This window comes from Nicotiana sylvestris, chromosome 7 (genome assembly GCF_000393655.2).
Source record: "Nicotiana sylvestris chromosome 7, ASM39365v2, whole genome shotgun sequence".
In the NCBI taxonomy this organism is placed as follows: domain Eukaryota; kingdom Viridiplantae; phylum Streptophyta; class Magnoliopsida; order Solanales; family Solanaceae; genus Nicotiana; species Nicotiana sylvestris.
Window position 1 is genome coordinate 41,749,795 of NC_091063.1, and position 72,089 is coordinate 41,821,883.

At 36.0% G+C, this 72,089-nt stretch overlaps 3 protein-coding genes and 1 long non-coding RNA gene across 4 annotated transcripts; 2 read left to right on the plus strand and 2 right to left on the minus strand.

Annotated features, from left to right (window-relative positions):
• The first annotated feature begins 2,357 nt into the window (after nucleotides 1-2,357).
• LOC104220013 (heat stress transcription factor A-4c-like) lies at nucleotides 2,358-4,542 on the plus strand. The gene is made up of 2 exons (XM_009770802.2): nucleotides 2,358-2,819; nucleotides 3,044-4,542. The coding sequence occupies exons 1-2, from the start codon at nucleotides 2,586-2,588 to the stop codon at nucleotides 4,124-4,126; spliced, it is 1,317 nt and encodes a 438-aa protein (XP_009769104.1). The 5' UTR covers nucleotides 2,358-2,585; the 3' UTR covers nucleotides 4,127-4,542.
• Nucleotides 4,543-12,832: 8,290 nt separating this feature from the next.
• Nucleotides 12,833-16,165, minus strand: LOC138873040 (uncharacterized). The gene is made up of 6 exons (XM_070151470.1): nucleotides 15,547-16,165; nucleotides 15,072-15,317; nucleotides 14,510-14,670; nucleotides 13,663-13,951; nucleotides 13,232-13,575; nucleotides 12,833-13,141 (listed from the first exon to the last, which is right to left on the minus strand). The coding sequence occupies exons 1-6, from the start codon at nucleotides 16,163-16,165 to the stop codon at nucleotides 12,833-12,835; spliced, it is 1,968 nt and encodes a 655-aa protein (XP_070007571.1).
• A 2,398-nt stretch (nucleotides 16,166-18,563) lies between these two features.
• LOC104242289 (probable sugar phosphate/phosphate translocator At1g06470) lies at nucleotides 18,564-42,333 on the plus strand. The gene is made up of 13 exons (XM_070150672.1): nucleotides 18,564-18,693; nucleotides 18,972-19,686; nucleotides 19,796-19,965; nucleotides 22,311-22,396; nucleotides 22,717-22,766; nucleotides 34,203-34,270; nucleotides 34,973-35,073; nucleotides 35,222-35,234; nucleotides 37,225-37,409; nucleotides 37,620-37,706; nucleotides 38,531-38,625; nucleotides 40,798-40,954; nucleotides 42,007-42,333. The coding sequence occupies exons 2-12, from the start codon at nucleotides 19,439-19,441 to the stop codon at nucleotides 40,916-40,918; spliced, it is 1,224 nt and encodes a 407-aa protein (XP_070006773.1). The 5' UTR covers nucleotides 18,564-18,693; nucleotides 18,972-19,438; the 3' UTR covers nucleotides 40,919-40,954; nucleotides 42,007-42,333.
• Nucleotides 42,334-44,325: 1,992 nt separating this feature from the next.
• LOC104242286 (uncharacterized) lies at nucleotides 44,326-46,086 on the minus strand. The gene is made up of 2 exons (XR_714954.2): nucleotides 45,848-46,086; nucleotides 44,326-44,641 (listed from the first exon to the last, which is right to left on the minus strand). It is a non-coding gene; the product is annotated as an uncharacterized lncRNA (long non-coding RNA).
• Between the last annotated feature and the right edge of the window lie 26,003 nt (nucleotides 46,087-72,089).

Here is a 72,089-nt window from a genome sequence, read left to right on the forward strand (position 1 = left end):
AAGAAACAATGCAATCGCATAGAACAAAAATGTACCTCCCAGAATTTACTTTACGCGATCGCGGAAAGACCTATGCGATCGCATAGTACAAAGTGGACCCCCTGAAATTACCCTATGCGATCGCGAACTTTACTATGCGATCACATAGAACAAAGTCCTGGACACCAGCAGACAACAGATTCTACAATTTTTCCTAAGTTCAAAACCTCCCGAGACCTCGGTGATCCAAACCAAACATGTACACTACCTCAAAAACACCATACGGACTTACTCGTGCATCCAAATCACCAAAATAACATCAACAACTATGAATTTAGCATCAAAATCATGAAATTTCTTAAGAACTTCAAATTTTCCAATTTTCTCAAAAACGATCCTATTCACGTCATTTCAAGTCCGTTTCTTACCAAATTTCACAGACTTATCTTAAATCACATATAAGACCTGTACCGGGCGCCGGAACCAAAATACGGGCCCGATACCATCAAGTTTTAAACACTTTTTATTTCCAAAACTCATAAACAATTTCAGAAAATAATTTCTTTAAAAAATTCATTTCTCAAGTTTGGGACCTCGGAATTTGATTCCGGGCATACGCCCAAGTTTTATATTTTCCTACGGACCCTCCGGGACCGTTAAATGCATCTAATTAAAGTTATTATATATATATATATATATATATATATATATATGCATCTAATTAAAGCTATTATATAACTTGACTTAACTTATATGACAATCCTTGAGGGATTAAAATCGCTTGAAGCATATACAATTCTTGGTCATGAAGTACCACTTCCTAAGTGCAATTTATACACATATGTATCTTGCTATAACTATAAGCATGATAATGTGATAGCGAGAATACCTCTATAGAGATATTGAAGAGCCATTCCAAGATATTTATGAAGAGATTATATATCTATCACGAATCATGATTTCAAGGTGCAAAATATTCATTCAAGTTAATATGGCTGATTTATTTATCAAATCTCTACCAACAATCTTTTGAAAGATGGTGCACAAGATTGGAATGCGAAGGCTCAAGGATGTGAATTGATGCTCTTATTATGGGGAGTTAATACGCGTTGTACTCTTTTTCCCTCACAAGGTTTTGTCCCACTAGATTTTCCTTGCAAGGTTTTTAATGAAGCAACCAAAAGGCGTATTGTTAGATATGTGTATTCTTTTTTCTTCTCTAGAATTTTTTTCGCATTGGGTTTTATTTTAGTTAAGGTTTTAACGAGGCACATTATCTGTTGAATAGACATTCAAGTGGGGGTGTTATAAATAGAATTTTATTTATAGTGAATGTCTATATTTAGAGAGATTCTAGGGTTTATTACTTTGTGGCTAAGTCATCATCTCCCTATAAATAGAGGGTCTTATTCCATTGTGTGTATGTGTGTTTATATATATATATATATATATATATATATATATATATATATATTGGTGGTGGTGGTGGCGATAACTATTATATAGTGAAGACTGATGGTGGTAATTATATTTTTTTTTTTTTGCTTAGAGTGGTAATTGTATCATAATAGCAGATAGTAATGGTATAAGATCATATTATATATAAATATTAAATAAATGACATATTAATAATTTTAAGATTCTATACAAAATTTGAATAAACCAACCAATTGAAAGTAAGAACAAAGCAAGTACACTAAAAAATGGGAATAAATTAGACTCAAAATATCTGGAGTGTCAGAAGTGCGGTAGTAGTAGTACACTCTTTAATATTGTAAAAAGGAAAATACAGAGCACCCGGTCAAAGTAGTAGCAGCCTCTCCTAATTAATTACTAAACAAAATAAAAAGTCATAAATCATGATACCTCTGACTACAGAATTCTACTCTCGTGCTCTCTCTCTATATATATCTTCAAAGTTGGAACGCTGAAAGCGAAGCAAAATAGTCAAAAGACAAATGAACAAAAAGGACCGTTGAATATTCCATGCAAAAAATAATACTTGTTAATTTAGATGACATATTTCGCTTATTAAAAATTAATTTGATTAAACTTTGAAGTTAAAATTATATTAGTTCAATACAATATTTTAAATTTAAATATTAAAAAATTACGGAAAGTGCTACAAATTATAATTTTTCCATATTAATATGATAAAAATATATATTTTAAAATATTAATCGAAATTCATACAAATATATTATTATCTAAATTAAAAAGGAGGGAGCACTCTTTCCCTAACCCCAAGATGGCCCAATTTCTCTCCACCACTTGTTCCAATCCAATTTCAAAGTCAAGTCTTCCCTCTCCCAGTCAATCTGAATTTATGAGAAAAACACTATTTTCTTTTCACCTTAGTCCTTCCCCCTTTTATATACACTTCTCCTTTTAGTTTCTTCTAAACCACCTATCTTTATGATCTCATTTCTTATAATTTTCTTGCCCTTTCCCATTCAAACCTGGATTTCTTTCTTTTAATCTTCTTAGTCACATATACTAATTGAGTCTTGGTTGTGTCCTTCTCTTTCTCTTTGACGTGAAAATAAGAAACCCAAAAAAGTTCGTTAAATTAAGGATCTTCTTAATATTGGTTGGTATATGTTCATATGGTTGGTATAGTGATGGATAATTGCAACAGCGGTTCAAGTTCTGCTCCAGCACCTTTCTTATCAAAGACATATGAATTAGTAGATGATCCGTACACAAATCCAGTCGTTTCTTGGAATCACAATGGCCGTAGCTTTGTTGTTTGGAATCCACCTGAGTTTGCCAGAGATTTGCTTCCAAAATACTTTAAACACAATAACTTCTCCAGCTTTATCAGACAACTTAATACTTATGTAAGTGGACCATCCTTTTGAGTTCATTTTTAAGTTCTTTTCAGTTTTAAATAAAAGGGCAGCCCAATGCACTAACCTCCTGCTTTGCGGGTATGGGGACGAGCTGGACCACCTTTCAGTCTTATCCTTGCAACAACTTTACCAATTCCACCAACACTCCCATTCTTTTTTCAGTTTTAAATACTTTTTGTTTAACAAAGTTTTATTTGATTATCATTCTATAGGGATTCAGAAAGGTTGATCCTGAACAATGGGAATTTGCAAATGAGGAGTTTTTAAGGGGACAGAGACATTTATTGAAGAACATTTATAGACGAAAGCCGATTCACAGCCACTCTGCAACAGGATCACAATCTGTGGCGCCATTGACTGATTCAGAAAGACAAGAATATGAAGAAGAAATTGAGAGGCTAAAAAGGGAAAATAGCTTACTTCAGTCATCAGCTGAAAAGCATGAGAAATTTAATCAAGAATATGAGTTTGGTGTTAAGTCTATGGAACAACGTTTGCAGACTATTGTTCAGAGGCAGGGAAAATTAATATCCCTTTTGGCTCAATTATTGCAAAGGCCTGAATTTTCGTCCGATTTTATTCAGTACACAAACAATAACAGCAAGAAAAGACGGTTGTTAGTTTCCAATTACTTGATTGAGGAAGAGAATGCAACTAACTCTATAGTTGGTCCTAAGTTGGACATTGAGATAGTTAAAAAGTTGGAATCTTCGATCAATTTTTGGGAACGTTTTCTATATGGAATTCGGAAGACTCCAACCGAAGATCAAATGTATGATTTCGAGCATACACAACCTTTACCTTCACCAATTGTTATACGCGAAATGGATACTTCATCAGATGATTCTGGTAAAAGAAACTCTCCTATCGATCACTCATCATCGCCTTCAAGGGATATACAATCTTCGCCCGAGTTAGGAGGACCTTTGAGTCCAGTCATATCATCAATTTATATCAATCTCGAATGCCATCTTAAGCCATCAGATCAGACTAATGCAAATACCAAGATCACCAGTACTATGAGTATTGATGCGACGAAAAATCAGGCTGAGGGTAACACTGACATGTCTAAATCAGTGTCAAACTCGGGTAATGATGTATTTTGGCAACAATTCTTAACTGAGACTCCTGGTTTATCTGAGCCGCAGGAAGTTGAGATGGTAAGTAAAGACATCAATGGCTTAACGTGTGATAGCATGCTAGCAGAAAACCAGAGATATTGGTGGAGTCGCGGATTTAATGTAGAAAACCTTGCTGAACGTATGGGGCTTCTCAGTCCAGCTACGGAAAGCTGAGCTGGTTCACTCTTTCTTTGTATATGTCTGAATGATTGCGTATACGTGTTCGTGACACGCAGCGGAAGACAATAATAATTTTTCGTGTTTAAAATTTATTTACATGTCAAAGATCGGATCTGAGACGTACTTGGTGAAGAGTGACTCGTTTTAGAATTTTCTTCGATAGTGCGAAGACTCTATGCGTATCCACACCGAGACCAATCCTTACTATCAACTCTTTGATCAATGAAACCCGCGAATAAATTGAACGAAGAATATTGTGTTGAAATTTTTCTCAAAAATCTCAACTCAAAGATAAAAGAACAAGAAACACTTTTCTTGTAATTGTATTTTCTCTCTTGGCTTTGTATTGCACTCTCACTTTTACAAAATATTTTTCTTCTCAAGAAATTAATAACACGGCAAATTTTTTCCATCATCCTTTATATAGCCACCACCTATAAACCCTCTTTCCTATTTGGTTGATCTAATGATTTACTTAGAGTAAAAATTTATTCCAAAATAAACCTGTTTTGGAAATTTTCGATGGAAAATTGAATTCCCATTCGAAACTGCCAAGCCTTTCCATAAATACCAATTCTAATTGAGTACTATAAAGCTTTTCTAATGGAAAACTTATATTCCATTCCTAATGGGATTTACGTATATGCCGTAGTCCTTTGTGGACTTTATACGTGAATCCAAATTTCAGTTGGATTTCACTCAATAAGTTTTCAACAACCTGTTGTTGTTTAATTAATATTTTATATAATATATCTAATATAAAATAATATATATTTCAACCAAGAGATATAATTTTTTATTTCAAATAAAAAACTTTAATTTGTTCACAATATTAATCATATCCTTTGTGTTAGCAAAGAATATAACAATATTTCATTTGGACTAATAACTAAATTTATTTGACTAATTAAATTCTTTAATTTAATTATCAAACAATAAAATAATTAATCCTTTAGCAAAGATCAGAACACTCGTTAGTGTGCGACCCCATAGGTTCAATACTAAACCGGTAGTAAATTGACCACATCAATATACTAATCAAGGGTAGCGTCTAGCAACATTCATTAACGACCGGATAGCATGAAGTATACAATTTACTCTCAAGAACCAGTAGAAGAATAATGTAGTAATTACTTCTGTCCTTATAGCTCTAGGTCACCCTAGGATATGGTTCAACTGTCAAATCCAAATGGATGACCAACTATGTGTTCATGTCAAATATAATCGACCATTGAATGACCTAAGAAACTCATTTCTTCTTTCATTCAATTGCCCTGACCAAGGTCTTAGTTTGGTCGTTTATAATTCATGATAACATGGAGCTTAAACTCATTACCAAGAGTTGACAGATTCCATCTTGATCAAATCACTAATTCTACAAGTATTCAATCATACCCAATATCCTTTCAACTATCGCCATAGGGCCATAGGTGTTTAGTATTAAAGCACAACAAATAACTTGTCAATTACTATGACGATCTCAGGTCAAAGGAAATCTTACATCACATTCTTCAAGAGAATATTCTATTGACAGATTATGGTAATTCTAACTATTAGAATTATCCAATGAGTCGGTTCAATGATCATATCTCTATTTGCATTATCTATCTATGTGATTTAGTTAATGAGATTAACTAATCTTTATCCCATAAAGACGATCACATAAATATTGATAATGTCCAAATTAATAATCCTACGATCAAGAAAAAATTTAGATTAAATTATAAAAAACTTTACTCTCATTATCATGATCTCCATCACGATGACAAGTCTCAAAATTTAATCAAGGGCCTTATCAAGTTAATCAAACAATTAAAAATAATTATGATAAAAGAATATCAAATGCCATATATTTTTTATATCAAATAACGTTCATAAAAATATGTTCAAATCATCAAATATGATATTGGATCTAGTGCATATCTACTATATCCCTAACAATGTCTATTGCTGAAATTTTTCCAGTTTGAAGGGGAGCATTGGAGTAACGGTAAAGTTGTCTCTGTGTGACCGATAAGTCACGGGTTCGAGCAGCAGAAATAGGCCCTAATACTTACATTAGGTTAGGCTATCTACATCACACCCTTAAGTGTGATCCTTCCTCGGACCTTGTATTAACGCGGGATACCTTGCTGGTTTCTTTGTGTAATAAATAACAGATAGAGTTCCTAGTCCTTATATCACTCAGTAAACTGAAGGTAGATGTTAGCAATATTTTTGTGGAATTTTTAGTCTAGACTATGCTTGTAATTATCCTAGTCCTAGTGAGTAATCTATTTGTGCTATGAAGGATTAGAGCTTTTGTACATTCAATGAGTAAACTCTTCATTTGCAGCTTCCCTATTCATCTTCATTTAACACCTACTTCTTTTCACTTATGAACCAGGCCAGTTCTCTGTTGAGGGAATTTAATTTATGTTCTTAACTTTGTTGTATCAGGCAGGGGCGGATCGTCGAAAAATTACACGGTATATATAAGGGAAAATTTATTTTTTATCTCTATATATTATGTTTTGAATCTCTTTTACATAGCCCAAAAGCATAGCTTAGTGGTCAAGGAGATTCAAAACATTTATTTGGTTATTATTGGTTCAATTCCCACTAGCTATAATCTCTTTTATAATTTTTAAACTTTTTTTTTTTTTGAACCCTTAATAAAAATCATGCCTCCACCATTGATAATGATATCAGGTTGCTAATGCCATTTATTATCAACTGTTACCTGTAATTCTTTTATATGATCTAATAGTGTAAAAAATATTTTGTACTGTTATTGAGTATAAGTTAAACTCGTGTTGAGACTAGAGGTGTTAATCGGGTCGGGTTGACCCGCTAACAACCCGGGTCAGCCCGGTCCAACCCGTTACTGTGCATATTTTTCCGGGTTGGGACGGGTTGGACGGAGGGCAGGCTAGTAACGTTAAATTTTCGCCAAACGGGTACCCGAACCCGTCACAACCCGTTAATCCCTTAACGGGTTCTTAACGGGCCTCAGCCCGCGACAGCCCGCTAAACCGCCTAATTTTTTTTTAAATTAAATCTGACCGTTGCCAACGGTCAAATTTCAAAAATGACCGTTGGCCAACGGCCAAATCTGTCAAAAGCAGCCAAAATTTGGTATTTTATTTATATTTTAGCCCTTCCCCCCCCCCCCTTTATAATTTGTAAATTGCAATTGAATCCTTTTAAAAAACTATAAATACTCCCCTTCTTTTTTATTATTCCTCACAATTATCTCTCAATTCTCTCTAATTATCTCTCAATTCTCTCTTGATAATATTCTCAATTGCTCATTATTTCAAGCTTTCAAGTTTCAACTTACAAGTTTCATACTTTCATTACAAAAGTATTATTATCATAAATTTCTAATTCAATTATTCAAGTGAAGTGTGACATTAATTATCAAGTTATCAAATATCAATTGAAGATTTGAAGTTTGAGTTTCTACTTTCTCGTTTCTATATCAAATTTAGTGCGGCATTCGGAATCCCGGTACACTCGTTCCATCCCTTTCTCTTTATTATTTAGAATTATTATTTGAATTTTTTGTTTTAAATTAGATAATGGATTTACTTAGAGCGGCCAAAAAAGCTTGCACTAGTAAAGGTGGTAGTAAGAAAAATTCCAAAAGAGTAAGAGGTGGTTCTTCTAGTAGTGCAACACATGTTTCTGAAAGTTCACCCGAAAACGTAAATGTAGATTATGAGCTACTTCAAGAAAATTTTGGTATTGATGATGATTTAGATGATATTTTAGATGATATTCAATCACCCGATAATCTTGAAACACCACCACATACACCCGGTAATGCTAGTCAAAATATTAGAGGTGGAAGTGTAAGTAAGCCTCCTTTGCCTATTAAGAAGAATCGAAGATTAAGAAGTAAGTGTTGGAATTTTTTTGATAGACTTGAAAATGAGAAAGATTATGTAAAATGTAAAATATGTAATGAAGTTTATAAACACGAGCCCGGTAAGAATGGGGGAACGGGTCAACTTCGTAGGCACATGGAAGAAATTCATCCTATTGATTGGGGAGTAGGCGATGAAGCTGGACAACCAAAACTTAACCCGGTCACTGGGGGGTTAATGGGTAAATACGATATTAAAAAAGATCGAGAAGAATTAGCTAAAATGATTGTTTTAGGTTGTTTACCTTTTAGTTTTGCTTCTTCACCATATCTTGTTACTTATATTCAAAGAATTTATAACCTTATGTTTAAAGGTATTCCTAGAAGTACTTGTAGATCTGATATCTTTAGACTTTATGGACAATATCAGACATATATACGTTATTTGTTCGCTAGTCTTTCTTGTAAAGTTTCTCTTACTTCTAATATTGGTCGTGCTGTAAATGGAAATGATTATTTAACTGTTACATGCCATTGGATAGATGATAATTTTTGTATGCAAAAACGTATTATTGCTTTTAAATATGATGAAGATCCAAGTCATACCGGTGCATTTATAAGTGCTACTATCCATGAAGTTGCTTTATTTTATAATCTTTCTGAAAAAGTTTTGTGTATGTCATTTGATAATGCTTCTAACAACACTTCTGCTATTACATTACTAAAATTGCATCTACGCCCACCACTTCCTGAAATATTTCATATTAGATGTGCATGTCATATTTATAACTTGATTGTAAAGAGTGGCCTTGACTTATTTCACAATGACATCACTTTAGTTAGAAGAGCTGTTGGTGTAATTCAAGGAAATAATAGAAGTGCTAGATTAAATGCATTTAAGGAAAAATGTGTACACTATGGACTAAAACCAAGACTCATGCCTGAAGAAATAGTTACTAGGTGGAATTATACTTATTTGTTCCTAAGATGTTGTTATAAATATAGAATGCTTCTAACTGAAGTTGCTAAGTCTCATTGTACCGATCCTAACCGTCTGTTAACATCTAAAAATTGGGATGTCATTCATGATGTTGTACAATTTTTACAAAAATTTTATGTGGCTACACTTGAGTTTTCTGGAGCTTATTTTATCCTACTATTGTAAATGGTTTAGTTCACATTGCTGAAATTTCTCTTTTACTACATAAGTTGAAGGCGAAAGAGGGATATACTAATGTTGTTGAAACCATGCTAGATAAGTTTAAAAAATATTTCTTCCCAATTCCCCCTATTTACCTAATTGGTGCTATTTTAAACCCTACTATCAAAATGATAAAGTGTCGCCAATTAATCAATATTTTATATACTTATATGGATATTGGACCAACTTAAACTCCTGATACTGAGACTTGTATTTCTGATCTGCACAAACATTTACAAATTTTGTATAATTATTATGCTAACATTGTTGATGCTTCTTCGGTTGTAGATGCAAATATTCCTTCAAGTAATACTTCAACATCTGGAACAAATTTGGAAGATGATGATAATGTTCAAGATTATTTGATTTGGTCTACACTAGGAGAGCATCAACAAACCAGTAGCCGGAATATTGATAAACTCCAATTCTACTTGCAAAAGTCACCGGATCCCCCCACAAAGGATTTTTTACCTCTGAGTTGGTGGAGGAGCAACGCAAATCAGTTTCCTGTTCTTTCGGCCATGGCTCGAGACGTTCTAACTGTGCCTCTTTCAACAGTCGCATCAGAGAGCGCATTTAGCCAAGCAAGACAGCAACTAGGAGATACCCGTCATTCATTGGACAGCAACTCTTTGGAAGTTCTAGTGTGCTTCAAAGGTTGGATTAGATCATAACGGTGAAATCAAGGGCGCGACGAGGTAGATGAAGAGGAAGACCAAGAAATTGGAAATATAATGGTTTATGGTACTGATTATAATACCGGAAACCAAGCACCTCATATTGACATGGAAGAGCTTACAAAGATGATGCAAAACATTTGATTTACTATTACTTCTTTTTTTTTTTTTAATAATTGTTGTAAACTTTTAATTTGCAAGTTCAAATATTTAAAAAATCAAAAAAGAACTTGCAAATTAATTAGAAGTACTATATATTATTCAATAAAAATATCAAAGTTACTTAAATATTGTGAATTTTTTATATTGCATAATGTCTTATACTCTTATTCAATATTTTTTATATAGACTTATGCATTTATGTTAATATGTTTTATGTTTTAGACTTTTAGTTTGTTCTTTTAATTCTAACCCTTAAAAGTTCAATTCTAATCTTTAATTTTAACCCTTAAAAGTTTGAAAACACTTAAGTACTTAACTATCAATAATATTGAAAAAGAAAAATATAAGATAGTTAAAAAAAATGAAAGCCCGACCCGCCCAAACCCGCTAGGCCCGAACCCGTACGGGCCCTATAGAACCCGAAAAATCCTAGCCCGCCACCAGCCCATTAACTTCAGCCCGCTAACAACCCGGCCGTAACCCTAACGAGCTGACCATTTTTGTGTCCAGTCCGTCTCAGCCCGCCCGATAAACACCTATAGTTGAGACAAAGATTACTGTTTTGATAAAGAATAATTGGAGAACCCTTCAAATAGAGTAGTCATAGAAATATATGGCAAAAGCAAGTACGAAAAGTACAATTCAGCTTGCAGTACCAGTGTAACAAGTTTGACTTTAAACGACACTGCAACTCCACATCCTCCTTGATTTGATCAGTGTTTACAGCTATGTATCCTGAATAGAGGTGGATTAATGATTTGAACTTTATGTTAATTTAGAGAATCTTACGGAAATATATAAAATAAGCCCAAACTTACCAACTGTAAGAAAAATGAGTAGATAATATTGACTAAGAACAAGGAAACAATAACTTATCAAAAATATTGTATCGTTGCAAGTTACTGCCTTGAAAGCGATTTCGGCCTGATTGGATACAAATCGTTAAGACCGGTCGCTCCCCAAGGTTCCACAGCACCTCCAATCACGTGCACTCGTTCAGAAATCGTTTGAAGAAGAGAGATGAAGGTGTGTTCTCTATGTCAGATTATTCATAAAGAAGATTGACCTTTGTAGGCAAAGCTGTTTGAACAGTTACAGATGAAGAAATTAATCTGTAGGTGTTACAGATATTAAAATACAGCCGTTACCCAATTAACTACAGCTGTTACACGAATTAAATCATGGTTGTTACAATAATTAAATTATGGCTGTTACAAAATTGGACATTACAAAATCCAAGTCAAAGAGAAAGAATTTGGACATATTCTAGTAAGCATGTAATTGGACACTTTTCTGGTAAGCTCAAAAATTAAAGAAATAATTTTAGCAAAACCAGATTTGGATTAGTTCTCACGTATATCTCGCGTGCGCCGGAGGTGGGGGTGGGGAGGAGGCAAATCGACCCGTTTTGCCTTCAAGACCAACTTCTCATGTGCGCGAGACACTTCCTTTTACTAGCTCTTTACAAGTCCAACGAAGAGTAATTCATTATAAAGTGAAGAAAAAAAATTTCACAACCAATGAGGGACACTTTGTTTTCCACAAAAGACAAAGAAGTAAAGAAGGAAAATGGACTACAAAGAAATTTTTGACTTTGCATTATAAAGTATAAAATACTACCAACAATCCCACTAATGCAAAGACAAAAATAGAATAAGAAAAATTCTGGGCAAAAGAAGGAACATGTACTTAAGTGTCAATATTTTTCGATTTGAATTGACACGTAGTGCAATGAGGCAACAACTAACACCCACAAAGTGAAGCACTCTTGAACTGAATGTACATTAGTTGAGAGTTGAGACCCCCATAACACATATTATATCCTTAATTCTATGCAAACTCCGCGATACTAACGAAGTGCTTTTATGGTCATGCACATACCTTGGGTCTCATGAGTGCTCTAGAAAGACATCCCCCAAGTCTTTCATAAAAGGCGACCGCATATTTATACTCACGTAGGTGATTCCATCAAGTCTCTCTACACATAGACCACCTTAAGGCTATGGAATCATTAAGAGCAAAATAAGCTCAACCTTATAAAGCACTACTACACGCCACAAGAATAGGAAATATGGTTGCATATTGAGGTCTCATATGGCTTCGTTTGGCCACAAATGGGTATCCACCATACTTCCTCAATCCATGGGCTTTAGCTCTATCCTCCTCGACGTTTCAATGATAACTCTCATTGTCAAACCCTTGGTTAAAGGATCCACCAATTTTTTTTCGGATCTTACATATTCCAAGAAAATAACATCATGTTTCAACAATTATTTTACCGTACCTTGTCTAATGCGGATATGTCTTCTTTTTCCATTGTACATACTATTTTTGGCAATTCTAATTGCCGCCTGTGAGTCACAATGTAGAGAAATTGGTGAAGCTTGTATTTCCCATAAAGACACGTCTATTAATAAGTTTCTCAACCACTCGGCTTCTTGCCCTACCAGCTCAAGAGCAATGAATTTAGACTCCATAGTAGATCGTGCTATACAAGTCTGTTTTGAAGACTTCCATGAAATAGCACATGCACCCAAAGTAAATACATAGCCACTAGTGGAGCTAATTTCATCATTGTCAGTAATCCAGTTTGCATCACAAAATCCTTCTAAAACAGTAAGAAATTTATTAAAATGCAAACACCAAACCATAGTACCTCTCAAATACCTTAGCAAACGATGAAGAGCATTCCAGTGTTCACTACTAGGGTTGTGAGTATATCTACTCAATCTACTAACAACATAAGCAATATTAGGTCGTGTATAATTCATGAGAAACATTACACTACTAATTATCTTAGCATATTCAGTTTAAGAAACACTAGATTCCGTATTCTTTCTCAAGCATATGCTAGGATCATAAGGAGTTCTCACAGGAGCTACATCAAAACAATTAAACCTTTTCAACATTTTCTCAATACAATGAGATCGAGATAACGAAAAAACATTAGAAGTTCTTTTGATTTTAATCCCTAAAATCACATCTGCTTCTCCAAGATTTTTCATTTCAAATTTAGAAGACAAAAAATTCTTAGTCGCATTAACAACATTCACATTAGGGCCAAAGATTAACATGTCATCCACATACAGACATATAATAACATAATCTGATCCTATCATCTTGGAATAAATACAAGTATCAGATGCATTAACAACAAAAGTGTTACCCACTAATGTGCTATTAAATTTTTCATATCATTGCGTATGTGCCTGCTTTAGACCATACAGTGACTTTCTCAATTTGCATACATTATTCTCCTGTCCTTGGATCACAAATACCTCATCTTGAGACATATAGATCTCTTCCTCTAAATCACTATTTAAGAAAGCCGTTTTAACATCCATTTGATGTATCACAAAATTATTAATAGAAGCTAAAGCAACAAGAGCTCTAATAGTCATTATCTTAGTCACATGAGAATAAGTGTCAAAGTAATCAATGCCTTTCTTTTGGTTAAAATCCCCAATAACGAGTCTACCCTTATATTTCTCAATTGTACCATCAGGTCTCAATTTCTTCTTAAATATCCACTTGCTACTTATGGGTTTACAACCTTTAGGCAAATCAGACAAATCCTAAGTGTGATTAGAAACTATAGAGTCTAATTCACTTTTAATGACCTCTTTCCAAAAACTAGCACCTATTGACCTCATTGCTTCATTATAAGTCTTAGGGTCTTCTTCTATTAAATAGATAGACGCTAATTCATCATTCAAAACATCAAGATAAATATTTTCAGTCAAGAAAATAGTGATAAAGTCAGGGCCAAAGCTAGCTTCAATTCTATGCCTCTTACTCCTTCTAAGTTCATTTTCATGCTCATTAGCAGTAACACTAGAAGAAGGCACAATATGAGAATTAACAGACATAGATGTAGAAGCATTATTAGGCACATTATTTTTCAATGGAAAAATATGCTCAAAAAAATTCTACATCTTTAGATACACAAATAAAACTTCCATTCAAAGACATAAATCTATACGCAACACTATTTTGAGCATAACCAATGAAAATAGCATCAAAAGTCTTGGGTCCAACAGTTACTTGTTTAAAATCACGTAGACCAACCTTAGCCAAACACCCCTCACTTTCAGAATTTTCAAGTTAGGGGCAAACCCTTTCCATAACTCATACGGGGTTTTATCTAACTTCTTATGAGGACCTTTATTAAGAACATAACATGCAGATAAAACAGCTCCCCCCATATATTATCATATAAACCCGAACTCAAAAGCATAGAATTCATCATTTCCTTAAGGGTTATATTTTTTTGTTCGGCTATACCATTTTGTTGGGGAGTATATGGAGCACTAACCTCATGTATAATACCATTTTTCTCACAAAAAGGCTTCCAGAATATTAGTACTATATTCACCACTTTTGTTAGACCTAAGTCTCTTGATTTTTTTGTCTAATTGATTTTCTGTTTCTGCCTTGTATTTCAAAAACATGCTTTCTGCCTCATTTTTTGGCTTAAGAAGATATACCTTAGTGTATCTAGAAAAGTCATCTGCAAAGGTGATGTAGTATTTCTTTCCACCCTTACTAACAGTGTTCTTGAAATCTGTTAAGTCTGAATGCACTAGTTCAAGTAATTCTGTTTTTCTGCTAGTTACATTCTTAAAAGGCTTTTTGGTATGTTTTGATTCTACACAAATAGGACACTTAGAAAAATTATCAACATTAACTGCATGAATTAATTCCATTTTTCTAAGTTTTTTTAATAGAAGCAATATTAACATGACCTAATCTACCATGCCACAAATCAATAGACTCGGCAATATAAGCAGAATTGAAAGTACTAACATTAATATTAGTAATCTCTTGAGCGATGTTCAGTACAAATAAACCCCCACTAAGGTAACCCTTCCCAACAAAGTCTCCCCCCACGAGAAATAACAACTTTATTAGATTCAAAAATAAATTTAAGACCTGCTTTGTTAAAAAGCGCACCAGAAACTAAGTTTCTACGAAGGGAGGGTACATACAAAATATTGTTCAAGGCTAAGGTTTTTTAAGAAGTTAACTTAAGGAGAATTTTTCCTTTACCCATAACTCTAGCTGTAGTGGAGTTACCCATGTAGACACACTCGCTATCAGCAGATTCCTCAAAATCGTGAAATAGCTCCTTGTTAGCGTAAATGTGCCTTGAAGCGTCTGTGTCCAGTACCCAGTCAGTCTTGTTAGCTACCATGTTCGCATCAACGACCTCAAAAGCAATGAAATCATCACACTCAGTAAGGTTAGCTTGGACTGGAGCTTTTCCTCCATACTTTGTCCTTGTCTCTGGTTGCACTGAAAGGACTTATGACCAATTTTGCCACAGACATAGTAAGGTCATTTCGACTTTTGAATATGGCCCTCCGACTTGTTGATGTAATGCCTCTTCACTTGTCCTTTCTCCTGGCCTTTCTTCTGTTTTCCTTTAAACATGTGTTTTACAAAAGTAATAGAATATTCCACAAGGTTAGCTTTAGAAGAACTAAGAGAAAGATATTTTATCTTATCTCCTCATCTTTGAGACAGTTTGCTTCCTCAGTCCTCATGTGTCTGATCAATTCTTGAAGAGTTATGTTTTTCTTTTTGTGTTTCAGTTGATTCCTGTAATCACTCCAGGAAGGTGGAAACTTTTCAAACAGAACATTAGCCTGAAGAATATCACACATCTTCGTGCCTTCGTTCAAAACATCAGCAGTCAAGTTCTCATACTCGTGAAACTGCTCCATGATTGGCTTATCGTCGACCATCTGAAACTTGATCCACTTTCTAACGACATACTTCTTTTTTCCGGCATTATCTACACCATATTTCTTCTCCAAACTGTCCCATATGACTTTAGCAGATTTATAATTTATAAACAAATAAAAGAGAGGGTTACTCATATGGTTAAGTAGATGCCCTCGAACAGTTTTATTATCGTTTTCAAATTTCTTCTTAGCATCATCATCATCATCAACAACAATAGTATTAGCATTAGAACTATCAGCAACAACATTAGCAGGTGGTTTATTAAACAAAACGTAATCAACTTCTAATTGTTCAAAGAAAATTAAAAGTTTTTGGGACCAACGCTTATAATTATTTCCATCTAAAGGCTCAAGCTTTGACAGATCAGGAAATATTTTGTTCAAAGTGGTAGCCATTAGTCAATATTATATGTAGAATCTCTTTTAAATTGTAAGAAAAATGAGTAGATAATATTGACTAAGAACAAGAAGGAAACAAGAACAACTTATCAAAAATATTGTATCGTGGCAAGTCATTGACTTGAAAGCGTTAAGACCGGTCTCTTCCCAAGATTCCACAACATCTCCAAACACGTGCACTCGTGGCTGACAGTTTAGAATTTGCACAAAATAATTGCCCAGAAATCGTTTGAAGAAGAGAGATGAAGGTGTGTTCTCTATGTCAGATTCTTCACAAAGAAGACTGCCTTTTGTAGGCAAAGCTGTTTGAACAGTTACAGATGAAGAAATTAATCTGTAGTTGTTACAAATATTAAAATGTAGCCGTTACCTAATTAACTACAATTGTTACATAATTAAATCATGGCTGTTACAAGAATTAATTATAACTGTTACAAAATAATAAATTGGACGTTACAAAATCCAATTCAAAGAGATAATTTTAGCAAAATCAGATTTGGATGGATTAGGCCTCACGTATATCTCGCGCCCGGGGGGGGGGGGGGAATCAATCCGTTGTGCCTTCAGGACTAACTTCTCATGTGTACGAGACCACTCCCTTTTACTAGCTCTTACAAGCCCAACAAAGAGTAATTCATTATAAAGTGAAGAAAAAGACTTTTCGCAATCAATGAGGAACACTTTGTCTTCCATAAAAGACAAGAAGTAAAGAAGGAAAAGGAGTACAAAGAAATCTTTGATTTTGCATTATAAAGTATAAAATAATACCAACACCAACCTCTAGCCATTAATCATAGACTTATCAAAACTAGCCAATGGCATACAAAAAATGAAAACTCATATAAATAAGAATTCTTTCTCTCCAAGAATCACACGCAAAGATCGCTCTCCTTCCATATTTTTAAGCGTGACCAATAATATTAGATGAAATTCAAGATTCTAAAAACCTAAGCAAAAATGAGCCTTTTTTAATGGCTATGGTTGAAATTTATTGAAAACATATAGATGCGTCAATATACAAAATTTGAGAAAGATTAGAGGTGATCTAGACTGATTTAGTATCAAAATTCATTTTAAAGTCGAGTTAAAAAATTTCTTCTGCACCATATCAAACATGTATCACGCATGTATCTCATACACATGTATACATGGATATACATATGATACACATATATCTTTTTCCATGTTCATCTTCTACTTTGAATTTTTAATTCAAACCACCTCAAAACTCCTCCAAATCATCCAAAAGACCAAAACTGAGACTCAAGCTCCTTAAGATGTACCAATCTAATTCCAATAACACCCTCTCAAAAGAAAGCAAAAATTAATTTTTTTTTTGCTCCAAATAGCTAATATTTGCAGCATTTGGCTATTATTGATAATATTTTATGTATTAACTAATTTTTGTATTATTTAATGAATCTTGTATCACATATATATAGTCTAAGCTGAAAGCTTGTTCATCGGATATGCCCTTGTTCATGAATCCTCCTCCTCTTGTGTCCTCTTATTGGACTGATAACTGTCTATGCAAATTGCCAATTGCAATTTATTTGGTCACCTAACAAAGAATAGTGTCATGATTCTCAATAATATACATTAGCTTGCACATGGATACCCTTCAACTCTATTAAAGATTGTAGTCGAATAAGTATAATATTTTCACATTTATTTAGATGTTTCGAGTTGCAAAGAATTAAACGAAGAAATTAATTGTCTACTTACTATTAAATTTATCGTCGGAAAATTGTACAATATCATCTCCAATCTCAAATACGTGCTACAAGTGAACAAGGTCACCTTTAAGTACATTTAGAGGAAGCCAAACAAATAGATTTATTTGCGAAGCTATTCGTAAACACAAGGAAGATTGGTTATTTTGACAGAATCACAAAAGCAACTTTAGTTTCTTATCTCTCAGGTTGCTTATGAAATATTTTAATAATAACTTTTAAATTAATCATAATTGGCTGTATGTCAATATTCGTGAGCGGCTGCTAATTCTTAGTCAAAACAGTTATTGCAAGAACACCATTAATTAATACAAAGAAAGCAATAATATTATAAATCAGAAAAAAAAAAGGAACAAAGAAAAGATGTTGGCACGTCTCACTCACATAACTACAGTCTACATATCTTGTCGAAGAAGTAGAGATCTAGCAACCTAAAATCTGGTATTAATAAATCCCAATTACCCATATCATATCTTAAACTTTAATCTTCTTCCTTTTTTATTTTTTTAACCAAAATCACAGTACATATCTTAAACTTTAATCTAAAAACACTTCAGCGTTTTAAAAGTAATTCAACCCAGCGTAAGCTGTCGGCTGTTGTTTGATTTTCCTTCAATTTTACCCACCTTAACCGACGACAAGAATAACCCCCTAAACCAAACCTTTTCTTTTCTATTATATAATCTTCCACCTAACGGAAATCCAAGATCAGATCACACCCCTTCCCCTATTAAGCTCCAATTTCTCGATTTAAAATCTTCTATTCAAATCCATTAACCCACAGAAGCTCAGGTCAGTTTTAGTCTTTCTTTTCTCAATGCTTTTACTAGTTGCATTCTTGATTCTTCAATATCATGTACTTTTCTTTGTTATACTTTTATTTTTTGGGTTTTATGAATCTGTAGACCTGCAATAGAAATAGTATTCGTTTCTTTTTTCCACTTTCTTGAATATTTAATTCGGTAGGATTCAAAGTTTTGATTTTTACTGTTTCTTTTTGCAAGATTTTGGGAGATTTACTTTAAATTTGAATTGGGGTTTGAGTTAAATTTCAAGTTGGTTTAATGCAGATTGTTGAACTTATTTTGGCCACCAGTGAATTGGATTGGGAAGCTCACTGCTGATTTCAATCACTTCTAAGATGTGTTTATCAGATTTTAATAGTGTAAGTTTAGAGTTGTAAAAGGTTCATTAGAATTAGTCTGGTGAAGATAACTGGTAGATATAGTTCTACGTTAGACAACTGAGCTGATTTACTTGGTTGTCGATGGGAGATAGATGGCTTTGATTGTAGAGGAGAAAGGAGATGGTAGAGAGTGATTTGATTATAGACTAGGTTGAGGAGAGTGCAATTGACAACTTTCGGAGGGCGCCTTCCTTCTCGGGCTGGTGTGATGATAATGGCATCCTCCATTCAGCTCAATTAGGGAATGTTCGTACGCTCACTGATGAATTTGACTTTGAACTGCCACTGGTTAATCAAAACGGTGTAGGAAATGGATCTGTAGGCGAGGATACACAAAATTATAAGCAGAGGATGAAGGGTGGTGATGATTTGGCTGTTGCATCTACTGGGAATGGAAAAGATAGATATGTTCCATTTGACGTAGAGAACGGTTCTAGAAGTGATCCAACGTATTCAAGTGCTGGCGGGGAAGGCTCCACTTATACAGACCCCCATGGTCCATCACGAGCAATTTCAAAGAATGTTGTTTCTGTTGCTGATGTGCTGAAGACGTTGGTCTTAATACTTGTATGGTACACATTCAGTACGTTTTTGACATTGTAAGTCTACTTGGTTATGAACTTATGATTTGACTAAGTGGTTTGTTTCCTCTCATCTGTATTGAAGCTCTAAACACGTTAGTTCTTATCACGCATTCACCTGCTCCAGGTACAATAAAACTCTTCTAGGGGATCATCTTGGGAAATTCCCTGCTCCTTTGCTGATGAATACCTTCCATTTTGCAATGCAAGCCATTTTGTCCAAATTCATTACCTGGTTCTGCTCCCGAAAATTTCAACCCACTGTAATGATGAGTTGGAAAGATTATTTTTTGAGAGGTAACTATGATCATCACATCCGTTTTCTTTAAGCTATAATACTAGGGTACAGGTTTTTTTAGTCGTGCATTATTATGGCTTTTCAACTAATTGTTCAATGTGTTCTACTGTATGATTATAAATAACTGTAGATGCTAGGAACTGTTCTGACATTTGGGAGGTGTAGGAGAACTGAGAAGCAGGAGACTATAACCCAAGAGTACTGTATTTGGCTCACTTCTTTCCTTGTATAATATGCCTGTAGGGTTAACTATTTGGAAGACAAATAGCAGGATCCTTGCATAGTTCTATGTTCCCAGTTGGTACATCATTTGCATTGATGGATTTGACTAACAACCCACTTGGCACAACCTCATGCACTTCTATCTGATAAGTAAATTGAGTTAAAAAGAACAGAAAATGAGTGCTGAGATTTGTATAATGATGAAAACTAGTTAAACCTATTTATGATCCGAGGAGTATAAAGTCCAACAAAGTGTCAATAATTTACATCTTTCATGCACCCCAAAAAGATAAAGATGCTCAACAAGTTTTATACAGTGAACCTGTCTCCTTCCACACTGTGTATACAATGAAGAATGGTATAGTATTCCATAGGACTTTGGGTTGCTTTGCTTTCTTCTGGCCTCTCCTGCTGATGGCCTCCTTTAACATTGCCCGCTTCATTCTACATAAGATTTAAAGTGGACTTCAAATTTGTCAAAAAAAGCTGCTGTGTAGGAACAAGTCGTCCAAGTTCTGTCACACATATAGTTGCAGGTAGCATTTGCCGTTCTTTGAAGTTTCTATTTGAGTAAGGAATTCCTTGTGCATTTTAATCCATGTAAAACACATATGTTTTAGAGGTGCCTTGTTCCGCCACAATTTCTCCGAGGACTCTGATCTTCCCTTAGATCGTTGTATGATAAAAATTCTTTATTGTTCCCTGGACCAGTGATCTGGTTATGGAGATAATGCTTGGACCTCCTCCGGTTTCAAAAAAATTCTTGAATCTGCTCCAATTTCAAAACCAATTGATCAACTGAAATTTGTTATGCAACCTCAAGTTCTTAACTCCCAGTCCACCTTCTTTCTTAGCTGTTGTCACGTTGGACCATTGCACCACCTACATTTTCCACAGTTCTCTCCCCGAAGGAAATTACTTCTTATACTGTGCAACTGTTTCTCGATACTTACAAGTATAGGAAATGGAGACGTTACATTTATGAGGACCGAGGATACTATCCAACTCAATATTGACCAGTGTTAATATTCCTCCCAGAGATAAGTATTTTCTTCTATGTGTCTAATCTTTTCTCAACCAATTACTCCTTTCCATATTATCTCTTCCTGTGTTTCCTCCTAAAGGAAGTCCAAGTACGCCGTAGGAAATTTACCACCCTACCTTCAAGTGTACTTGCTAACTGTTGGATATCACTCTCTTCATTCACTGGGAACAAGGAGCTTTTTAGCCATATTTATGTGTAGACTAAGATACGGCTTTAAAGGCAGCTAGTACAGCTTCTAAAAGTACATTGTTCCTCGTCCCCCATAGAATATTAATGTGTCATCAGTCAATAGATGTGAGATACCGTTACTGAATTTCCAGCATAATTTCTACTTCAAAATCCAGAAATCCACCTTTTACCTGTTGCTATATTTAGGATCCGACGTAATCTTTTCATTACAAGTATAAATAAGAAAGGCGACAGGGGTTCACTCTTAGCTCAATTCTCCGGTGGAAGGGAAGAAACCTTCATGGAAATCATTGATTATGATAGCTAATCTGATTGAAGAAATGCAGATGTTTTTCCACTTAATTCAATCTATCATCAAAGCCAATGTCCTTCATTACAGAACAAATTTTGTGGTTGCATGCTTTCTCCAAGTCTACCACATTACACCTGCTCTTTTTCTGGTTCAATCTCAAGTTCACATACTCATTTGCAATTACTGAGTCATCTATGATTATGTTCCCTATAAAAAGGTATATTTGGAACCTCATACCAGTTTCCCGCTAATAGGCGTGTGATCTTTCTGCTTTTCAGTACCTTTTTTTGTCAAAGCATCAGGATTTTTTATTGCAATGCTTATATTTTGGTATGGTGGTGTTGTCTGAACTATAATGATAGTTCAATTTATCTTATCTACTTGAAGTTATAGTTTCTGTTCATTTATTTGTTTTTTTGGGGAAAGAATTTCTGTTCTTCATTTATTTGAGGCATATGATCACTTATGCTATTTATTTGCACCTGTATTGAGAAGTCTAGTGCATAACTTATATATATTGGTCTTCAATAGTTTCCTGCTAATTTTTATTAACTTTTCTGACAACTAATGCTACAGATGGCCTTTGCCTTTCACAGTTGTACCCACAGCTCTCAGTACGGCAATGGATGTCAACCTCAGCAATGCATCCCTTGTTTTCATATCAGTCACATTTGCTACTATGGTGTGTATCCTTTCTCCTTGTAAATCATGCATTACCAATCAATATGATGAACTTTTGTTTTGGAAAGTTTGAATCACCAGGGAACATAGAAAAGGATACAACCCAACATTCCTTCAAGTCTCTAAAAATTTCACTTACACCCATTAAAATTTTAAAAACACAGACAATACAACCCTGTCACGAAAATGTTATTTGAAAGACTTGAATGGAGAGTCAGCAAAATAATCCTCTACCTTTTATTATAAAAAAAGAATAATCCTCTAGTTTCCTTACCTTACCCCATTAATTCTTGGCTCCTAATGGCAAGTTTATCATTGCAGTGTAAATCTGCAGCACCGATCTTTCTCCTACTGTTCGCTTTTGCTTTCAGGTACTTCGTTTAATCACTGGTCTATTTCTCATTGAATCTTTACTGTGTATCATAGATGCATGTCTAGTTGAACTACTCATCTATGTGCATAATAACTACTCCCTCTGTTCCATTTTATATGACACTTTTTTCTTTTTAGTCAGTATAAAAAAGAATGGCATCATTCCATATTTGGAAAATTTCTGATTTTAAGTTTCCCATTTTACCCTTAATGACATGCAAATATAGATATCGAAATCTCATGACATGTTTAAAAATACAAGTTTTGAGGGTACTTTTGGTATGTACCAAAAGTCTTTCCTTCTTTCTTAAAATCCACATCCAATCAAACATGCCATATAAAATGAATGGAAGCATATGAAGAGTCTTCAATCTTTGCTGGACCTTTTTTTTCTCTAGGTAGAATACATCATTCATCTCTCCATCGGGAAAACAGATCAAAATTGCATTCTGTGGTTATTTGAAAATTTTGAAATGAGGGTAAACGAAATTGCTCTCTTTGCTACTAAATCTCCTAGAGAATCCTATGATATGGATAGGCCCTTGGTCACGGTATCTAGTAGCCTTTTTGGTGAAGCTCTTTCTGTGCTGTTAGTACTTCTGTTTTGAAATTGCAAGCTGGTCACAAAATAATCCATCTTGCCCCTCAAGATTACTGTGTGTTAATCTAATTTAAAAATCCCTCCATCCCATTGTAGTTGGCTTACTCTTTATTTTGTCAATATGACCTAGAGGTGTTTAACGGGCTAACCGGGCCGGTCCGGGCTTCTATTTTATGGACCCGTACGGGTTACGGTCCGGGCCGGTTCCGGGTTGGTCCTTAACGGGTTTAACGGGTTCGGGTTCATCCGGGTAAAAACTAAACCGTACGGGTTACGGGTTGAGAGGGCCGGGCCGGGCCGGGTTTAGTGTAATTTTATAATTTTTTTTTTTGGAATTTTGTATAAATATTGTAATAAGTGCAATACAAAGTACTAACATAAAGAATACAAGGGAGATGGGAAAAAATGCACTTATTGCAAGTGCTACTTCTATTTCTTAATTCAAAGTTTCAAACTTACAAATTGAAAGGTTTACATTTTTTTCAACAAGTAAAATAGTAAATTCAAGGTTTTGCATTGCCTTAGTAAGTTCATCATAATCAATATGAACCGATTGACCTTCTTCTGGAGTGCTAAATTCGGATGGGTTACCATGTGTTAATATATCTCTAAGTTCCTCGTCTTCTGGGCTATCAACATCTTCACGTCCTTGATTTTTTCGTTCCGATCTAATCCAATCTCTGAAACATACTAAAACTTCCAAAGCATTGCTTCCCAATGAGTGACGGGTGTCTCCAAGTTGTTGTCTTGCTTGGCTAAATGCACTCTCCGATACAACAGTAGAAATTGGCACATTCAGCGCATCCCGAGCCATAGCGAAAAGAACAGGAAATTGCTTTCCATTCTCATGCCACCATCCCAACAGCGAAAATTCCTTTGTGGGAGGCTCTTTTTGCTTCTGCAAGTAGAATTGAAGTTCATCAATGTTCCTGCTACTGGTTTGAGTGTTAGAAAATGTAGAAAAAATAGTAAAACTATCAAGGCCTTCTTCATCATCCACAGTAACAGAAGTGGTACAGTGCATAGTTGGATTAACATTGCCTACATTAAGAGCATCATCATCAATTACATTTGCATAATAATTATATAATTGTTGTAAATATTCATTTAGCTTGTTCATACAAGTATATAAATTTGGGGTTTCAGTTGGTCCAATCTCCATATAAGTATATAAAGCATTCATTAATTGGTGACAATCAGACATCTTAATAGAAGGATTTAAAACAACACCAATTAAGTAAATTGGAGGAATTGGAAAGAAATATTTTTTGAATTTTGCTTGCATTTTTTCAACAACATCCCTATATTTTTCTTTCTTCTTAAATTCAAAGAGTAGAAAAGAAATTTCAGCTATATGTACTAAAGCCATAGTAACAGTAGGGTAATATGCTCCAGAAAACTCAACAGTAGCTGTATAAAATTTATGTAAAAATTTAACAACATCATTAATGACCTCCCAAGTACCACTTGTTAACATACGGTTTGGATCAGTACAATGCGCATTAGCAACTTCAGTTATTGGGAATCTATATTTGTAGCAACATTTTAAAAATATATATGTATAATTCCATCTAGTAACAATTTCGTCTGGCATGAATCTGGGTTTAAGGTTATACTGGACACACTTATTCTTAAATTCCTTTATTCTAGATTGTCTATTATTTCCTTGAATAACACCAACTGCTCTTCTAACATGAGTAATCTCAGTTGAAAATAAATCAAGGCCACTTTTAACAATTAAATTATAAACATGACATGCACACCTAACATGAAAAATTTCAGCAGGACGTGGTTGCAAATGCAATTTTAATATTGAAATTGTGGTATTATTGTTAAAAGCATTCTCAAAAGTCATACACAATACTTTTTGCTTTAGATTATAAAATTCAACAACTTTACAAATAGTACTACTTATAAACGCAGCAGTATGACTCTGATCTTCATCATATCTAAAAGCGATAATACGTTTTTGCATACAAGTAGTATCATCTATCCAATGACATGTAATTGTCAAATAATCATTTCCATTAACAGCATGATCAATATCAGAAGTTAGACAAACTCTACAAGGAAGGTGGGTAAACAAATAACGTATGTATGTTTGATATTGTCCATGAAGTCTAAAGATATCAGCTCTACAAGTACTTCTAGGGATACCTTTAAATAAAGGATTGTAAATCCTTTGAATATACATAATAAGATATGATGAAGAAGCAAAAGAAAAAGGTAGATAACCCAAAGCAATCATTTTTGCTAACTCCTCACGATCCTTCATTTTATCATATTTCACTAGACCTCCAGTAGTAGGGTTAAGAGTTGTTTGATTTCCATCACCATCAGCGCCCCATTCTATGGGATGCTCAGTTCTCATATGTCTACTAAGCGTCCCAGTCCCCCTAAATTTCCTCCAGTCAAATGTTTAAAATCACCTTTACAAAGTTTGCATTTAACTCTATCAGTACCTTCTATTATTTCAAAAAAATTCCAAACCTTACTTCTTTTTCTACGATTAGTAGTCGGAGCCACAAGTGGTCTATTTCTAGTGCCACGACCACCACCCCTTGTAGCAACCCCAACACTACCAACTCCAACACTAGTAGGTGTAGCTGGTATCTCATCTTCCATTCCTATTTCATTATCTTCTATTCCAAAATCTTCTTGTAGTTGTTCATAATCTATATCTAAATTATCATTAGGTGATGATTCAGAAACATGTGTAAATGATAATGGGTTATTACTATTACTACCAGATGTTGAAGGACTACCTCTTTTTTTATTTCCCTTACCAGTAACTCTTTTACACGCTCTTTTAGCAGCATTAAACATATTGTAAAAATTAAAGTATAAGCTAAAATTAAATATGCAATTAAAATAGTAAATAAGAGAAAGAGTTGGAGGGAGTGCACCGAATTCGACAATAAATTGAGCACTTGATTAGGCAATTCCGATGTTACCACGAATAAACGTCAAGCAAGTATTTCAATTTTGAACTTCAATTGTTCAAAGTTTAAACTTCAAATTCCGAATGACAAAACACGATAAATTAAATTCAAGAAAAGAGAGCCAAATAAAATTAGATTGAAGACTTGAAGTCTTGCAAATTGGAGAATGAGAGAATGAGAGAAATTGAGATTGAGAAATGAAGAAGAGGGGAGGGGGTATTTATAGTTTTAGAGAAGGTTAGTTTTGTAAATTGAAAAAGGGATAAAAATTAAAAAAAAAATAGGCTATTTGTGCAATATTTCCGTTGGCCAACGGACCAAAACATGGTCTGACCGTTGCCAACGGTCTGGGCCCACCAGTTCGAATTTAAAAAAAAAAAAAAATATAGCCGTTTGAACAGAGCCAGTCCGGGCCGGTTAACCCGGTAAGAGTACTATTCACTCTACCGGGTTCAACCGGTTCCGGTTACCCGTTTGGGCCAACTAAACCGAGCCAACCCCCCCAAACCCCCCTACCCAGGGTTCAACCGGTTCCGATTACTCATCTTCCAACTAACTTCTGAGAAATCTTTCTTACTAGGAAAACTATATTACCTACATAAATGAAGAGCTAATGTATTCACAACTATCATACACGATCTTAATGATTTAACTCTGCTCACACTGTCAATCTTGGGAAGACCCCTTTTTGATAATTCTTAAAGGCAATTCTTCTATAGTTTGCTCTCTCACTACCTAGCTGATTTCCCTTTCTTCTACTGTACTTCGAGTTTAACACTCTTTCGGTTCTAACACACGTTTATTATTTCAAACTGTCATCCACTCACTAGAGTTAACCTGGCTAAGTGAATCAAATTGTACCTCTACTAGCTCTGCTGAAAGTGCTAATTCACTGTATCTACTCAATCATACTCACTATTTTGTTACTAACTACCTTCTAGCGTCATGTGTTCATGTTCTGCTTTGAATAACTAAAGTGAAACATAAGGTTACTCCTAACTTCCCTCATCATCTTTGCCGTGCACTATCATTCTTTTTGAACTATGCACATGGATTGCACTTAGGGAAAGTTCATCTGTCTTAAACAAAAGTGGAATATCTAACCCCAAACTTTCTATACACTTCAAAATCATATCAGATTATAAACCTCCAACCTAAACACATAGTCACATCAAGGGGAACTGTCCTATCTTTTATCTCACAATAATAGCCACTTCGTATATAAATTCACTAACATGGTTCTTTCTAGGTCCGATTTGAATAAATATGAACAACTTAAAATCATTCCCTGAAATTCACTATTGGCTGCTCTTGGTTCTCATTTCATACATCATATCTTCTAGTCATTTGCATGAATTGTATGAATCACATCTTTGGTAATAACAAACGTTTCTGACTCCTAGGTATTTTACCCTTAGGCTCTTTTCTGACCAAAGCTATAGTGATCAATTCTATGCCTGCTGCAGTAACTGGATATTGGTCTGCCATGGATACGTGAATACTGAACTAACATAGATATATGAATATTAAACTTGCACGAATATTTGAGTATTGAAATAACATCAATATCTGAGTACTAAGCTGGCATGAATATCTAAGTATTGGATTGACATGAGTAGCTGAGTATTGAACTGACTTGAATATCTGAGTATTGAACTGACATGAGTATCTGAGTACTGAACTGACATGAGTATTTGAGTGCTGAACTGACATGAGTATTTGAGTACTGAACTGACATGAGTATTTGAGTGCTGTAAACTTGAATGTTATAACATGACACGTGAAATATCGGTTGTACCACCGCTAACTCTGGTGGTAACTCCAACTCATAAGCTAATTGACTGATCCTTCACAAGATTCTATACGACCCAACATAGCAGGGACTATGCTTCCCCTTCTTTTCAAATCTCATAACGCCTTTCACAGGCAAAACTTTCAGAAACAGCCAATCATCAACTTGAAACTCTAGGTCTCTATGCCGCACATTCGAATAGGACTTTTGGAGGCTCTGAGTTATCTTCAAATGCTCTTGAATCAACTTAACTTTCTCTATAGTCTGATAGACCAAATTTGGTCCCATCAACTCCCTTTCACCAACTTTCGACCAACCAATTGGTGATCTACACCTTCGGCCATACAAATCATGCTTTCAAAATGAGCAAGATAATCCTATTATAAGGCCCATATTTACCATCTCCGCTCAAAATATGTGTATTCTGTGATAAAACACTGGGTTTTCTGCTGCTCGACTTTCACTTACTGATAATTCAGATACTTGTCCATAAAGTCTGCAATGTCCTTTTTCATGTCGTTCCACCAATAAATCTCCTTACGACCATGATACATATTTGTGGTACCTGAGTAAATAGAATACCTGAAATTCTGGGCTTCTAGCTCCATCTATGTCTGGAACACACAATCTGTCGTGGTACCTCAAAGCACTATCATCTCCCCCTTATTCCAAAGCTATCATTTTATGCCAGTGAATCCCCTCTTTCAGCTACAACAAGTAGGGATCATCAACTAGTTCTTCTTCGCTTCGCCTACTGGGGGGGGGGGACAAGTCATATTCTAGACAACAACTCTACTATCTTTGGAGTACGCAAATTGAACTCCTAGCTAGGCTAAGTGGTGAACTTCTTTCACCAGAGTTGTCTTATCTACCTCGATCATGAGTTATACTTCCCACAGTTGATTATCTTCTTAAGCACTTCCTGAAAACACTTATAGCATTGTTGCAATCTAAGTCTTTGACTTGTACTCCACAATTAGAGTCTCGTGCAATGGCTTTACCCTCATAACACATAAGTAGACATGATTTTATAGCTTTTCTTTGATCACTTTATCATCAATAACTAAGCTCGGTGATCATTCTACTCACTTTGTGTTTCTTACACATGCTATACATAATCCCTGTGGTAATTATACAATTTTCCCTCATTACCGAACTAATTTTCTTTTTCATATCCCATGGTGACTATTTGGGTTTCAAATCACTAACTGGACTTACAAAAAAATTTCACATCACCCCTTAGACTAAAGGTCTTATACTTGCGGATCCTTCCCCCCCTTTTTTTTCCGGGATTCTAACAACTTTCTTTATCTTCTGCAACTCTTTGCACTTTACGTTAATGACGACTCATCTTCCAACTAACTTCTGAGAAATCTTTCTTACTAGGAAAACTATATTACCTACATAAATGAAGAGCTAATGTATTCACAACTATCATACACAATCTTAATGATTTAACTCTGCTCACACTGTCAATCTTGGGAAGACCCCTTTTTGATAATTCTTAAAGGCAATTCTTCTATAGTTTGCTCTCTCACTACCTAGCTGATTTCCCTTTCTTCTACTGTACTTCGAGTTTAACTTAAACTCTTTCGGTTCTAACACACGTTCGGTATTTCAAACTGTCATCCACTCACTAGAGTTAACCTGACTAAGTGAATCAAATTGTACCTCTACTAGCTCTGCTGAAAGTGCTAATTCACTGTATCTACTCAATCATACTCACTATTTTGTTACTATCTACCTTCTAGCGTCATGTGTTCATGTTCTGCTTTGAATAACTAAAGTGAAACATAAGGTTACTCCTAACTTCCCTCATCATCTGACCATATTCTTTTGCCGTGCACTATCATTCTTTTTGAACTATGCACATGGATCGCACTTAGGAAAAGTTCATCTGTCTTAAACAAAATTGGAATATCTAACCCCAAACTTTCTATACACTTCAAAATCGTTTCAGATTATAAACCTCCAACCTAAACACATAGTCACATCAAGGGGAACTGTCATATCTTTTATCTCACAATAATAGCCACTTCGTATATAAATTCACTAACATGGTTCTTTCTAGGTCTGATTTGAATAAATATGAACAACTTAAAATCATTCCCTGAAATTCACTATTGGCTGCTCTTGGTTCTCATTTCATACATCATATCTTCTAGTCATTTGCATGAATTGTATGAATCACATCTTTGGTAATAACAAACATTTCTGACTCCCAGGTATTTTACCCTTAGGCTCTTTTCTGTCCAAAGCTATAGTGATCAATTCTATGCCCGCTGCAGTTGGATCCTTATCCTGATACACCGTGGGGTCTGACATACGGATACACTGCCATATATATCTGATAAATCACTTTATGCACCATCCCGTGAGTCTTGGGTCTTAATCCCTAAAACATGCGAAGATTTCACTATAATCATTGTTACTTACATTTTCTTTGAGAACCCATATGCATCACTGTATACTCACAAGTCACCAGAAATTTTGATACACTGAAAATGGATATTTGGTAACCATATAACTGAATACTGGCATACTGAATAACCATAAACTTGCTAACTGAAAGACTGTATAACTGGAAACTGAGGTAAACTGATAACCATAAGACATGATACCTGTTTTTGTACTTTCTGATAAGGTTATGCTCTAATCTGCACTACTATCCATTGCATCCCGCTTTTAACATCCTCTCAAGTCTCATATTTACCAACCTGTACTCCATAATTATACCCCAATGAGCAATTATCCTCTTTAGGACCTTAGGTTTCTCCTGCGCGTCGCTTGGGCATCCAATACGTTTGGAATTCGATAGGAAGAGAAGGTTAACTATTGCTCTAAGCTTCATGGCACGATCTAGAGTAGAAAGAAATGACAATCCTAGATGTCTTGGTAGTTAACCGTTTATATGAGTGGCCGGCACACACATATAAAGGAAACACCACTGGACACGGCTTCATAGACTCCCTAGGACTCTTGAACCCAGTGCTCTGATACCAAGCTTTGTCACGCCCCGAACCTGGCCTGGACGTAACACGACACTCGGTGCCTGACTACATGTGACCGAGCGAACCAACTGGCTGGCTGAATCAACATGTGGTATCATAACATACTGAATGCGGAAGATAAACTAACACATGCTGATATACTGAAAGTGTGGATGATATAAATCAAAGTGCGGAAATACTAATACAATTTTGAAACATATTTGTAGCCAACATATCTTACTATGAAAAGCCTGTGGCTCTGTCTAACTGTTACTCTAGTCTATGAAGCCTCTATTGAAGTGCTGAAGACACTGACTATCTGTAAATACTGAAAGGCTGTAAAGTAATGATAATGTCCCGAAAGAAGTGGGGATCACCAAATAGCTTGTACGAGAATCCTAGCGCTCTGCGTCGTCGACCTGTAAATCATTACCTGCATTGTGAGATGCAGGCCACGGGCAAAAAGGGACGTCAGTACATTTGAATTGTACTGGTACGTAAGGCAACTGAAAGAAAGAATTATAAATGCTGAAACTGAAACTAAGCTGATATCTGAGAATTGATAATTGATAATTGAAATGATAACTATTGAAACTGAAACTGAAATGATAACTGATAACTGATAAATGAAATGATAACTAATAAATGATAACTGGACTGATAACTGGTAACTGAACTGATAACTGGTAACTGAACTGATAACTGATATGATAACTGATAACTGAACGGTAACTAATAATTGAACTGAAAGGAAGTAAGGATATGAATACTCCCTCTTCTGAACTGAATATTAAACTGCGGCCTCAGGCCCAATATATATATGTGCACAAGTTGCGGCCTCGGGCCCAAGTATACGTATATATAATTGGGACCTCAGGTCCAAAATGCATAAAGCATAAACTGCGGCCTCAGGTCCAAAGATGCATAAAACATAAACTGCGGCCTCAGGCCCAAAGATGCATAAAGCATTAGCTGCGGCCTCAGGCCCAAATATAGGTGTTCAACATTCAGGGATTTAAAATCAGGAACTGAGAATCATACTGCAATACATAATAGTGAAATACTGAATCACGCTGAGTTATATGATATAGGAATACTGGATCACACTGAGTTACATTATACTGGAATACTGAATCATACTGAGTTACATAATACTGGAATACTGAATCATACTGAGTTACATAATACTGGAATACTCAATAGGTCTAGAATGAGACATGTATTCTTGAACTGGTTATGAACACTGGAACTTCAACTGTTTATGACATGCTGAGTAAGCTATACTGAGACTTAGGGACATCAAGCCCAAGTCTATATTGAATACGAACTGAGCTCACAACGTTCAGAATGAAAGTCGTGAACGAGTTACGAAGCTAGAGAATAGAAGTTCTACAACTATTCAAGGAACTAGGCTTAACTATATTTCTGAGGCAATTGATACGTCATAAAAGAAACGTAATGTAGGGAGAATCATTAACATTCCCAAACATAGAGAGTTAGCCTCACATACCTTAACTTCCTGCTCTTGAGCATAATACAACATTCGCCAACCCCTTCAACTTCAATCTATATCAATACAAGTCAAAGGGATTCCGTGTTAGCAATAATACTCATGTTTTGGTCACTTAGGCATTTTCTCAAACACTTGGCGGCATAAAGCTTCATAGTCCTTATTAATGGTGTCTCTATACCCAATAACCCATTCTCTTGCTCCTAGATAAATTCTAAAGTCTCAAATAGTTATAATCAACATTATTCTTTATCACCCATAAGGTAAACAACACCATTAACCAATAATCAACAATCAACAAGCCAAACCTATAATTGTTCATGCTTTCCTATCAAACCCATCAACTCATATCTCATGAACTTGAGTCAATAATCATTAATCCAATGCTAGAATCAATTAGAGGGTGAAGACATTACCTTTTTGACGTTCAATCTTCTTGAATTCGAGTTCTAGGGTTTCTTCTCTCAACAATGATGCCCCAAATGAATATCTAATGATATGGAGGGTTTACCCATGTTAATAAGGTGTTGGGATATTGAAATTAACTTAGAATCACCATACCTTGGGGGGTGGAAGGACCCTTAAGGAGTTAGGTTTTTGAGAGTTCCTCTTTCTAGAGCAAGTTTTTTATGTTTTGGGGTTGTGGGGGACGAAATATAGCTTTAAAACGACCCCCACTAGCGCGCCCGCGCATCTGGAGGCCTGCCCGCGCTACTGACCGCGCTAAACGGCAGTAACACTGCCTCAAAATTAGCGCGGCCGCGCTACCGGCGCGCATATCGCATACTGTTCTGTAAAACGCGCATAACGTTTTGCACAGAGATCCGTTCGGGCTCCATAATATATCGTTGGAAAGCTATTTCAAAGGCCTACAACTTTCATGCTTTGAGTTTTCCCAAATTCCTTATTATTTTCACTAAAACCTGCTGGAATATGAACCTTCTGCAAACTTAGTCGATTTTGTCAAATCTTATGCACCTCACTTTCCATCTTGATTTTGAAATAACTATTTTCACCCATAATCATCCCGATAGGACTTCATATGTCTAAAATATCAAATTAATACCAATTTAACATATCCACACCTAGTCTGAATGTACGGGGTGTTACAGCTTACTCTTTATTTTGTCAATGGTTGCTTTCTGTTTTGTTCACGTAATATCTTGCCTTGTTATGAGTAGAAGGTTCAGCAAGACCTGACCTTAGCAGAGCAGGAGATATCCCGTGCTAGAATTGTGTGGATTAACCCTTCTTGATCCTGATGTCATTCACTAATTAGGCGCTAAAAAAGGATGCCCTTTTGTAATTGTTCAGCTAGTCTCTTTCCCATGAATAAAGCTCAGGCAAATTGCATGACCTTAGAGGAAGCGGGATACAACCATCACTAATAATTTTCAATTAGCCTCTCTTTAGTGGGTAGACATGCTGAGAAAGTCAGGCTTTTTTTCCCATCCATCGCTTGCCTGATCCTTCAATGTTCAAATTTTCCATCCATCTGTCATGAATGGTTTCATTTGGTATCTGTCTGAAATGAGTTCTTATAATTTTGCATATATTTGGTCTACTGCCTTGTTTTTAACTTCAAACTCTTTTTTAATAGGATTGAGTCACCGAGTTTAAAGCTGCTAGGAATCATGTTGATTATTTCTTTTGGGATATTATTAACAGGTATGCTGTAAACTTACTTTTCCCTCTACTTTTCTTGTTTGCATGGTACACTCTCCTTTCCCCCCACGGTGTGGGAGAATACTGGGTATGTTGTTGTTATTGGTGGTACATTCTCCTTTCAAATAGAAGGAGGCTGAGAAAAATATTCATACAACAATACTAGGTGGAATGAGAAAGTTGAGATGGATACCAGTGGAACAAGAAAGGGAAAGGTACAATATACAAGTACTGAGAATGATGAGGAAAGTGATAAGAGTAGTGACTCCACAAGGTAGTGTGAAGACATAAGCTAAAACCATAAGGAATTGTCATACAATTCTGCTAGGGTGCAATCCATTGAACGGAGCACTACAAAAAAAACACTGGTGCAAAGAGTAGCAAAAATCATAACGAATGAGATGAAAAGAATAATTTTAAAGAGATGTCATGACATATGGGTTAATGAATAGTATAGCCATTGAGTGTAGATAAAAGAAAACGGAGAAACATGGAATTCACATAGTTTAGCTGAATTGATTGGTTAAGGCTGAGTTCATTTGTGTTATTCTCTTCACAACTATCTCTATCCATTTGACTACCTCGTTATCTTCAAATTTGAGTGCTTAATTAACTCTATTATGTTGTGACTTTTCATTAATTCTGTTGTCTGTAAATTATATCTGTTCAGTAAGCACATCTGACCTTTATTGATTGATGATACAGTTGCAAAGGAAACAGAGTTTCAGTTTTGGGGATTTATCTTTGTTATGCTAGCTGCCGTTATGTCTGGGTTCCGCTGGACTATGACTCAGATACTTCTGCAGGTAGGATCATATTCCTTGCTTTAATTGTTAGCAGTAAATTCTTTTCTCAGTATTTTCATCATCATACTTGTGCTAACTTTGTCTATTTTGTGTTCTTTCTCCAATATTCCATCCAACGGTTGCGCGCTGACCAAAAACTGTCATAAAGAAAGAAGTCTATGGTAAGGACTACCAGCAAATTATAGCAAACTTCAAAGCTCTGAAAGTGCATTTATTCATGGTGTAGTTATGTTATTAATATTGTTGGTGAATGAGTTATATGTTCTTCATTTTACCTAGTTTTGGTTTCTCTTAGGAAGTTAAGTTATTTTATTTATTGTTTTAGTTTTGTCATAATAAGACCAGCTGGTATTTATTATCTTACGAATGAAGATAATAGGTTTTGGGCATAGTTACCCACATCTTTACTGAAGAGAATCATGCTGAATTGTCCTCTAGCCCATGCTTATTTGAATTATTCAGAAATGAAAGATTCATGTAGCCAGATCATGCATCAAACTGAATGTCTTGGCTTAAAGTTCTAATTGGGAACCTTGAAGAGAAGATAATATTTGATTTTGTTTCTTGTCCAGATTGCAAAATTTTCTAGTTCTACTCTAATACAGTTTGTCTTGACCCTAGTCTGGCGAAATTGATAGTTAATCAGGTTTTTTAGTTTAATTCTGGTAAGAACATATATTATATGTGAATCTACGTCATTACATATCTATGGTATGATATCTGGAGTAATTAGATTTTATCTTGAGAGAGAAAGAGAGAGGAGGAGGAGAAAATGGAAAGTCAAATAGATCAGAGTATCTTGACCGGAAGGAGGAAAGAAATTGAAAAAGGAAAAAGAGAAGAAAACCATAAAACACATGTTGCATTGTGAAGGTCGAGTACTATGGAGAAGTGGCAGTTAAAGCAAAATGGGAATGCCTATTATGCCCTCAGATTTAACATGTTTGTGAAGGGAAACAAACAGAATGGAATAATTGCAACCTTTTTAGGAGTTAGAGGATTGGTGACAAGAAAGCATTTTGGGGGCCTAGTTGCCAACACAACATTGTTTTGATCAAGTAAGCTTTATTGCCAACGCAATTTTGAGGGACTTCATAGCAACTGATAGCTTAAAGCTTCAAGTTTACAACTCTGTGGAACAAAGACGAGGCATGCTTTTACCTTGAAATTCCAGCATACTGTTGTAGCCAAATTCCCTTTAACAGTAGCTAGATGATTCAGCCTTGCGAGTTCTAAACTAATTGTTCAATTATTTAGTGAATGAAAAGTTGGCCAATGCTCTTAAGAAGTATATAATGTCCAAACAGATTGTGTAAGAAATACATTAAGACTGAATGATGAACACAAGTATTACCACAGGACTTACACAAATTATCTTGGTTATCAGAACTTGCATCCCTACCATTTCTTAATAGGTTCCTCTGCTATTTACAACTTTATGCATAAGGCCTTTAGTTCCGGAGGAAAGCAACCACTGCCCCGTCAGAAAAATGTTTAAACTGGATTTGGCCCGATCATGTAAGAGCATTCTGTAGGCGTGTGAGGAAGTTCCAACTAACGTAGTGGTCTACTGATGGCATACAAGAGTGTGGCCTAGTGGTCAATAAAGTGGGTGCAAATCATTAAATCCCAGTAGAGACAAAGAAATATCAGGTGATTTCGGCCCATTTGAGTAAACATTGGTGGGCGAAGTTACCTGGTACGTGTGCTGGTGGGAGGTAGCAAGTATCTAGTGAAATAGTTGAGGTGTGTGTAAGCTGGCCCAGATGCCAACATCTTTATTAAAAGAAAGTAGTGGTCTATTGATGCCCCACCCACTCCTTCCAAGGAATGCAAGAAGTGCTTACTCTTTTTCTCGACATTCATGGGAGCTGTAAACCAAGAGAATTAGTACACTTCTGTTATTAGAAAGTTAAACCCGAATAAAAGTTAGTACTTTCTCAGGGTACAAAGGGCAATGTTGAGCTCATCTAATCTATTAGACATCCTCCGGATTGCACGAACTCAGTGTGCTTTGTGTTTTTCTGTCAAAATCATGTTTGCTTTTAAGAAAAATAGCTACTTGGAATATTATATATTGAAATTTATCCTCTGAATGTTAACTAGTAGTTTGTACATACATTTATGACACACTTGCTTCGGTTATTTCAGGTTTAAAAAATCCACTCATGCTAATGAGCTATGTTACTCCAGTGATGGCTATTTCAACTGCTGTGCTGTCTCTCATTTTTGATCCATGGCATGAGTTCGGAGACAACATTTACTTTGATAGCTCATGGCACATTACTAGAAGTTGTTTGCTGATGCTTTTTGGTGGAACATTGGCTTTCTTTATGGTATGCATGTATATCAAGATCAATCAATCCGAGTTTTTAATTATCCAACATTCTAGTGGTAGATTTCTTTTACTGCCTTTTCTTTTTCTCTTCTGGAAAGTGTTTGTCTACAGAAACACCAGAATGTCTAGAAGCTATAAAAAATTTGATACACCTTCCATGCACATAGAGATAGTTTTCTTAATACTCTGCGCTTTTGTTTACTTGCAGGTTTTGACGGAGTATATTCTTGTGTCTGTTACTAGTGCAGTAACAGTGACGATAGCGGGAGTTGTAAAGGAGGCTGTCACTATCTTGGTATGATCTAAAAACCAAGTGTCTCTATCGTTTTCTCCTACTTTCTACAATTGCTTTAGCGCGAGCAGCAATCTTAAGTAAAGTAGTGTTACTGACTGATCAAAATAAAAGACGTACATGTATTGTAACTGAATAACTGGTGAATAGTTAGTCACATTTCAGCAGTTCTCTGATAGCAGTTTACTGTATGGAATTTATGGTTTGTTTCTTCTTGATGAACATTAGGAGTGTTAATTAGAAGGCCATACAATTCCTTCTTCCCGTAAATAGCATTTGGGGGAGGTGAAACACATAGATGGTTTTGTCCTATATGGGCTTCGGAAGTAGCAGAACCCTTGAAGCAATAACAGTTGAATACCCCTTCGTTCCAAAAATTCAAATAAGATTTTGCTATCGTAGGGAGCTTGAGCTGTAAGATATTGCCATCTCTGAAAACTAGAAAGAAAGTTTAGCAAATGTGACTTACAATACAAAGTAATAACATTATCAGACTAATCATGTTCCATTGAATGTCCATTTCCAAGTATATATGGTGGCGCATATAAGACATCTAGGAGAGCACTTGATCATGCCATGATCCATCAGGCAGTGAATACATGCTTGCCAATGAGCGTGATGTAACTTCGATATTGCATGCTGTTGTTCTCTTTTATTGCGCATAGACCTCATTTTCTTAGATATTTTTATTTCAACCCAATCATGTATCTTCAATTGCATTAGACTGATATAGAATCAGTTTTCACTAGTTGAAAAGTTTTTCCGGGACATCCATTGTTGCTTCAGTTGCTGAAACTAATTGGTAATTATGTCGGTGACATTTTCAGGTTGCTGTGTTTTACTTCCATGATAAGTTTACCTGGATGAAAGGGGTTGGTCTCTTGACAATAATGCTTGGTGTCAGTTTGTTTAATTGGTACAAGTGAGTATTTGAGCTCTCATATTTATTGCAAAAAGTTATCTTGTGGTTACTTACTTCCTGCTGCTGTTAAAATTAGATAAGTTTTTCTTTAAAGACCTGCTGCAGATGTGCAGCAGGTGTCTACTCCTATTTATCTTGTCAGTTCCTCACCCTCAGTTCGTATAAAGTTCACTTGTCTAACTACTACTGCAATATACAACAACAACAACAACAACATACCCAGTATTATCCCACCCCGTGGGGTCCGGGAGGGTAGTGTGTACGCAGACCTTACCCCTACCTTGTGAGGATAGAGAGGCTGTTTCCAGTAGACCCTTAGCTACTACTGCAATATGTTTCCTCATTTTAATAGTGATTTCTTCAATCTCATTTGGCATAAAGTCCACTTGTTTGTTGGTGAAGATAAGCTTTTCTATTGCTACTAGTTGGATGTTTTGCCTTATTTATTAATTTGCAGCATTAGATGAGCTACAGATCCTACGCTTCATTTTGCACCAAGCATGATGTTCACATTTTGCATGTGTGCCATAATAGAAAAACTAATATGAAGATTCTTCATTTAGATTGCAAATCTCGTTTTATTTTTTTTATTAACCTGACACACCCTTATATGTAGAAGTTTTTAGATTTTTTCCTGATTGTAAGTCTTTTTCTTTTGCCATTTAAATGGTTTCATATGAGCCTTGTTTCTCTTGCTTAGATTCATAGTCTTGGCCATTTAGAGAAAAAGGTCTCAACTGTGACCAGCTCTGTCCAACACTTACACCAAACATTCGTTCCCCTTTTCCACAATAATGTGGATATTAGTATTACTGATTAGATGTAAGTAATGCGCTCCATCCGTCGCAATTTACATGACATTCTTTCCTTTTATGGTGGTTCATAAGTGTTTGACACTATTTTATTAATAGTATTCTGCCAAACAATTTTCAATAAATATAAAAAAACCAAGTACATTGGGAGTGGTTGTCCATGACTTCACTCGCAAATACTGAAGTCATTATTTCTAAGTTGATGTTTGGCCATCAATATTTGCAAATATTGAACTTTAGTATTTGAAATACTAGTGAAATATTGAAAAACTTTTGTGGAGTATTTCAAGTGAAATAATGGTTTTCAATCACAAAAATTCTATTTATTTTTTCAAGTGAAATTCATGTCTAAACACAACTTCAGCTTCCATATGCTCTTTTCACTTTCAACTTCAAATACTCTTATGTTTTAACGTCGACCAAATATTGTCCAAATGCATACTTAATATACAAAAGTAAACTTTAATATGATGATTTTCATATACTATTTATTCTTCAACAACCATTTTATATGACTTTATTTGCTTGCTATTTATATAATTCAATAATCAAATTAATATATTAAACTCTATGCTCAGTCAAATATTGCCGTATAAAGTGGGAGAGAGCTTAGTCAATATAATAGAGATGGCAATGATATAGTATAAATCTCTATTCTCATGTATCTCCTTTGTTTCGCTTTTTTCTCATCTTGCACTTTAAGACTATATCTTTGGTTGATCTAACTCTTTAATCCTTGATAAAAAATAGCTAAGTTATTAACACACTAGTGCATATTTGCTCGGAGCAACTTTCTATTTTTGGACACCGTTTGCATTAATTTCAACTTATTTTCTGCTAGTTCAGTAAATCTGACATTGCATGGCCAGGGTTTTTACAAGAAAACATGTAACAATGTATTTTACTTAAGTTACAGCACTAATCAAACCAAACTTGTTTATAATTCGTCTTGCAAATCGCTAATAGGATAGGGTTGTCATGAGAAGCATATTGTATGTTGAATTGACAAAAAAGTTGATCCTTGCTAATTTTTACATTAAATGTTCCTTCCTCCAAAACTAATGATGGAATAAAGGGTTGTAAAAGGAAATAATTACTTGAAAAACGGTGATTTTATTAGAGTCTTGGAGTATTTAGTTCTCTATGGCCCCCAGCCGCTAGGTCGGTTTCATTGCCTGTTATCATTTACTGAATCTATTATTGTACTTCAAGTTTTTACAGAAAACTGAATCGTGTTACATCATAAAACAGACAGGTTTTTTTTATCCATAAGATGTTTATGCCCATGTTGCCGGTGAATTTTGGAATTGTTGGATGGTTTTGCTGGATATTGAATTTGTTATCCACTTGTGCTTTTCAGGTATGATAAATTACAAAAAGGAAATCTAAGTGAAGATGAAATGTCAGGATCCTCAATGCAAAATGCAGCTGCAAAGTATGTTATTCTTGAAGGATTGGAAGATCAAGATGATGGTCCTTGAAATTCCCATACCGCATTATCTGCATTTGCAAATTTAGTAAGCTTCTTAACTATAATGCTCTGATACTCTCAGTATGTTGCATATGAAGGGCGAAATGCTTTTTATCATCATAGCTTTTTATGGACTTCAGTTAAAAGCATCCTCTTGTGTCTACTCTGGTGAATAAACTTATAAAAATAATAAATGTATATCAGATAAAAGAATTCTTCAAATCCAAAAAAATGGATGTAGGAGGTTATTCCACATCCTACTAAAGCTCTGTATCTATGCTCAGGACCAAATTATGAATATTACTGTGGTTGTCTGTATTTTATATTCTAGGAAAATCTGTATTTGTTGGAAAAACGTCCCAGAAAAATATTTCAGGAAGTCGAGCCTGCGTTAGGCTACTATTTTGGTTGGGAAGTGGCGGAAAAGGCTGGTAGTTAAACCTATTACGTATTTTTTTTTTGCTTTTGGTCTGTGGACGGTATGGAGAATAGAAATCGTTCTTGATCCATGCACTTGATATGAAACCAAGCTCTTTTCTTCTTTGAGAAAGATATGTGAAACCAAGCTCTTGTGGATGAGATGAAGATGAGAAAGCGTTACTCCGCTTTGATCAGCCTAATTGCTGATTCTAGATTATACTTAATTTTTCAGTGCTGTATATATTTGATGTAGTTGGTGAAAATTACTTTGGTGTAGCTATATATATTGGTTAACATTTTTTATTTCCCGTGAACTTTATCTATCTTTGTTCGTCTCACAAGGCATACCATATTAGCTGGAGGTAGTTGGATTTGAATCCAGTTGCTTGTTTCTGTTTATGTACTTGCTCAATTTTCATGAATGCTTGTTACACTGATAAACTATGGATAGAAGTTTTTACGAGTCTAACAAAGATTTTTTAGCCTGCATATACGTGTAGAGTTGACCGACAACTGTTTGATTGTGATACGATTATTAGATGACTGCTGCCAATGCAGATATTTTCAATAGAGGATGAGTGTCATATTTGAAGTTTTTATAAGTCTAGCAAAGATTATTGTAGTCTGCATTACGTGTAGAGTTGACCGACAACTGTTTGATTGTGATACGATTACTAGATGACTGCTGCCAATGCTGATATTTTCAAGGAAGGGTGAGTTATCATATATGGATTATTATACCAAGAAGCTCAAATGGGACCAAAGTGACAGCATCAACTGGTCTTTGTTCAGCTTAACCCTGCCCTAGACAGCCTTTTATCAGTTTGCTGGTGAAAGAAAGAAGCTTTTGTTCATCATTATTGTTGGTAAAAAGATTGATCTGTTTCCATACATAATTCTAAGGGCTCCAATTTTGTTAAACAATTTTTTTACATTGTTCTTATTGTATCTCTGTAGTTTGGCATCAAAATTTCATCCTCATTTATTCAAATATTTTTCCGGTTCTATCTCCTTCTCGTTTGTTCACCTTAGTAGGCATTGACCATTGTTATATATCTTTAGTTTACTTGTAAAACAGGTTTGACATAGTATTTTAGACAGGCTTTTGCTTTGATTTATGCGTGGAGCTTCATCAAGAATGTTTGAACTAATCTCTTGTTTCCTGTCAATTTTTTTCTATCACGAAATGAATAATATTATAAGGTATTCAAGAAAATGTAGTTCATTTAAGGATTAGGTAGAATTAGTTAGAAGTGCCTCTTTTTATTGCTATTGACTTAATGTGATTGCTCTCGTTTCTCGCTCGTAAACCATATGAAATAGACGTAGCAGACACCTTCACAAAAGCTGGTTAGATTGGAGTTCGTGCAGTCCATAAGTGGAGCCCTGATTTTTATTAAGGGATTTCGAAATATAAAGAAATAAACACATAATAGAGAGGAAGATGCAAATATAGATGAGAGAGTTTAAGTGGAAATGATACCAGGTAGCCACTTTTAAGTATGTTGTTTAAAATATATTCATAGTTTACAATATATTTAAAGATTAGTCAATCTCGCTCAAACTTTAGGACACAACGTCTTAGAGTTTAAACATCAAAATTCAAACTTCAAAACATCGTGTCCTAAAGTTCGAATTGTATCCTCAAGTTCAAAACTTATGTCTTGAATTTTAAATTAGTAGTTCAGAAATTCAGGACACTTAGTCCTGAATTTCAAATTAGCATCTTAAACATTCAGGACACTAAGGGTGTGTTTGGTATGAAGAAAATATTTTTCAATTTTTCCATGTTTGGTTGGCTTAAATGTTTTGGAAAACATTTTCCTCATGAACTCACTTTCCTCCAATTGGAGGAAAATGTTTTCCCTACTAAAAGAATAGAAAACATTTTCCAAAACTCCTTCTCAACCTTCCCCACCCCCACCAACCCACACCCCACACCCACCCACCCAACCCCAACCCCGCCCCACCCCACGTCTACCTACCCACCCTACCTTACCTCACCCCTACCCTAAATAAAAATATTATTAATACTACTTTCTTTTCATATTATAGATAAATTTTTTTTTTCATTTAAAAAAAAAAAGGTACTTTCTTTTCATAGAAAAAGTATTTCTTTTATTTCAACAAAAAAAGTATTTTCTTCTCATGATGTAAAAAAAGTATTTTTTTTCATTTCAACAAAATGAGTATTTTATTTTCATGTTGTAGAAAGAGTACTTTCTTTTTCAACCAAAAAAGAGTTTTATTTTTAGTTATGGAGCACAAATTTTAACGTTATTTTTGCGTAACAAAATAAAGCAACACATTAGTTCCTTTGGGTTTGTGTGAATTTTTAGAAAAATAATTAAATTTTTGAAGAAAATAAAGTCCTAAAAATGTTGGGTATTGCGGGGGGGGGGGGGGGGGGAGGGGCAAGGAAACATGAGGACTTGGGGGAATGGGGGTGAGGAGAGTAGCATAAAAAAATATTTTCTACTCTCTAATCAAATACTAGAAAATATTTTCCGAAAAAAGTTTTCTATTCACCAACCAAACAAGGGAAAATAAGTGATAAAACCACTCATTTTTCATGAAAACATTTTCTAGGAAAATATTTTCCAAGGAAAACATTTTCCTTCATACCAAACATACCCTAAATCCTGAATTTTCAAATTCAGCATACTTAGTCTTGAAGTTTGGGTGAAAGGATAATCTTTAAATGCATTGTAAATTGTGGATATGTTTTAAATAACAGGCTTAAAAGTGGCTATTGGTGCACTACGCCCAGAGTTTAAGCATCCCAAGTAGAACATAGAATTCGTGCTCAGCAATTTATGCAATAAAATGGTCAATTAACTATCACGACCCAATTTGGATCATGACTGGCACTCCGGAACAAGTGTCCCCAAGTAAGCCTCATCAGTATTTTACAGAAAATCGGACAAAGTTTTCCCTATTTTAGGACTATCCAAAAATAATTTCCTGTCTCAAAATCAACAACCAACCATCCTAATATCAAACCAACCAACCAACAATTTATCAATTAATCAAAACAAGTCTCCACCATTAATAATTAACACACTAACAACCAGCAATACTAATTTATCTCCAATTCGATAAGAAAATGCAATACTCATCTTAAATCTATAATAACGAAAGAATACTCATGTCACTAAAAGAATGACTATGGAGCGAATCTAAGAGTTCAAAAGAAAAGACTATAGCAAATAAATAAAACTCTTCGCCCACGCGATTGAGTGCAGGGCTCACCAAGAAGTATCAACCTACGCGCTCTAATTAACAAAACCTTCACCTGCGTCAACTGCTGTCTCTGTAAAAAAATAGCAGGGAGTGAGTCGCTAGCTCAGTAATTAATAACACTTAACCACACTCGTTTTTATTGGGGACAAGTCAGAAAACATGCTAGTATATTAAAAAGAAAATATCATAAAAATGCCTTTAAAAAATAATAAACAATTTTCAGTCTCATCATGTTTTTCTTGTAGTATAATACAATTGACAATTAAATAATAAGCTCGGTAACCACTGTATAATATCAATATTCATATTTGGGAGGTTTCAAAGAACAGATCATGTAATCGGTATAACTGTGGACTTCTTCGCAAGAAGTCAAATATAACGGTAGTCCCTACTCGAGGGAAATCAGTAACAATATGCTAGTTCTACCTTCCCACTAGCAAGGGTATGCTAGTTCTACCTTCCCACTAGCAAGGGTTGTAACGATAATCGATAATTACAAGGTGCACCAGGTCTAACGAACTCGCCATTAGCTACGGGAGCCTTCAAAGTCTACTTCCATTTATACTTGTCTCTGTAATCCTATATAATCATAGGAAAATATTTTGAAAAAATATAGGACATTTCAGTTCTTATCAAATTATGTAATTTCATTTCGATAACAGTAAATTCAAGAAATGGTAAAACATATCTAGTGATAACAAGAATATTTAAAATAACGATAATCATCTCAAATAACTATTTCGGTATCATATCGAGTAAAAGACTTGTCCCACATGCAACTCAAAATAATCGGTAATATATTCATATTAAAAATCATGCAAGTAATGAAAACACAAATTGCGGTAAGATTACTACTCACAGTACTCGTATGAAATACCAACTCGTCACCTCGAACGATCCGTACGACTTTCTTCAATCAGTCTATAACCATATCAACATCGATCTCGTATTAATTTCCTTGTTTAGGCTAATTCATAGCTTATTTAGAATACCCAATTTTTGAGATTTTACGGCTAATTTTTGTTTTCCAACTCGTCAAATTATACTGACTCGCGCTACTGGTAATCTAAACCAATCCAAAATCCATCAAACACAACCTATTTCATATAATATACCCAGTTAATTCATGGAAAAGTCTCATGAATTTTTTCCGTATTTTCTAAACTTTATCTTTTAAACTCTTAATCAAATTTCAAAATCATATCTACTCAGTCCTATAAGAATCATGTATATAAAATAATACTATTTAAAAAGAAGAAGAATTCCATGTAATTACCTGGAATCTATTGTTGAATATAGAAAACATATGCCAATATTTTAGTGAAGCACGGTACTCTGGCGCTAAGAACACCAGTAACTTTTCCTTTCTTTATTTTTTCCTGGTTGATATATTGTTGGCTAAAGGATTTTTTTTGTCTCAAACTCTTTTCTTCAGCTTCTGTTTCAATTGAAGCAGATATGCTGCGTACCCCTTTCCCCAACTCCCTTTGGCTTTTTGTCCTTTTTTTTTTTTTTCGTTTTCTCCTAATTGCCTCACGTTGCTGATGGGTTAAGGCCCATTTATACATTCTTTTTGTTTTATTAGTTCTTTTGCTAGGTTTGTTTGACTTTTGCTTTTTGGCCAAATTACCATCTGGTGGCTTCGTCCCTTTTTGTGTATCTCTTTTTTTTTTTTAGGATTTGGCATTGCATAACAACTTAGTCCAATAATTGGCAGAAAATGGCCTATCTTTTAGTATTTGGCACACGTAGCCTAAATTTAGATATAGGCTTTTATTTCTTTTTCGTTAGAATTTAAAAATCTTTCAAGATTTTCTCCCAAATCTCTACAATTTTTTTCTATGTTTTTAAATTATTTCTCACGAGTATTAAAAATGTTAAAAATTATAAATATAATTTGTATATCATAGTGTAGAACACAAATAAATTTTATTTTTTGTATATCATATTGTATAACATGTTAAATAACATGTATACCAATATATACATCCCAACTTTATTTTTCTTCTTTGTATATATCAAAAATTTATTTTCTTTGGTAGTTGTCTATAATTTATTATTATCTTTATATCCAAGTGTATAACACAAAACTAATTATATTATTTGTATATCACATTGTATAATACATAATAAAACGTGTATAGCAAAATATATAACACAAATTTATTATCCTTCTTTGTATATATTAAAATGTATATCAAAAAATTGCTTTCCTTCATGCATATATCAGTGTATAATATATAATTTCTTATGAATACACACATATATATGTTTGGACCTCAAAGAATTGTATGCACATATTAATTTGTCGCTCTATATTAGAGCTTCGCTCCTCCGTACTTGATGGGTAATACTAGAGTTAATCCACCGGCAAAAATTGCTTAATTTGTCGAATTTTATGCACATGTAAACCAATGGTAGAGTTAATCCACCATTTTAATCTCATTTGGAATAGGGAGGGAACGGGGAAGGCAGCGAACAAGAAAGGGGAGGGGGACCAACGAACAATAGAGGGAGGGCAGCAAACGGTTAGGAGAATAAATAATAAAATAGAATAGTTTTTAGGATTTGGCTATATAATGCCCAATTATTTGGGGTTACCTTTGCCAAAATCTAATATAAGGCTAAACAATTGCCTATTCCCCTTATATGTTGTTATCAGGTGTCATTTTTTTTTGTTTTTTTTTGCTTAATTAGTTACTAAAGGGCTAATATATCCTTATTTAAATCATGGGATATTACATCTTTCCCACCTTATAAAAATTCTGTCCCAGAATTTAACTTAAGTACGTACCTGTAGACTAAAATAGATGAGGATACTTCACTTGCATATCTTTTCCAACTTTCTATGTAACTACTTTAACTATATGGTTTCTTCATAAGACTTTCACGAACATAATTTTGTTTGACCGTAACTCCTTACTTATTTGTCAACAGTAGCTACCAGCTCCTACTTCAAACACATGAGAGGAGTCTGATAGACATTTTAGGTCTGAAGCACTTGATTAATGAAAGACAACTCAAGAGAAAGTACCAAATGATATGCCATAGTTCCCACTTGGTCATGTATCTCATATGACCCTATAAACTTCGGGCTCAACTTACCTTTTTTTTTCTTACACCTTTTATAGGGAAAACTCATACAGACACTCTATCCTCAATTGTGAAAACTAAGTCCCGTCTCCTTTTATCTGCTTAAGACATTTGTGTATTTTGAGTTGTGAGCAATTTGATCACTGAATCTTGTCAATAGCTTCCTTTACTAAGTCGGGTCCTAATAAGCTAGCCTCATCGGCATCAAACCATCCGATAGGAGAACGACATTATATACTACGCAAGGTTCTATACAGTGCCACCTAAATACTGGACTGAAAGTTGTCGTTGTAAGCAAATTCAGCTATAGATATATAAGCATACAAGCTACCTCCAAACTCAATATGTAAGCTTTCAACATATCCTTCATGATATGTGTAGTCTGTTTAGAGTGCTCGTATGTCTGCTGATGAAATGTGGTATTAAGGTATACTCGTGTAACCAATATTTCTTGGGAAGAATTTCAAAATCGTGCAGTAATTTGTCATCTTCTATCAGAAATGGACAATAGACCATATAGAATTTGACAATTTTCTATCCATATGTCTTTGTGCATATTCATTCTCAGTAAGACAAGTTTTGGCGAGTAAAAGTGTACCTACTATGCAAGTCAATTTTTAATTTACCACATAATTATAACCTCTAATTAAGTTTTGTCATAAAATTCACTTTGATTCCATTCTATTTCTACTTTAAAATCTCGAGCAGTTGTAGTAGGCCTGAAGAGTTGCAAATGTTGACACGCTAACAAGTCAATTAGTTAGAAACAAGGTTAAGAAAATCATCCATCTTTCTGTTCCTAGAAATACATTTTTTTCTAATCATGATACATCATACTAGACCCTGAATGTACGATGTATCTAGAGTTGTGAGCTCCTCAAAGATAATTTGTCTTAACATATCTTTATCTAATACAAATAACTGGTTACTTATTCGAAGAATACAATTTCTGTCAATAGTCATATTCTTTCTTTTACTAGCTAGGACCTCATCTCTATCTTTGCATAATCTCTCATCTTTATATTGAGTGGCCTTTATGCACTTTACCAATGAAGACTTTGCTTGAAAACTAGTAAACAATAGCTCTATATTTCTTTCCACTCTAAGCTGACACTTGTACCATTTAGTATGTACATACTCTTAACCAAAAATCTCTTTACAGGAGCTATATGCGCCAAACTATTCAAGAAACTTTTTTTCTTAATGCATTAGCCAAAATAATAGCCTTTCGTGGATGATATAGAATAGTTTATCCATCTACATTGCTAAAGATTCATATGTGTCTGCTAGAAAGACATACTTCAGATAAATCTCGCAAGTTTCGTCGTACAAATAGTCTCCGGATCATAAAAGCAAATATATTATGGGCATCTCCAATTAATAAGTGGGATAGTTTTGCTCGTGCTTTTTTTTTGACATGTTGAAGCAGCCACCACATGATCATTCTACATGACAAGATATCCTAATCCGATATTCGAAGCATTTCATAACACCGTTAATTTTCTAGAACATGATGGTAAGACTAATAGTGGTGAGATTGTCAAACATGTTTTTAGTTTAAAAAAATTAAGCTCCCATTCCTCCATTTGCTGGAACTTCACATTTTTCTAGGTTAACTTGGTTAGTGGCACTGTTATTTTGGAAAAAATTTCTGCAGAAACTACTTGCACTAGTCTATAACTAATTTTCTTTATGTAATCCTCGTGTTCATCCTGGCTATGGGGTAATATCATTAATAAATACTATGACAAATTTGTCCAAAACAGTGTGAACACCCTATTCATTAAGTCCAACATGCAGATGGAGAATCGATAAGTCCAAAAGGCATCACAAGTAACTTATAATACCATAACAAGTTTGGAATGCTGCCTTGGGAATATATTCTTCTCTAATTCTAAGCAGGTTATTTACATGAGGCACTATGTACTTATTCCGCAGCATTACCTTATTCCATTGCCTCTAGTCGATGCATACCCTTAAAAACTTATTTTACTTTTTTTAGAGAAGTACTAATTGTGCACCCCGTAGAAATATACTCAATCTAATAAAACTCTTATCTTTTAGGTCTTGCAACCGTTCCTTTAGCTCTCTCTAACTCTATCGGTGTCTAATACAATATGGGGATTTTGATCTGGGTTACAAGTTAGGTACCAGATCAATACCAACGTCTATTTCTCATAACGAAGGTAGTCCTATAGAATATTCACAAAATTAATCAGAGAATTCTCTAAAAGTTGGTACCATTTCTTAGCTAGGTGTCTTGTCGCTTATGTCTCTTATAACAGTTAAGCAAATCCCAACAACCATTATTTAGTACCATCAGCCTTGATACAAAATATAATATTATCTATCGGTGGAACTTATTTCCCTATTTTGACAAAACTGGATTAATTTGATAATTAAAATTTAACTACCTTTGCATGACAATAAAGGATGGAATGACAGGAAGATAATCAATCCTTACCTATTGGCATGTCAAAGTAGATCATATTAAGTAATATCAAGTTAACTAGGATATCTTTATGCTCAACTTACTAAATTTGACAAGGATGAAAATAAGTTTGAAAGTTTCTATTACAAAAGAAATGTTTACCACTTCTTGATTATTTGAGTTTGCAGTCGCCTTATAAAATCTATGATTTTCACATTCTTGATATTATATTATTGAACCATTAGTAAGTGTCGAAGTTGACCTCTCGTTACTACTTCTTCGAGGTTAGACTGGATACTTACTGGGTACGCGTTGTTTTCGTACTCATACTACACTTGTTGTGTATTTTTGTTGCACAAGCACATGTATATCTAGTGGACTTGTTGGGCGCAACGACATGGTTGATACGAAGATTTAGGTGAGCTGCATCTCTCGAGATGACCCACATCTAGCAGAGTTTCCTTTAGAGTATTGTACTTTCTTTTCTGTCCGATTTGTATTCCGGACAGTTATTGTATCACATTTTATGCTTAGAAATTTGCTCATGCACTTCTGATACCGGGTTCTGGGATGACTACGAGATTATTCAGTATTTAAATTTTTTTTAAATATCATTATTTACTTAGTGAAGTTCATTATTTATTGTTTAATGTAAGGAAAAGGAATGATTTCAAAAATACTAAAATGAGAATTTAACTAACTTCTTGGTGTTGGCTTGCTTGACAGTGGTGTCCGGCCCCATCACGACCCTTAGTGGATTTTAGGTCGTGACAACATGGTATCAGAGCACTAGGTTTCCTTAGGTCTCACGAGTCATGGGCAAGTCCAGTAGAGTCTTGCGGATCGGTACGGAGATGTCTGTACTTATCTTCGAGAGGCTACAGGGTTGCCTTCATTTCTTTTCCATTCAATCTTATGCGACGTGAGTCGCTTGTTATAAATTGGGAATTGAGGAATTATAATGGTACTACAGATGTGGTGCAGGATGTTTCTCCTTGCATAGTTGTTTGGGCTATTGTCGTCGCCTTGCGGAAGGATATTCTGTCGTTTCAGCTTAGTAGGTGTACTTCGGAGAGCTTTGAGGCTATACACAGGTTTCTATGATGCTCATGAATGGTTATTGCACAGTATTGATGTGACGGTAGTATGCTACCTATGTGTCGGGGCAGTGAATGACTTGAAAGGAGGTTTACTCAATACATGATTAGAGATTTAGTATTTTAATTCCGGTAGAGGAAAGGCAACCGGACTATGAATGTTTAGGTTTGGGTTGATGGAGTAATGAGACTTGGTATTTTTGAGTGTGGTGGAATTTTTCGTCTGTGATGTGGGGTCGTCACCCTTGACTGAATGTGTTAAGTTCGCATGTGTTATGATATTCTACAATTCGTCTTTGGGGCAGGATATTGTGACACAGTATTGGAGAAGCAGCTATCAGAGATCGCGAGATGTGGTGGTTCAGGATTGAATGGGTATTTCTAATGCTGACGGCTCGAGAAGAAGGATCTTCGGAAGGGTTAAAGTTAGTAGCGATATATCGGTTCGAGTGCTACAAAGATAGATATTGATCTAAGGCAATAACTGGGCAGCAAAGAATGAGGAAGGACATGTGGAAAGTGTCAGGTGGTGGTTAAAATTTCTAGAAGGTCAGGTATAAGAAGCGAAAGTCGAGTAGCTGCTTAAAGGAGTGAGTTTGATCAAAGTGGGAGAGTGACAGAGTAGCATATGGGTTTAGCGGCGAGATAACTACACCCCTTAAGGAAAGTTTGGAATGATTTGGGAATTTTAGTGGATGGTGATTGGGTCTACGAGCTTAATTTGAATTATTGGCTATTATATGATGGGAGATTGGATGCAACAGAAAGGAGTTGCTTGATATGAGAGGATGCAATATAACTTTGAATTGGAAGATATTGTCGTACATTTAGTTGATATCCATAAGGAGCGAACATACTTGTACAGCTAGTGAATGATCATGGGCTCAGGATGGGTTACCAATTTCTTAGTAATTGTGCAGTGCAGCGTCGTTGGGAGATATCGACATGTAATTTCCACAAGTGGGTTATCTCCTGTGAGCAAGTTAGCGGCCGCGTGGTGTTGACAGAGCTTTTACGAAGTATTCTACTAGTTATCCAGTAAGAGGTCGAACATGTGAATGTTGCTAGAGATTTAGAGTGTTCGTGAAATGCTAATAGAAGGATTTCGAGGAATTTGGTAGGTTGGTTGTGCAAGATCATGTCATCAATGAAGGAAGAATCTTGGTGGGTTCCAGAGTTGTGTAATAGTAGCTTTAAGCTAAGTGGGAGAGTCCCACCGCCTATGAGTGGGTTGCATGGTTATCTGCTTGTGAGGTTTCGGGTTATCGTTGTATTGGTGAGTTATTACAACTAAGGGAAAAGAACATAAATGGTAATTTGAGCAAAAGAATTGATAAATGTGTGCTATAGTTGGCCTTATCGACTCATATTCGGGCTTTGGGAAGATTCATAATTTATGCTTCGTACAGAGATGATTTACAAGGGAAGTGATTCAGTCGGGTGTTTCATTGAGATGGGTGTTCATGTGCCAGCGGAGCCTTAGAGTTGATTATACTCAGGACCAAGCCAGAGTGGGTGACTCTCAGCAACAGTCCTAGCAAATTCAAAGGTTAAATTGTGATGCCTAAGAATTTCGAGCCCGCGGTATGGTTAAGAATCGAGCTCTTGCAACAGACTGTGAAAAAGAGACTCGTAGTGTTCTATGATATTTTGACTTGCAGTGTAGCATTTGGAGAAAAAGAGAGAATGACTTCAGATTCGTAAAGAAATTATCAGAATGGGTTTGGAGATAATGTGGTCTCGTGGAATGTGGTTACTCAGGATGAGTGCAGATTTAGGTTTGTAATGTAAGGAATGAAGCCATTATTATCTCTAAGGCAAGTTAAGGATGAATTAGAAGAAGTTAGACTGGTTGGCCATGGTTGAATTGACATAATGGTGGCGGTGATCAGTTCCTTCAGCGTGATTAAGTTATGCATGTGATTTGTGACGGTATGTGCGAGGCTTGGGGGCCGTGATAACTGTGATTTCTACATGTTTTATACTCATTCTTACCTGAGCTTTTTGCATTAATTGCCATATATTAGTCCCAAAATGCTTACAAATTACACTTGATTGCAGGTTTGAGCAACAAGATGATAAATAGCAAAGATCGGCTCAAAAAGGAGTGAAATCTGCCAAGTGTCAAAAGACAACTGAAGTGGGGAACAAGATGACCTACGCGTACCGCACTGATTTGGTGCACGGCTGCGCAGGAGAGTTCAGAGACCTTGCAAGTTTGAAGTCGAGCCACGCGGTCCGCAATCAATTCCACGCGGTCCGCACTGATGGAAGTTCAGAGACCCAGAAAATCAAGGCAAAAGCCCACGCGGCCTCACATCAAATCAGTGCGGTCCGCGTGGGTAAAAGTTTAGAGAGTTGAGTTTTGGGAAAAATCTACTACGTGGCCGCATCCCATTTCTACGCGGTCCGCGCGTCTTAGCCTATGCGGCCGCTTGACATATCTATGCGGTCCGCATCCCTCAATTCCAGAAGTAAGACTTGAAGACTTATTGCCCTCCGCGGCCGCGTGACATTTGTACGCGGTCCGCGCCAGACCCTTAGGGGTATTTTTGTCTAGTTTTTCCTGTGTAGTATAAATAGAACATTTTACTTTTTAGCAGTTTTTTTTAGATCTGTTTTGAGAGAGCATAGAGCAGCTGAACTTGGGATTTCATGAATTTAGCCTATTTTGGGCAATCTCTTCTAGTATTAACGTGGATTTGAGTAGATTAACATTGTAGTTAATTGTTATGTCAATTTCATCTATTATTTCTTCAATTTCTGTTCCTGTTATGGCTAGCTGAACCCATTAGCTAGGGTTGTGGCTCAACCTTAGTGTGGGTAATTAATGGGTGTGATTGTTTAGTGCATGAATGATGTTGGGTATTTGTTATTTGAATTAATCTTATGTTTTCATTAAGATTTGGTGGTTGCAAACACTAAGTCTAGCTTAGTGAGTCTTGACTCTTCTTGAGAAAGAGAGTCTATGACCCCAAGATTAATTCTAACAAGGAATTGGGATGGACCCATGAGAATGGTAGTCCCAATTAACGGGTTAAACCTCGAGAGAGTAATTACCCAACTTGAACCATAAGTTGCTTGGGCAAATTGGCCTACCCAATTGGTCTCGAGAGAGTCAATTGGGCAAAATCACTCTCTCTACCGAGAGGTGTGAGAGTGAGTGCAAAAGTGCAATGGTTATAGCATAAGTCCCATAGTCATCATTCTTGCATTAGGAATCTCTACCCGTTAGTTGACCACCTAGGTACATGCCACGGCCCTAGTGCCTTTCTCTATATTGCATACAACTTAGAATCATAATTTTAGCATAACTTAGCTTTACAATTGTAGTTGATAAATTGTAGCTATTAATCAAAAGAAAACCAAAAATGTTAGAAGATCAATTAGGAGCTAAAACATAGTCCTAGACTATACAAACACACAACTCCAAATTGAAGTTCCCTGTGGAAAATTGACCCCGATACCGCTATTGGGTAAAAGTATTAGCGCCCACTCTTCCTCAGGTCGAGTCCGCTGCGATCAGGCCGCCATAATTGATTTTGTTTGGAAATATCCAAGTATTTTGGCCTGTTATGGGTAGGTGAATCTCGAAGGGATTATGGTGGATTAGACCACTACTTGAGGATTTGCATGTTCTACGGTTGTGAGAATTCACTCGCGTGTTGTTGTAGTTCTCCTGAAATGAGTTAAGTAAAAAGTTTCTACGTGATGAAGTGTTCAACCTATTAGTGGTTCAGGAATTATGATGAAATTCTTGTGCTATCACATATTGGCATCTTAGGTGCAACGAACATTATGAAATTTGAAAGTGAGGATCACAGTTGCGGTTCGGTGTTGGCAAGGATCTCACGGGCTCGGATGAGCAAGAAAAGGATTTGAATATTTGGAGTAAGTTGGTATTGTCTTCAGCATCACTTGAGATTGGTATTTTGTGAAAGAGTCTTTGCATCCTGGTTATGGATTCTTGATTTGCTTTACAACAGTAGTGTGACCGGTGATATGGATGTGCAGACTTGTTACCTAGTGCGGAAGGTCATGAGAGCGTGTCTCACGGGAAGATTGTATAAGTGTGACAGGTAGTCACTTGATTGAGTGAAGACTTAAACCAAGTGTGATGAGTGAGGTAATATCGCTAATTTAAGAAATTATGCTTGGAGGGCACTCGATTCATCGGGTTGTGGACTATGGAGGTTTACTCCGGTTATGATGGTTGTTCCTGTGAGTTATGGGAATGAGAGGTTATTATGGACCCTTGAAAGGATATTAGCCTAGTACGGTGCGATCAGAATCGGCTTGAGGTCTGTGAATGGATTTAAATATGAATATAGGCTCTATATCATGCCAGATGTGTTCATTTCAGCATAGCGCTCCTCATGGAGGAGTATTCGGACATTGGATGTTGTTTCATCGTCGGCTATTTCATGTAATATTATATTGTTCCATGTGAGTTGTGGAACGACTTGATAAATTTCTTATGTGTTGAGGTTCCAATCCAGATCATATATCGCACCTTAGTTGTGCTTGAGTTTTATAGCATATGGCGCTATCTGTCTTCCCAAGGATGGTATTATGCATTTAGCGTGCTTGTAGCCGATATTCGGTATTTTGTAGTAATGAGCACTCTAGCTCGCTATGTATAGATATAGATTTTATGTGTGGATCGAGTGGCACGCCGCCACGGGTATGTTGTTTGGATCGGGTTGCACGCCGCAACAGTATGATATTGAGTAAAGTCCCCTATATTCTATTTTGTGTGTTTTGCTTCTCATTTTCTGAGAAAGGTTCACGACACCTTTTCGGTTGTCTAATTAGTTACGTGGGTCGAGTAATCCCTTCCAGAGTTCGATTTCCTTATGTATCACATTCAAGTTTGTAGCCTATTGGTACATTATGGCATCATCTGAGACTTTTGGTCATGTCTTGGGTGGTTTATTGCCTGAGCAACTTGTACTGGGTGAGCCGAGATTATTGGATCTAGGATCAGTGCGAGCAAATTATATGAAGTATATCAAAGAGCAAATACCATTATTTGGTTCGGAATGAGGTAATGGTTCTTGTCAGGAGTATAGACTCAACGATTTGTTGACTCGATAGTTGGTTATGAATTTCTACACATCTCTTCTATCGTGACGGTGTTGCAAAGAGTTAGAACAGGATTTATATATATTATGAGGTGCATTGGGAGCATCAGATTCGTGGAATTTTGGTTGTTGTTATTATTCAGAGGGTGTTATTATGGTCATGTGAGTTATGCAGTGCATAGTGTGAATTCAGCAAAGGTATGCAGTCATATTCTGGTACGTCGTGTGGTGATTGATACGTTGTTCGTATGTTGGAAGCAGGCTTGGCAGAGAATTTCGGATGTTGGAACTGGGCTCTAAGGCTTATTTACCTAAGTGAAAGAGAATATCTTCAGATTTGATCGAGCTAATGTGCTCAACTAAGTTGTGGTAGCACGGGTAGGTGCACGAAGCATTAAACAGTGATTTCGGACAACTCTAGAGCAGTTCATAGCACGTTCGAGGACGAACGTATGTTAAGTGGGAGAGAATGTAATGACCCGACCGGTTATTTTGAGCTCTAGTACATCGTTCGGCGGTTTGAGGCCATGAGCAGCTTCACTTTAGGTTATGACTTGTACGCATGGTCGGAATTGAAATTCGGGAAGTTCGGAGTCAATTTGGAAAGAGAATTTTTATTTCGGAAGCTTTAAATTGGAAGAATTGGCTAAGGTTCGAATTTTGAGTAAACAACCTCGGAATCGGGATTTGAAGGTTCCAGCAGGTTCGTATGATGATTTTGGACTTGGGCGTATGTCCGGATCGGGTTATGGATGACCCGGGAGCATTTCGGTGCCTATGGTGGAAGTTAGCATTTTTGGAAGAATTTCGTAAATTTGGGTTGAAGTGCATTTCGGTGTTATCGATGTCCGTTTGGGATTCCAAGTTTGGGAATAGCTCTGTATGGTGATTCTGGTATTTGGAGCACGTCCGGGAGTTGATTCGGAGGTCCGTAGGTCATTTTGGAGTCATTTGGCTAAAGTTAGAAATTCAAAGGTTTTGAGAAGTTTGACCAGAAGTGGACTTTTTGATATCAGGGTCGGATTTCGATTCCGGAAGTTGAAATAGGTCCATAATGTCAAATATGAATTTTGTGCAAAATTGGAGGTCAATCGGACGTGATTTGATAGGTTTCGGCATCGAATGTAGAAGTTTGAAGTTCTAAAGTTCATTAAGCTTGAATTGGAGTGCGATTCATGGTTTTGGCGTTTTTGATGTGATTTGAAGGCTCGACGAAGTTCGTAATGTGATTTGGGACGTGTTAGTATATTTGGTTAAGGTCCCGAGGGCCTCGGGTGGGATCCGGATGGTAAATGGATCGAGTTGGACTTGGAAGAAAGGCTGAGGGCTGCTGTCATCTGGTGTAACCGCACCTATGAGGTTTGGCCGTAGGTGCGGAGCCGCAGAAGCGGCCATGAGGGTCGCATATGCGATTTTCACTGGTAGTGCTGGGACCACAGATGCATTCAGCTCACCGCAGAAGCGAGACCGCACCTGCAGAAGAGAAGGTGCAGAAGCGGAAATGGGCTGGGAGTCCTGGACCGCAGAAGCGGTATATTGTTCGCACCTGCGGAACCGCAGAAGCGGTCAAGTGACCGCAGGTGCGAAGAATCGCTGGGTAGTGTGTTTGTTTAAAAGATGGGTTTTGGCTCATTTCATCTCAAATCTTTCATGGGAGACGATTTTTGGAGCAACTTGGGAGTGCCATTTTCATCACCAAGCATGAGGTAAGTGGTTTATACTAGTTTTGAGTTAAATACATGATGATATATGGATTTGAACATGGAAATTAGTGGAAATTATGGGGTTTTGGTAGAAAATCTAAAATTTGGTATTTTTGGATTTTGACCACGCATTTGGGCATGAAATTGAGAGTAAATTATATATTTGAGTCCGTGAGGTTATGGTATCTTCAAAAAATTTCGGAATCCAGGCACGTGGGCTTGAGGGCAATTTTGTCAACATTTCGAGCAGAGTTGGGAATTTATATAAATATAATTGTTATAAGTATTAGGGTATATTTCATTGGTTTGCCCATTATTTGGCTAGATTTGGAGCGTTGTGCATTGATTTGAGTCGTCGGAAGGGCTTGGAAGCCGGTTATGGAACTTCGGAGAGAGGTAAGTCTCCTTTCTAGCCTTGTAAGAGGGAATTAACCCCATAGGTGATATAAGTAAATATGTGCTCTTATTTATGGGAGCTACGTATGCACAAGGTGACGAGAGTCCGTTTGTAGCTACTATTATGCTTAAGTCTGGGTAGTCTAGGACCCAAAAGCATGCTTTACTTGTTGTACTTGTCATTTTATTGACAATTTAAAAGGCTTAAATCATATCGAACTTGGTAAATAAATTTCTAAAGGGCTAAACATCACTTTCTTGACTGTTAAAAGAGAAGTTGTCTTTTCCTTGGGTAATTGTTTCCCTGATGAAGTCTAGATTGACTATTTGAATGTGTGTATCTATGTGTACCTGCGTCGCATGTATGATTCACAAGTTTGGCAATTCTTTTATTTATATTTGATCGTGTCGCATGTATGATTCGCAAGCGGGGTAATAAATGCATCTATGATTCGCGCCATTCGACCCTCTGGCAGTGCACAGTTTAAATATTATGTTGGATCGGGCCGTACAAACTAGGCATGATTTGCGCATGATTTGCTTGATTATTTTTGGAATTATTGATAATTGATGTGGCCTTATTGGCCGGGGATGTAAATTGTTAAAAGGATTAAAATAAGTTCGAAAGTTTCTATTACAAAAGAAATGTTTACCGCTTTTTGATTATTTGAGTTTGCAGTCGCCTTATAAAATCCATGATTTTTACATTATTGATATTATATTATTGGACCACTAGTAAGTGTCGAAGTCGACGTCTCGTTACTACTTCTTCGAGGTTAGACTAGATACTTACTGGGTACGCGTTGTTTTCGTACTCATACTACACTTGTTCTGCATTTTTGTTGCACAGACACATGTATGTCTAGTGGCCTCGTTGGGCGCAGCGAAATGGTTGATACTGAGACTTAGGTGAGTTGCATCTCTCGAGATGACCCGCAACCAGTAGAGTCTCCTTCAGAGTATTGTACTTTATTTTCTGTCCAATTTGTATTCCGAACAGTTACTGTATCACATTTTATTTCCTAAAAATTTGCTCATGCACTTGTGACACCGGGTTCTGGGATGACGATAGGATTATTTAGTATTTAAATTTGTTAAATATATCATTATTTACTCAATGAAGCTCATTATTTATTGTTTAATGTAAGGAAAAGGAATGATTTCAAAAATACTAAAATGAGAATTTAAATAACTACTTGGTGTTGGCTTGCCTGATAGTGGTGTCCAGCCCCATCACGAGTGTTAGTGGATTTTGGGTCGTGACATTAGTTGTGTTGTTCTTCATACCATATATTTGCCATGTTTTGCACCGGCTTGTCCTATAGTACAAATCGTCCATGTTCTCCAGTCTGTAAGTTATTAGCGCCATGCACCTCTTACTATAACATCCTAGAGCCCGTAATGCTTTTAAGTTTTTTTTTCCATTAAGAACCTTTGAGGATCTTCCGAACTATCAGAAATTGTAAACTTGGTAGTTTCAATGTTAGGAACTCTATTAAGAAAACATCTTTGCTCTTGAAAATTTTAGTCAATTTAGGCGCCTAAGGCCTTTAAAGCCCTAATTTCTTTTCTGTTCTTCTCTTGTCTATTCATTATATCCATCAAGATCTCAATTTTTCTTTTTCCACGGAGGTAAGTACCTTTGTGACGACTCTATTCTATTGTTATAATAGTGGTTGACTAGTGCTAATTTTAGAAATAGACTCTATTACATGTTGTAGCAGTATAAAGCCTCTCATTGTGGCACAACAACCCTTTTTATTATCCTTTCTACTACTTCTATGGCTTTTCTTTGTTGGAAGACGGTTGCGTGTCCGGTGGCAGCACTTGTGTCTTTGAACCTCTAGACAATTCTATTATTAGATAATTAGTCCTAGCCAAATCGGAACAAGATAAAAGGTGACATATTGAGTTATCTATCCCTAATCGCCACACACGTAAGGAAGAATAAAAAAGAAAAATAAGACACATCCTATCACTCCCTTGCAGAATCACGACTATGGGAATGGTCGGCCACATAACCATAATTGAGATTCTACTACAGACATGTGCTCCATTAGTCACATGATTAACCTAGGGCTCTAATACCAACTTTGTCACGACCCAATTTGGATCATGATCGGCATTCAGGAACAAGTATCCCCAAGTAAGCTGTCACGACCCAATTTCCAATTTAGGTCGCGATTGCATCCAACACCGAGGTTAGGCAAGCCAACATTTGTCAACTAATGAGTTTCATTTATGTTACCAAAATATTTCCAACATTTACTTAGATTAAAGTTAAAACATTCGATAATAACGAATAGTTTAAGCAATTTAAAGCTGAACTGACCAAATAAAGTCATAATTAAATGATTACATCCCAAAAGAATAATATACTAAAGTGTGTGCAAGGAACTAGTGTCACAAGCATGTGGCATCTAGTAGAATATACAAAAGACTATATCTATCCTACTGCCTGAACTAGAATAGACAGTCAAAACAAAAGAGAGACTCCATCATGCTACTGAACGACATCGGAAAGGAGCACCTCACCGTAGAATCTCGGCGAAATATCAAGAATGCGCACCATTGGGTAGCCAGATGCACTTGCCTCAGATCCTGTACAATCAAGTACAGAAGCATAGTATGAGTACATAAACAATATGTACCCAATAAGTATCCAGTCTAACCTCGAAGAAGTAGTGATGAGGGGTCGACTTGACACTTACTAGGGTAAATAAATGTAATAATATGAAGTTCAATATTCCAATTCACAATGTACATAGATAGCAACAAGTTCAATCAAGAAGTCATACTAAAAATCCTCTCATCAAATCAATAAATTTAGGAATTTCCTTCATTTAAAACAAGTGGTCTTTCAAGCAATAAATCATACGAATTATAAAGGATTCCGGTTCCATTATCATAGACAAATACCACCGAGGATGTTTGGCCCGATCCAACATAAAAGTTAACTGTGCACTGCCGAGGGTCGAATGGACCGAACAATATATTTACAATTATCAACTTGCCAAGCCGAACGGCTCGCTCCCATGAGACTAGTGGTAATGATCACCCCGTTCGCGGAATATAGTTGCGACGCGGTTAAGTATAAATACAACTTAAATGTTTCCTCAATTCTTTTCAAAATAATTATTTACTTGAAATCCTTGAAATCATGACATTCTCAATGAAGTTTCAATCAATGCAATTCAACAATTATATTCATATAACGATACCCACAAAGCATGGTGTAAGCCTAGAACTACCCGGACATAACATGAATAGTAGCTATGTACGGACTCTCGTCACTTCGTGCGTACGTATCCCCCACAATTAAATCACATATTTATTAAGTTCACCTATAGGGAAATTTTCCCTCTTACAAGGTTATAAAAGAGACCTCGTTTTGGGCCCACTTCCAACTCAAGAATGCGCTCAAAACCTCAAACCAGAGCCGCACAATCTGAAACTATTCAAATAGTGTGAAATCCATTCATTATATGTTTACAAGTTCATAATCTAGCTATTAAAGTGATTATCCAACCCCAAAGGCAAGATTCCTAAAATTCATCCCCGGGCCCACGTGCCCGGATTTTGGAAATTCTTTAAGAAAGTTGTTACCCATAATCTAAGGATCAAGAATATATGATTTTTTACTTCATTCTATGACGAATTTTGTGGTTAAATCTTGTTTTTATCAAAACCCTAGGTTTTACTCTAATCCCATGATTTTCACTAATCTTTATGTGTTAATCTACCCAAAAACCAAATATTAAACTCACATTAAGTAGAAATAACTTAGCACTTTCCAAAAGCTCTGACAATCGCCTAAGTGTAGAAGTGAAATGAAATAAATGGCCTAAGTCCCATTTTTAAAAGCTGTGCACATGCCTCAAATGTCGCATTTGCGACATCTGGTTCGTAAAAGCGAAGGTTGCAATTGCGACAAAAGCATCGCAAATGCAAACCTGGGCTCCCTCTGCAAGGGTTGCAAATATGGACTCTGATGGGTACGCAAATGCGATCAAAAGTGTCGCAAATACGATTACTGCCCAGCTAAGGCTTCTTCGCAATATATGAAGCCTTACTGGCAAATGCGATTGTCGCAAATGCGAACAAATTCTCTCGTTTGCAAGACCAACAATAGCTGCCCAGAAATACCAGAAAACTGGAGTGTTTTCACTCCTAACCCACGATCGAAACTCACCCGAGCCATCTGGGCTCCACTCCTGTAATGACCCGACCGATCATTTTGAGTTTTTGCACTTTGATCGCTAATTTTTGGGCATGACTTGCCCTATGTGATGTATTATGACTTATATAAATCGTCGGTTTTGGTTTTCAGGTTAACCAGAGTAAATTTGGAAGAACAGTTCTCAGTTTGAAGCTTGAAATTTAAAAGGTTTGACTTATTTGTGTATGATCTCGGACAGGAATTTTTATGATTTTGTTAGCTCCGTTAGGTGATTTGGGACTTAGGAGCGTGATCGGAATGCATTTTGGAAGTCCGTGGAAGGTTTAGGCTTGAATTGGCGAAATTGAGTTTTTGGCATTTTCCGGTTGGTAGGTGAGATTTTGATATAGAGTTTTGGAATGGAATTATGAAAGTTGCAGTAGTTCCGTTTTGGCATTTGAGATGTGTGTGCAAAATTTCAGGTCATTCGGACGTGGTTTGACATACTTTTTGATCGAAAGCGTAATTCAAAAGATTTTGGAAGCTTATGCTTGAATCCGATGTGTTTTGGGTGATTCGATGTTGGTTGAGGTGTTTTGAAGGTTGGTACAAGTTTGAATGGTGGATGTGACTCGTTTGTGCTTTTGGTTGAGGTCCCGAGGGCCTAGGGGTGATTCTGGATGGGTGACAGAAGAATTGGAATTGAGTTTTTGCAGCTGAAGCCTTTGATTTCTGTCATAACTGCACCTGCGGTTGGGAGGCCGCAGGTGCAATGATCGCAGAAGTGGAAATCAGCCGCAGATGTGGCCTAGTGGAAGTTCTTCAGGAACCGCAGAAGCGGTGAAGTGGGCGCACCTGCAGTAGCGCAGGTGCGAGTTTTTAACCGCAGATGCAGAAATTGGCAACTTAATGAAAACCGCAGATGCGGTGGAGTTGGTTGCAGAAGCGATACTGCAGAAGCGGGAAATGGGCCGCAGGTGCGAAAATGCCTGGGTCAGAAAGTATATAATGTTCCTCCGCGAATTTTTGCTAAGTTCTCCATTTTTGAAGACGGGAAGCGAGCTAGGGCAGTGAGTTCAAGGGAAAATCGAAGAGAATCAGTTGGGTAAGTTCCCTGAGCTTCATTACTCATGTTTATGATCAATTTTCCATTGTTTAATCATGGTATTAGTGGAAATTAAGGAAGAAAATTGAGGGATTAGGGCTTGAGATAAAGAGACCTTTGAGTGGGGATTTGAGGGGTCATTTGAGGTCCGATTTTGATGTTCTTGATATGTATAGACTCATGGGAGGACGAGAATTCTATTGATGTTAATTTTTTTGGATTCCGAGACGTGGGCCCATGGGCCGGGTTAGAGCAATTTCGGAATTTTTGATGTAGATTGGATATTTTCGAGTGGGCTTTGTTCCTTTCGCATATTTTAATGGTTATGTACTGATTATGGCTAGATTTGGAGCATCCGGAGGTCGATTCGTGAGGGCAAAGGCATCGCGAGCTTGAGTTTGGACCGGATCGAGGTGAGTAATGATTATAAATGATGTCCTGAGGGTATGAAACCCCGGATTGCACATCGTTGTGCTATATTGAGGTGACGCACACGCTTGATGACGAGCGTGAGCTCGTGCACTGTTGGGGATTGTGACTTAGTCCGTCCCGAATGACTATTTTACCGCGAATTTCACTGAAAACTATTTGCTATCATCATGATTTGGGCTGAATGCCATATTCGGGCTTCGTGCCAACTATTTGAACCCTTAGGGGATTGTTATTGATATTTTCTCACTGTTTTGACTTTATACTTGTACTCAGTCATGCTATAATCTATTAATTTTATAACTCAACCATGTTTACTCTGTTTTAACATACTAAATGATATTTCAAATAATATTTTGGGTTGAGCATCATGTTTTACTGTTGCCCGAGTGGCTTATGTGATTTTGACTGAGTAAGGCCGAGGGCCTAATCGCTGCGGTGATACACTGATTATGATTATGAGACCGAGCGCTTGAGATATGTATGCCACGAGGTGGCTTGTTGATATGAGGCCGAGAGCCTAGTGATGATGCACACCCCTAGTGAGCGTGGGTACCCATTGTGATTGTGAGATATAGCCCGAGGGGTTGGTATTGTTCTGAGATATTGCCCGAGGGGCGGATTTGTTGACATTGTGCCCGAGGGGCGAAGCTTTATGCGTTTATTGTTCTTATTTTCCTGTCGTCTAGCTGTTTAATTGTTGAAAAGGCATTTCATGAAGTTTAAACTGAACTTAAATGATTTCACATATCTTTACTGATTCGCTGTTTTTACCGATTTTACTGCTTCATTATAGCCTGTAGTGTGCCTTACGTGTTTTCATATCTCTCAATCGTTTATTTATGATTATTACTCACTGAGTTGGAGTACTTACTTTACTCTCTGCACCCCGTGTGTAGATTCAGGCGTTGTTGATCCTGTTAGCACGAGTTGAGAGCTCCCAGCAGACTTCGGAGTCCATGAGGTAGCTGCTTGGCGTCCGTAGTCCCGTGTTTCTCCCCCTTTATCTCATTTTTATCTCTTTATCAGTTGATCTATAATAGTTTAGTAGGCATTTCAGACTTGTAGCGTATGGTTAGATGCTCATGACTAGTGACACCCCGATATCGGGCTGTGTTCGGTTTATCTTCTGCAACTGTAGTGTCGGCTGGCCTTTTCTTCACGAGAGGCGCCATCACGATCGGGTTCGGGTTTAGGGTCGTGACAACTTCGAACACTCACACAAGTTCAACAACACTATACAAACTTGCTCGCACGATCAGAACACCAAAATAACATCAAAAACTAAGAATTACACCTTAAAATCATTTGAATCAAACTTATAAACTTTAAGTTCTTCAATCTACTTCCAACGTGCCGATACGTACTTATACTACTTGGATTGATACCAAATTTTGTGTGCGAGTCTTAAATGACATTACGAAACTATTCTCTGTCTCAAAATTCTATTTGGACCTCGATATCACCAAAATGCATTCCAAACCAAATTTATAGAACTTCTAAAACCTTCAAGAACTAACTTTTACTATTATGCGCTAAAACGCTCTCGGGTCATCCAAAATCCGATCCATATATACGCCCAAGTCTGAAATCATCATACAAACCTATTGGAACCGTCAAATCCCATTTCTGAGGTTGTTTACTCAAAAGATTTTCCGAAGTCAAACTTGGCCTTTTAACCCGACCTTAAGGAACCAAATGTTCCGGTTTCAATCCAAACTCTTCCAAATCTCAAACCAACTATCCCCACAAGTCATAAATCAGTTATAGGAAGTATGAGAAGTCTTATTTAGGGGGAGGGGGTTCTAAAAAGCAAAACGACCAGTCGGGTCGTTACATTCTCCACCTCTTAAACAAACGTTCGTCCTCGAACGGGTTTAGATTCATACCTGAAGTGCTAAACAAGTGTGGATATCTACTCCGCATGTCGTCCTCAGACTCCCAGGTTGCCTCCTCGAATGGTTCGCTCCTCCACTATACCTTTATCGCAGAAATCCTTTTGGATCTCAACTGGCGATCCTGTCTATCAATAATGGCAACTAGCTCCTCCTCATAGCCCAAGCTCTTATCTAGTTGAATAGTACTGAAGTATAACACATGAGACAAGTCGGTGTGATACCTCCAAAGCATAGACACGTGAAAAACTGGATGAACTCCTGATAAGCTGGGAAGTAAAACGAGCTAATAAACAACCTCCCCAACTTGCCTCAACACCTCAAATGGGCTTATAAACCTGGGGCTCAACTTGCCCTTCTTCTCGAATCTCATAATACCCTTCATCGGTGAGACTTTCAAGAGAACCTTCTCGCCGACCATAAATGATAAATCACACAACTTCTGATCCGCGTAACTCTTTTGTCTAGACTGTGCCGTGTGAAGTCTCTCCTAAATTGACTTTATCTTTTCCAAGGCATCCTTTACTAGGTCAATACCGTATAACTAAGTGATCACATCCTACTCCGCACTACTAATTATGTAGCGAGAGAGTCAGAGCAGCTTTTACCCGATTTTGGGTCGGGATCGATTTCCATAGAGAGCTAGAATTTAGAATCGAGTATCTATCTAGTTTAGGATTGCATATGTGTTCCAAATTACAATTCTAATCATTTTTTGGCATTTTCATTTTACTTCTACTATTATCAACTACAAATGGTAAATGCAACTAGATTAAGCTAAGAGTTAAACTAAAAAGGCTTGTTGATAACAACTAGGTCGGGAATCCAAATTAGAGTAAGAATTTGAGAAGTAAATGCGGAAGCAATAACAACAAGGAATGGAACAACTAGAATTAAAGAGATGAAAATAAAGGATATGGGAAGAATTCAAGGAAAGAATTCCAAGAACGTAAGTTCTATAGCCTTGACAAGATCAAAGTAACAACGTCTTGATTTATGGAAGAAATCAAACGCCTTTACTTAAAAAGCAAATCAAAACAATAGATTCGGATCTTGACCACTTTACGAGTAACTTGAGACAACAATTAATAACTAGTATTAATCGCCTTCTAAGAATACCACAAAGGAATCAAAGATATCATAAAAGAGAAGTAATCTTACTACCTTGAACTAAGAACTAGTAAAGGTTGAAAGATAAATCTCAAAGCACAAGTAACAAAGGTTCAAAAGAACTCTCAAAGTATGATATACTTAATCAATAAATGTTGTGTCTTATGAATGAGAAGAACTCCTTATTTATAGGAGTTAAAAGCACTTAAAATAATGTAGGGGGTTGCTAAAAAGTCATCTAAATTAGGTAGGGGGCTGCTAGGGGTCACAATAGCCATCAAACTTAGGTAGGTGGCTCCTAAGGGGTAACAAAAGCCATCAAAATTAAGTGGGGGCGGCCAAATCCTTTTGGGGCAGATTTGGGCCTTAAAACTATTAGTTTGGGCCATTGGTTTGGACTCCAATTGGGCTCCTTTTGAAACACCCCCTTTTGGACCTCTTTTAAGGTCATTTTGAGCCTTATTGGTGGACTTCAAGGGCTGATTTGGTAACCCAATCTTCCTCCTCTTGGACTTCAATTTGGACTACCAAATAATTGTAAAACTTGGACAATTCATCTCCTTTGGGCTTGAGCTCTTCCTCTACAATTAAAAGCTTCTTTATTTGCCATTGAAGTCTAGCAACCTTAGCTTGCAACTCTTTAGCTTGAGATCTTGTAAATGGCCTTGGAGCTTCCAAAACTCTATCATCTCTATCATTGTCCTTAACTATATCCTTGTTCTTGAAAAAATTCAAAAAATAAAGTAATTTTTCTTGGTGTGCAATTTTGTGATGTTTTGTGATATTTTGAATAATTATTTGTATTTATCTGTGCATGTTTATTTGCTAAATTAATAAAAAATACAAAAATATGTCGCATTTTGCATATAGGATTTAATTCTACAATTGTTAGTAATTAAATTTGTTTTACAAAAATTAAAAATTACAAAAATAGGCATCGTTTGCATTTTTAGCATTTAATGTCCAAATATACAATTTTATGCTTAATTATTACTTAATTGTGCGTTAATTGTTATTGGGAGTTAATTTGCGCTTTTATAACTTAATTTAATTCTTAATAATAGTTTAAGTATTTTTATAATTTAGTTTTAGAGAAATAAAAGAAGAAAAAAGAGCGAAAATATAAAGAAAGTCGGAATTGGGCCTCTTCTTCGATTTCAAGCCATAGGCCCAAAAAATGGCCCAATCTTCCCTACGACCCAGTCCATTTCGAACTGGGTCGACCCAGTCCATAACCCAAAAGACCCAAACCCCTTTGTCTTACATTTTACAACACAAAACAAAAGAAAAAAGAAGAAAAAACCCTAAAAAGACTAAGAAGTCATCCACCCCCCTCCTATCTTCTTCTTCTTCCTCAAGTTTCTCCAAGGTCATCCATGGCTTCCCCTTCAAAGCTCAACCATGGCTGCCCAACGTCACACTCTCACACACACACGCACGTCACCCTCACGACCCCGGCTCAACCAAACGACCTCCAAACGCGACCGAACCAACAACCAATCCGTCGAGCTCCACCATGAAAGCTCACAGTTGAGATTCCCGCGACTACTTCTGTCTCCGAGCTCCTGCATCGCGCTCATTATCTTCAACACCAAGCTCCCCGCGACTGCCCGTCACAGCTTCTGCCATCGTCATCCATGGTGGTTGCTTTCATCTTCTCCGTTCTTCGTCAAAGCTCGAGCTTCGACCTCCATCCATGGCTGCCGTAGATGCGTCTTCTTCGCTAATCGAGCTGCTGCTACCTTCTGCTTGTGACGGGCTGCCATTTTTCATTTTTAAACGATGCCAAACGACCACCTTCTTTGGTCGTCCGTTCGTGGTCGTCTTCGGCGTCAAGTTATCTTGGTGCGAGATTCGTTTCCGGACAGATTGTTTCCATCCAAGTTCATCGTCATTCGCTCGATGCTTGGGTCGTCAAAACAGTCCGTACGTATGTCGTTCGATCCGGTTAGTAGATTTTGAGTTTTATGTTTGTCCGTATTTTGTTTTGATATTTTTCGAATCTAAAATCGGCGAATGTTTGTTTTGTTCATGTCTATGCTTAGATATTTGATTTTTGGTTTTGTTCATGTTCATGTTGTTTGTTAAATTAATTTTCAGATTTCAAAATAGAAGTTTAATTAGTTGTTTTCATATTCATTTCATGTTTGTATTATTGTTTAAGTGAATATTTGTTAGTTTGATGTTTGTTAGATTCAAATTGAAATTTAATTAACTATTTCTTCAATTTGTTTCATGTGTTTATGTATTGTTAGAAATTGTTAATATTGTTAAGTTCAAGTTTAAGTTCATAATTGTTTCTTCGTCGATCTTGTTATTTGTTTAAAGAATTTAGTTGTATTAAAGGAATATATTGTTTTAATCGTTTAATCCGTCATGTTTGTTGTCTTAAAATAGATTCATTCATGTTCATACTTTGTTTGGATGATCTTGAATCCGAATTTTGTATAGTTTGATTTCTTGTTTACCATTTATGATTATTGCTTGAATTGTTCTCATAATCTTGTTTTAAGTTTAATATAAGAATTGTTTGTTGTAATGTTGTTAGAGTTGATTTTAAGTTCAATATGATTGAATTTAGAAATCTTCATACTTTGTTTGTTGTTGTTGTTGAATCCGAAAATAGGATTGTTTGTTGCTAAAATATTGTTCAATCAAATTTTAGTTGTTCTTTGTTGTTCAATTCGTGTTCATGTGATTTGTTGTTGAAATGTTGTTAAAATCGTGTTCATGTGATATTGTTGTTATGATGTTCATCCATGTTCATATTGTTGTTTGAACATTGTTAGAAATTGATCATATTGTCTATATTTTGGTTAAGTTTGATTAATTGATGTGTTATAGCTGATGGGTAGTTTGGTAAATTTGTAGTACGTTCAGGGGTAGTTTGGTAATTTCAGTAAGGTCGGAGGGGGTAGTTTAGGAATTGTACATTTTGAAATTGTTTATTTGAAGCATGGGGGACAAAATGAAATGGGGTGGGTTGTGATATGATTATTTAATATAAAGGGGGGACAAGATTTAAATTAAAGGGGAATCTTGCATTATTTTAAATAAAGCATGGGGGACAAAATATAATGGGGTGGTGTGATATGTTTATTTAATGTAATGGGGATGAGTGGAAAGATAATGGGTTGGGTAGAGAAAAGTATTGATTTTAATTAATTAAAAGGTTTATGGGATGTGTTATATATGTGAAGTCTTGAAGACAAATAAGAAGAAGAGAAATATAGAGAGAAAAATAGGGAGAGAGATACGGAAAAAAAATACACACACAGATAGAGAGAAAAATTCCGAAAAATATTTAAGCTTTCAAAATAAAAATAAAACTAAAAAAAATCTACTGCTTTCTTTCTTTGTTTGAAATTAGTATTAATGGTTGTTGTTTCATTTAAAGTTTAAAGCTTTTGTTTTTGGGATTACTACTCCACCGGTCTGTTACTGGGTTGTTACTGTTGCTGGGCAGTTGTTGCTATTGTACTGTTATTATTGCTGCTGATTCTCATCATCATTTTCTTTTGCTTCCAATATCAGGTACATATCTGAAAATTCATGTCATGAAAAGCTTCAACATGGCAAGTAAATGAAGTTTGATTATAAGGATGTCTTCTACTCATTTAAATTTTATTAGTTTAAGTTTCAGTTTTGTTTTAGTTGGTTAATATAGTATTAAATCAATTGGTAGATTAGTTCTCTTTCTTAATAACTAATGGCTTAGTTATTTTAGGAACGCGATCAACTCATTTCTTTTAATATATGAAATAATGTCAATGATTTTTTTTACAAAATATAGAGTTAAGTGTTTGCAAATAGTCGCATAGGCAGAGAATAAGAATTGGTTTATTTATCTCAAACTCAATCTTTGTAAACAAATTAACCAAACAATTATAACTTTGGACTAAAAACAAGTATATGAGAAGGATATGGGATTTACAAGCACGAATTGCAACATTTTATGTCAAGGATATGTAGAAATAGAATTCGCATTAAATATAACAATAAAAATTCTTCAGAAACTATTAATTTGTTTATCAAATTAATTCTTTTTCCAGTTTTATATGCGATTCGATTTTTGGATATGTTAATGTTGTATCCACGATAAAAATGGTAGTATTTTTAGTTACATGTTGTTTGTTTCTTTTTCATATCATTAATTCTTTAAAATTTGAATAGTTTTGAGGTATATAATTCATACGCGTAAAATAAGACTTGTAGCAACGCCTAATAAATTTTGAATTCTTTGTCAAGAAATTTGGTGGCATCCCAATCGGTAATTCTCCATGATTCTTACATTTAAAAATAGATGGATGCAATAAACATTTATGGAAAATCTATACTACTATTAAGAATCTTTTGCGTGATTAGGGATGCGTTCGCGTAACCTGATTATATTTCTAAAAGCAATTCGGATTATGCGTTCGCGCAACTTCGAACGAACATTTAATAAAAAGGGGGCTCTTCGGAGAATATCAATATTAATTTCATATAACTCGAGATGTGCGGTTCAATATTTAATTATACAAGAGCGACGAACGTTCTTAATTTTATTTTTAGCACAATTTCGAACTTAAGTCTTTTTTTTATATATAATAAAAAATTTCGAAAAAAAATAATAATTATTATATTATCATTGTGTATACGTACGCGTGACACGATTTTCACGTTAAAAAATATTAATATATAAAACGAATACACGTACGCGTGATTCGATTCGAAGAAGGGTCTTTAATTATAAACAATCTAAATAGAAGCGGTAACAATAAAATCATGCAATAAAAATGTATTTAACAAATCAAAATAATCAAGCCAAATATAACAGTTGAGCGACCGTGCTAGAACCACGGAACTCGGGAATGCCTAACACCTTCTCCCGGGTTAACAGAATTCCTTATCCGGATTTCTGGTGCGCAGACTGTTAAATAGACAGAGTCATATTCTCCTCGATTCAGGGATTAAAACCGGTGACTTGGGACGCCTTAAAATTCCCAGGTGGCGACTCTGAAACAAACAAACAAA

Excerpts from the sequence above, each read along its gene's own strand:
- LOC104220013 (XM_009770802.2), top strand. The coding sequence starts at position 2,586 with ATGGTTGGTATAGTGATGGATAATTGCAACAGCGGTTCAAGTTCTGCT. Across the intron at positions 2,820-3,043 it reads TCAGACAACTTAATACTTAT|GGATTCAGAAAGGTTGATCC; the intron begins GTAAGTGGACCA and ends ATCATTCTATAG.
- LOC138873040 (XM_070151470.1), bottom strand. The coding sequence starts at position 16,165 with ATGGCTACCACTTTGAACAAAATATTTCCTGATCTGTCAAAGCTTGAG. Across the intron at positions 14,671-15,071 it reads CACTACAGCTAGAGTTATGG|AATCAAAACATACCAAAAAG; the intron begins GTAAAGGAAAAA and ends CTATTTGTGTAG. Across the intron at positions 13,142-13,231 it reads CACTGTATGGTCTAAAGCAG|ATGATAGGATCAGATTATGT; the intron begins GCACATACGCAA and ends ATTTATTCCAAG.
- LOC104242289 (XM_070150672.1), top strand. The coding sequence starts at position 19,439 with ATGAAGGGTGGTGATGATTTGGCTGTTGCATCTACTGGGAATGGAAAA. Across the intron at positions 19,687-19,795 it reads TTCAGTACGTTTTTGACATT|GTACAATAAAACTCTTCTAG; the intron begins GTAAGTCTACTT and ends CACCTGCTCCAG. Across the intron at positions 22,397-22,716 it reads CAGTCACATTTGCTACTATG|TGTAAATCTGCAGCACCGAT; the intron begins GTGTGTATCCTT and ends TTATCATTGCAG.